General features: G+C 40.2%; 1 protein-coding gene and 1 long non-coding RNA gene across 2 annotated transcripts; one reads left to right on the top strand and one right to left on the bottom strand.

Moving 5' to 3' along the window:
- Positions 1 to 10,028: 10,028 nt before the first annotated feature.
- Positions 10,029 to 34,521, bottom strand: GHITM (growth hormone inducible transmembrane protein). Its single transcript, XM_038409202.2, has 9 exons — positions 34,303 to 34,521; positions 31,371 to 31,534; positions 28,268 to 28,367; positions 25,639 to 25,750; positions 23,887 to 24,028; positions 19,323 to 19,431; positions 15,261 to 15,449; positions 12,179 to 12,356; positions 10,029 to 10,956 (listed from the first exon to the last, which is right to left on the bottom strand). Exons 2-9 carry the CDS (start codon positions 31,500 to 31,502, stop codon positions 10,869 to 10,871), a joined length of 1,050 nt encoding a protein of 349 aa, XP_038265130.1. The 5' UTR covers positions 31,503 to 31,534; positions 34,303 to 34,521; the 3' UTR covers positions 10,029 to 10,868.
- LOC122460921 lies at positions 15,448 to 19,410 on the top strand. The gene is made up of 2 exons (XR_006282540.1): positions 15,448 to 16,715; positions 17,433 to 19,410. It is a non-coding gene; the product is annotated as an uncharacterized LOC122460921 (long non-coding RNA).
- Positions 34,522 to 59,968: the final 25,447 nt, after the last annotated feature.

Raw genomic sequence — 59,968 nt, 5'->3', positions numbered from 1 at the left:
TGCGGTCTTGGGATCCATTAGGCGAAGTATTTCCAGTAGTGATAAGGAGGTGTTAGTACCATTATACAAGGCACTGGTGAGACCTCACCTAGAATACTGTGTGCAGTTCTTGTCTCCCATGTTTAAGAAAGATGAATTCAAACTGGAACAGGTACAGAGAAGGGCTACTAGGATGATCTGAGGAATGGAAAACCTGTTTGCTGAAAGGAGACTCAAAGAGCTTGGCTTGTTTAGCTTAACCAAAAGAAGGCTGAAGGGAGATACGATTCCTCTCTATAAATATATCAGAGGGATAAATACACGGTTGGAGAAGAATTATTTAAGCTCTGTACCAACGTGGACACAAGAACAAATGGATATAAACTGGCCATCAAGAAGTTTAGACTTGAAGTTAGATGAATGTTTCTAACCATTAGAGGAGTGAAGTTCTGGAAGAGCCTTCCAAGGGAAGCAGTGGGGGCAAAAAAGACATATCTGGTTTCAAGACTAAGCTTCATAAGTTTATGGAAGGGAAGATATGATGGGATAGCCTAATTTTGGCAATTAATTGATCTTCAACAATTAGCAGTAGATATGCCCAATGGCCCGTGATGGGATGTTAGATGGGGTGGGATCTGAGTTACTACAGAGAATTCTTTCCTGGGTGTCTGGCTGGTGAATCTTGCCCACATGCTCAGGCTGATTGCTATATTTAGGGTCAAGAAGGAATTTTCCTCCAGGGAAGATTGGCAGAGGCCCTGTTTTTTTTTTGTTTTTTTTTGTTTTGTCTTCTCTGCAGCGTGGGGCACGGGTCACTTGCTGGAGGATTCTCTGCACCTTGAAGTCTTTAAACCATGATTTGAGGACTGCAATAGCTCAGACATAGGTTAGAGGTTTGTTACAGGAGTGGGTGGGTGAGATTCTGTGGCCTGCGTTGTGCAGGAGGTCGGACTGGACGATCTTAATTGTCCCTTCTGACCTTAAAGTCTATGATTCTTTCCATCCCTCTCCGCTCCTTCTCCATACTAACAGAGCATTCTCCCTCTTACCTGCCAACGATTCTCTCCCTAGTCCAGTTCACTCCCTTCTTAAAACTCCCTTGTTCCAAGAATGCTCCTACTCACCACCTCTGATTTCCAAACTCCACCCTTTCTCATATGGATTGGGCTGCGCCTTGCATTTGTTTGCCTTATTTTATATCTTCCAGATAGGAAATATACCCAACCGTTTGTAAAACTTGTAAGTTTATAGTGCTATAGATGTGTTTAATTACACAACATCCTGAATTTCTTATGAATTCCCCACCTTTCCAGTTAAGGGAATTTCACATTATAGTGTACGTGCCAAGGGCCATTAGAGTCTTGGCATACATTTATGCTGTAATTAAATCATTTTTGCATTATAGACCTTTTCATTAGGATGGTGCAATAGCCTCAAGATATTTCTAATGTTAGTCAATGTAATGCTCACACAGAGTCAAATATAGGAATCAGAGTAGCAGCCATGTTATTCTGTATTCACAAAAAGAGAAGGAGTACGTGTAGCACCTTTAGAGAATAACAAATTTGAGCATAAGCTTTCGTGAGCTACAGCTCACTTCTGTAGCTCATGAAAGCTTATGCTCAAATAAATTTGTTATTCTCTAAGGTGCCAAGTACTCCTTTTCTTTTTGCAAATATGGGAATGATATCTTTATCTATGGAACCAGCACAGCTCCTCCACACTGCAGTTTACTCCTCAAGGAAGGATGGCCTCTTACACTGCAGTGCTCAGGGTGGGTGTTTTTTCACACCCCTGAGCGAGAAAGTTGGAGCGTTGTAAAGTGCCAGTGTAGAGAAGCCTAAGTTCTTGTGATGGGAAAGTAGTTAACTACTTATCTCAAAGAACAGAGAATATGTTGCCTAATTACATCTACATATCTATCTTTTGGATCTGCAAAAAGTGATGCAAACAGGTGTGAACACGTTCTTTGAGAAAAAGATATTGCCTAACCATCTCACCTCTCAGTTTAGGTACTCTGAGCAAGAGCATTAATATGGAAGGGGCGATAGTTAGGGTTGCTGGGACTGGAGCTGCTGCCTTGTCTGTTGTTTTTATTTCTAGTAATAGCACTAATCACCATACTTTTGTTAAACACAACTGGGTTGCCACAAACAACTGTATTAATGTACCGAACAATTTTGCCCCAGTGAGGTATATTCCCTTTTTTAGCCATGCACAGAAGAGCTAAACTCAAACTGAAAAGTCATTTTTCTTTAAATGAGCAATTTAGCAACGTGCCACGTGAGGCCGTTCCTTTGCAATGATCAAGAAACCAGTTAAAATGAATGAATATTAATTTTAAATGCTTGAGCATGTTTCAAAGGAGTGCCATGACAGTGTTTGCTTCTTGAAAGTTATGAGTTTTGCTATCCATAATCATATTAGCCATCGACGGTTTGATATCTAAAAGGACTCTACTACTAGAAAAAACTTGAGCTTGTGGACATCATATGTAACCAACACATAGCTAAATGCTACGTAATGGATCTGGAAATTGAAATCTTCCTTGAGCGTGAATGTAGCAGTCATGAAAGGTGACAGACCAGCCTGAAACCTAAAGTCCTCCAGTCACCTACAAAAGTACAGCATGTACAGCAGAAGAACATACCTCTCACGTTGTCTTGTCAACGTGTTTCAATACTGGTTTTGAGATCCGGAGAAATCCCTGTTCACAATCCACAGGCCATTCATTCATTGTCCCCTCGGGTGAGACTGCTAACAAGAGTGCCAATTCATTCTGATTAAGGTGATAGATTTTGTGCTGTGGATGCCTGTTCACTGAGAACTAGACTGAGACCACCACTCTTGTTCCACAAGGGCAACTGAAACAGACATCAAATGAGATCAACTTTTGACCACCAGTACTAACTGACCTGATCAAGAGGTGAAGTAGTGACCCAGAAGTAAAGGGTATGTATATCAATCCCACTGAGTGGTCCAGCCCTGCTTTTCTAAAATAAAAAAGCTTTATCCTTACAAAATAAATGTTTCAAAATAATAAAATACACTAAAGGTGCTTGTGGCACCTTAGAGACTAACAAATTTATTAGAGCATAAGCTTTCGTGAGCTACAGCTCACTTCATCCGATGAAGTGAGCTGTAGCTCACGAAAGCTTATGCTCTAATAAATTTGTTAGTCTCTAAGGTGCCACAAGTACTGCTTTTCTTTTTGCGAATACAGACTAACACGGCTGCTACTCTGAAACTAAAGGTGCTTGTTAAAGCAGTATTGCTCAACTATGTGTTTTTGAAGAACTTGTAAGAGGATGTGAGAATTTCATGAAACAGATGTACAAGTAAAATTTCAGCTACAAAGGAATAATAAAAGGGAATGGCTCTGAAATAAAGAAAAAAAACCCTTATTATTCTGATCAGAAGGATAGATTTAGGCAAGGCTATGTTCCACACCTGCGCCCCCAATACATGCCTCAGTGGAATTTCCCTAAATAAATATAATTTCCCCCCAAATTAAAAATCTTGCTCATGAACAAAGCCAACTGACCTGCAAAAGTTGGGTGAGCAATCGGACATTGGGCGGAGCCAGCCAATGCTCTGAGGGGGTAATCAGAATTCTCTCTCAGGTGCTTGACTGGTGGGTTTAAGTGAGCGCCACATGTGGGGTCTGGAAGGAAGGTCAGATTGGCAGGGCCAGCTTGTTTTTTTAGCATACCTCTGCAGTCTGGGGGACTAGTCATTTGCAAGGATTACCTGGGTCTCTTTAAATAAAATCAATTCCCTGAACTGTGCTGAGGCCTCAGATATTGGTGCAGCTCAGTCCCTCCTATCCTTTGTTTGTGGCACATACTAGTTTAGTCATCTGTGAGCTGTATTGCTTTGGTTGAATTCTGGTTGCTAGGTTTAGTGTGTGGGTGCTGTTTGTGACCTGTGATATACAAGAGAACAGGTTAGATGATCTGATGGGTCCTTTCTGGCTTTAAACTCTACGACTACTTATGCCTATCGATAACACTTTTCTCTTTCCCCACTCAGGTGTGCCATGTCTAGCACAATGGGGTCCTGGTCCATGACTGGGGCTCCTAGGTGCTACCTCAATACAAAAAATATAACAGTAATAAATGGAGGATTAGAATACTCCTCAGATTACCTCTCTTTATGGGGAAAGAAAACGAGCTGAAATTCATACAAAAATAGGAGCTGTGACAGCATTAGCCTCTCATTTCTGAAGGTCTAGCTTCAAATTCTGGATATCTGATCATATGCAAAAAAGAGTGCATTACGGCACATTACCAAAACTGCCACGCAATAAGGGATCACTGGCCCTTTCATGGGGCTACACAGGATCAGCAGGTGTGTTGACCTAGCAGGATGAGGTATACTGCCGGGCATGGGTGGTGAGAAGTTTCCCTGCCTCAAACCATTGCTATCAGTCCCTCCCTTTTCAAATTGATCTGAGTTTTTAAGAAATGATTTACATGAAGATTAGTCAGTCTTCCTCAAAGCCCTGAAGGGTGACAGCTGCACTGTGCTTTCTCTTCAGTGGGCTAGCTCTGGGAGTGCAGCAGCTTATGCATTTAGATAAATGGAAAACCCAATCCCTGCTAAATTGGCAGAACCCCAGACATATGTCATTCTTTAATTACAAGATGTAATACTTCCTGGAACAGGTAATTTCACTTCAGATAAACGGCAAGCAGTGGCCAGTTGAATTATTCTACAAGAAAGAGGTGTTATAGTGCCACTGACATTTAATTTATGCCAGGTGTAAGGCCCTGCAGCTGTGCCTGCTCAGTACTCCTGACACCTTAACGAACCAGCTAGGCTGCCTGATGGAGCACCCTGCCCGACTGGCTGAGGAAGCCAGAAGGCTGATTCTTAAACTCAGCAGCTCCTTGCTGGTTATTCAAATGCCCATGGACACTGCCTCCTTGAGCTTGTATTTCTCACCAAACTCTGTTCCTGTTCTGCCTCACCACAACTCCCGCCCAAAGCCTGCACTGCTCCTGCCCTCCTGATAATCTCTCCGACACAGGCCTGGTTCCCGACTCTGACTCTGTCTTGACCCTTGACTGTGGCATTTGGTTTCTGACTCTGGTTCTGATCTTTGGCTCTGCCTCAAACCCTACCTCTGGCATTTGGACTCTGACCACTAGGATTGACAGCGTAATTCTTAGACACATATCTTCTTAAGTTCAGCCCAAGGAGCTTTTGCATTCTCTTACCAACTTATTGAGGAAAAAGGCAAGGAATAATACTGGATTTCTCAGATAGTGACGGAATAAAGGATGACTGGTGTCTTTGTAACCATGGTTAATGAGAGGACAGGAAAAATTTTCCCATTTAGGCTGCATGCATTTTCTTCACTTTACATATGAACTAACCATAGTAGGAACATGGCTATAAGTGCCTGCATAACTAGATGGTTACCAAGATACTTCTGATCATCCTGGCTTCTACAGAAGGGTCAGTTCTTGTATTTATTTTTTTATGAGAGGCCCAAGCAGATTGAATCTCAAGAACTATTTATTAAAATTTTACTAACCGGAATAGGTTTGTTTTAAGCATTGGCGTGCCAATGAATGAAACCAGCAAGCTTTGATTATGCTTCTTTTAAACCCTTGTTTGCATTATTATAAGGCATAACATATGAAATGAGCTCTTATTTAGCTCATGTTTTAAATACTATATCTTTCATTAACATTTTTGGACTGGGATTGAATGATATAGGCACAAGACTTTTGTTCACTGCTGTTCTTTAGAAGCCAGGTATGATGATAACCCTGATCTTAATTGGAATCTCTAGTACTATTGTAATACAAAATCTGGAAATAAAGGGAAAATTGAAATTGCTTGTTTAAGAAAATGAGTGAAACAATACTATCATTTCTCCCTTTCAGAGACTGAAGGAGTAGTTAAAAAAAGTGAATTTTTTTTTGACAAAACCCCACTAGAGAGTGCAAAGCAGCTGGCAAATGTGACTTAGTGGGATGGATAGTTTTGATATATAAACAAAACTAAGAGGGATCTGACTGTAGAGAGCAAAAACAGAACACAAAGAAGAGAGGAACTAAAAGGTAACACATAGGCAAATCAACTCTAAGATGTTTGAGCAAGTCTATAAAGACAAAAACAATGCTTTGAAGAAACTCAGAGAAAGGCAGAGGGAAACTTTGAGCAATCAAGTACTCCAGGGGAGTAGTCCAAGTAATTCTTAACTTGCCATAAATAGTTACGAGAAAGTGCTGTTCTTGCATTTTCTTACACGGTTACCCTGACTCCAAAACTCTACCTGTTACAATGATCAACGCTTTCATTACGACTTTTCCTCATAATGAAACCATATCTGAAATTTCCTCAAAATACAGCCTTTTTCACTGAAAATGAGCCAAATTAATCCTTCATGTAACTTTTCCAATTCCACAGAATTACACTAGGACTGCATCAATAATGCATTTGTTATGCAATTTCTTCAGCCACTCTCGAACACCCTAATTAAGGTTTTCTCTATTTCCAATTTTAACATTATCACTTAGTACAGCTGTTTCATCTCCCTGGCACAAATAGCAGCCTCAGCCCTCCCAGCCTGTTTGGGAGAGTGCTCCCAGCTGAAGTACAGGTACATCTCAGTGTCACTAACTTTCACAATTTTAACACAAGCCTTGCAGCATTTGGTGTATTTCTTAAAGCCCCAACTCCTGAGGTCATGTGGATACATAGCAATCTCAGTTGTCTTTCAAAAACAAAGCAAGTTTCTAGTCATCATGGTTAGAGAGAAGAACTTGAAAATGTGACTTGAGCATCACCTAAAGGTTAAAAGAACAGAAGATAAAGAATAATACATTTGGGGTTCTTGTTTAACAATCACATGATTTGGGAGGATGAGTCTCACTCATTTCTGAACACGTGGGGATGGCAATACTAGTTTCACTCTCTAGTCTGGGGAGAACTCTGGGATGCTTCCATCTTTTCACTTAATCCTTGGTAGGTCTGGAACAGGCCTTGAAAAATGATAAAGACCCCAGGCTCAACCCAGAAGCAAATCTCTACTGCTCTTTTGCCCAAACTGTTCCGCAGCTAGCCATAATCCATAAAACTTTCAAAGCACCTAAGTGACATAGGAGCCCATGTTTCAGTACATGAAGATTTATTTACTGATCAAAAACAGGGAGATATTGGTGTAATGTACATACTAAAGAGGTCATGAAAACACGACCTGTGATTTCAGCATCACAACTTCCACTGCTATTGGAATGCAGTATTGTGTAGCACAACAAAACAGAATAGGTACATCTGCTACTTTAAGGACAGCTAGGATAGCATAACATCTGCATTTTCTCACTTTAAATTATTAAATTGAATTAAATTCAAGATTAATCTTATAGTGAAATAGTTGTCAGAATACATCAAATACAGATGCAGTTAATTTTTAGTAAGTCATTAATGCTGTCTCTCAGTTTACCTGAGCGACGCAACTGGTATTTTGAGATGGGCAAAAGCATTTTTATTTACTTCCCATACCAATTTTCTCAAGAGTTGCCTTACTCTTCTCTGTCCCCGCAGACATACTTGTTAGTGATTGAATATACCAATTCCAATATTTTTGTTTTTGTTTAAGTACAGCATGTTTGTTTTCTTCATTTATGTTGACTAGTTTTAGGAGTGCTCATCCAGGAGTGCAGTGTGACCATCAACCAGAATAGAACAGCAGCAAGCTCTCGAATTTTCTTTTGGCAAAGGCAGCTACCTGTTCTCATTCTTGTCCAATAAGTAGCATGTGTTGATGGAAGACCATCCTTTATCTTACTTTGGGACCTGGTGTTAGGCAAGGAGGTAAACCAATTAGAATTAGTTACCTGCATTTATTATATGTAGAGATGCAGTTTCTATAATAGTCAATACATCCTGGAGATTACTAGACTACTGATTACGGAATCAATTGTGGAATAATCCCTCATATATGCACCACTGCAGTTCAACTGTAACCAAATATGTTCACAAGAGCTGCTATTAAAACATCTCTTCCAGTGGTGGAGAGGATAAGGGGGTGGGGTGGGGGGGATAGAACAGTAAATATCTCCCTCTCCTACCAAATTAAGGCTGAAGAAGTGGATGCTGCCATATTTTCCTTCTCTGTGTACAGGCTAAGAACATGTACAAAGCCTCTCTAACTTCAAAAACTTTGCTAAAGAGGTTGCCTCCCCTTGTGTTTAACTTTGTACAATAAGGAAGTGTTATTGCCTGAATATACAATTGGCTGCCATTAGATCCAACAGTTCTTTCCACAAAAATCTTTACACCAGTGAGATTTTTAAAAGCCTTGCCTATAACTGTCTTGGGATTGGACAGCTATTGATCTTTTCTCTTGGTTTTCACTATCTTAGTTCTTTTGATGTCAGTGCTCCAGAGTACACTAGAACAATTAAAATTACTCCCAGTCTGTTTTAATTCCCTCCTTGGGTTGTAACAAACATATCTTTAGTTTAAATAAAAGATTTCCTAATAGAAAAAAAAGGATAGTTATAGAGCAATATAAAAGCCAACTGAATACACCTGCACATAGCTGTATTGATTCAATGGAATGTAATAAAAGTTAAGATTTATATGATCACTGTATTTGAGATTAACAAAGATCCACCCACTAAATGGGCTACTAAATCTTCACCTGTAACAGTATGATCTGGAATCCATTAGTTTCCTCAATGAGGATCTAATTCAAAGCCCACTGAAGTCAACAGAAAAGTTATTAGATCTGTCCCATAACAATACAACTACATATGGCTAAAATGTGGATTAAGCACACACAGCAGTCATGTAGCAAAACTTACTAAGAGTGGTATCTACTGTAAAAGACTGTGCAATGTAATCTACTGATGTCAAATTCCTTTTTGCAATTCTTCCTGACAAGCCACTGCTCTCTCCCCAAACAGTCAGTCATCTGGAGTACCAGAGACAGTTGGGCATTGTTCCTTATTACAGGTGAAGCTGATAGTGCTGTCTAGTTAAAGGTTGCCTAGCACTTCTCAAATTTAGTGACACCAAAAGTTATACCATGTAGTTCCACAGGGTGAAAAACAACTTCTTTACACCACAAGTAAAAAATACAGCATTTATTCCACAGAGTTTTGTCTTTGTCTATAGTGTTAATTGAGAAGAAAATGCATCTGGAAAAAATAGCACTGTGGACTCCACTGCAAACAATTAGGCAGACACTCCACACAAGGAGTAGGCACTGTTCATTTGATTCTCTTATAAGAAGAGGAACTGGGGAGGGGGGGGGTAGGAGGAAGATGAAGTTACAGTGCCCTTACTAAACTAAGTAATGTACTACAATATAAACATTATTTGAAAGGAGAAACAGACCAATGAACTGCTGGTCTTGGACTTTATTGTTTCAGAAATCAGTACACAAGCACAGCACATTGTCAGCATAGTACAGTGAAAGGATAAAATATGTTTCTCAATTGCTGATTTGATCTTTGCCAGGACTGGTAACTAGATTGAGTACAGCATCAGTTACATAGGCCTCATTTACTTTTAAAGATTTCCAGCAATAGCTTATGCCCAATATTTTCACAGGCTTACCTGTTCTCCCAGCATAGAATACTTGTATTTGCCAAACCAAGTATGGTACTAGAGCAAACAATGAAACATAGTTGTAGAAATTCACCATCAATGTTAGTGGGACATTTTTGTTAAATATGGTAAAGAAAATACCAGTTGTATGACAGCAATTTGGGAAGAGGAGTCAAAGGATTACAGGCAAAAGCACTTTCAAGTATACAGCATTTGGTTTTGGGGCCTGGAGGACAGGTAAAAAAAAAAGCAGAATAGAGTTCACCTTCCCTTTGTTCCTGCACCATCATTAGGCACATTTTAGAGTGGGACTGGTCACTGAGCTCAGACCTCAGGAGGCCATCTCCAAAAAAAAAAAAAAAAAAAAAAACCACAAAAAAAAAACCACAACTGTTGATTTCAATATTTAAAAAGTTAATCAATAGTTTTATTGGCCTACACACATTATAGCCTAAATATTTTTTGATTCTGGAACCAAGACTTCAATAGTTTGATGTTCCCAATGTTTAACTTTTCAGCGCAAAGACAGACATAGCTAATCAACATTACAACTACACTGAATACTAATTTTTCAAGTATATTCAGGAAAGGTGCTGAAGTTCTATTTACCCACAGGACAAATAGATGTAGTAAGAGCAAGAGCTTCTTTACCACCGTCCACCATTCCGGAAGCGTTGCATTGCCTTTCCAAGGCCTTTGTATTTCTCTGTACTCACCCTAATCCTTTCTAAAATTTCACTTGAGATGTTACAAGGGCACAAATCGTGATAGAGCTCTAATTTCTTTCAGATAGGTCACCCAAAGGCCATCCAATAGCAGCAACAGCTCTCAGACAACAACACCACTTTAAGCACAACAAGGTTCCATATTCCAATATCAGTCTCTTGAGTTATCTTGTGCCCCTTTCTGTATACTTGAGTCCTCATTTTGGAGATCAGTGTCTTTTTACTATGCAATTATGGTAGATGCAAAAAGTGATAGTCACAATAATATGTTGTCAAATCTTTCAGAGAAACAGACTGATTTAGTTTTATTTAAGTTTAGAATATAATTTACTGAAAATATTTCTTTCCCATTAAGACAAATTATGTACAAGTGTTTGCACTGTAATCCAAATTTGACCTTTTCAGAATAAGAACTGGAAAACGTATCCTTGAGATTCATGTTCTTTTGGAACACCTTAATAATGCTGAAGTGCTTCAAACTTCTGACTTCTACATGAAAGCTGCTTGTACACCAGATTAACTTTTACTAGGCATACACACTAAGTAGACAGTTTGGTGAACTATCAGATGGTTGCGAAGAAGAATCTTAATTCATTTCTTCCTGCTACTCCCACCAGTGGCAAGCATGGTGGCCACTCGAATAAAGATGTTCAGCGTATCCATGTATATACCCAGACACCTGAAAAAACCCCCCAGAAAACCAGTTAGTTTAACTTACTATAAGCAGTGTTATAAGCAACATTACTCACTCAATGTCAATACATCACATTAGGAAACTTAAGTCAGGTTGAGGACCTGAGTGTCTCAATCAATTTGTTTTTTAAGATACTACATTGTGTATGTGATTCTTGTTTTTCTGAAGTGAACTGTGTGATCATTACAAGCAGAAACTGACTCATTTGTCACAAAGACTTCAGTTATGACATATAGCTCTTATTTATGTGTTTAAATCATATTCTGGAAACTGGAATGACAACCAAATTTGTTAAGCAATAAGCTATAAATGGGTAAAAACGCACAGTAACTTGTCATGGGACATTATATTTGTAGCTAAAAACATACTGGAACTAGGGTTTGACCCAAAACTACTAAGTTTCCATTAAGTTCAGTGGGACTAGGATTTAGAACAAAGTTTTGGACAATGTTGGGTAGCTTCCTTCTTTCTTTCTCCCAACAGCTTTCCCCCTTCTCCCCCCCCATCCCTTTTCTTTTAGGGTCAGTTATTTACATAAAAGTAAATACTGAACTTTGTTCAAAAGGATAACGGAAATATGCCTTTCCAAAAATATAACTGAGTGAAGAAACACCTTTACAAAATGAGAAGGTTAGAGCCAAATCTGATAATAGGCCTATTGAGGACAATTAGTCCCTATATTACTATTAGCTACAGCGCTCATAAAAGTTTTACTGATTTACAATGACAAAGGTTAGATTATATAAACTAAGATATTTTACAGCTTACAACACAACTAAAATTGCTTTGTTTGAACAGGTTAAGAGTGTGAGCTGAAAGTGTTTCAGAAAGCAAGTACAAAGAATTTCCCCCACCCATACAGAAAAACTGTTAGAACTAACTAACATTGGCTGAGATGTATTTTAAAAAAAACAAACAAACAAAAAAACACTCCTTTTTTGGCATATGTAGTACTTGGGTATTTTTCAGTAATAGTTTTCCCCCCCATTAACTATTTTCATATTGTATTTGGAAAATAATGTGGCTATAATCCAATGCATTTTAGTGTAAACTGAGGTTTAATATCCCAAAGTGAATTTCTCTCTTTAATATCTGCAGGACAGCAGGTACATTTTCTTTATAGACTACTGCATAGCTTGAAGGAACATCATCGCCAGTTAAAATAGTCTTAAAATTAGATCAGTGTTGACACCAGGATAATACTTACGAGTTGATGGGGTCATACTTTGCTACTCCATATATGGACACTGGGTGTGTCTCTGCACGTTTGATAACTTTTTGTGTATCGTATAGCAGGAACATGCCAAAAAGGATCAATCCACCATAAACTGCTACAGAATACAGGCCTGCTCCAAATGCAGAGGTAGGAGGCAGGAACATAGATCCTGGAATAAGTGTGCAAAAAAGGTGCTAAAAGCAAGCCCCTGCTTTATATATATGCATTGTTACAGTCTTAATTATTTGAGGAACAGCATGATTTACAGTGTATGATCATGGAAGGACTATCCTGTAAGAATCATTCATGGTGCTTCTGAAATGCCAGCTATTTTCATGGATTCTAGCATACAAGTACACCATAGTAAGAGGAGATGTGACATTTATTCAAAATTGCAGAAGAGTACTATATAGGGCTGTCGCACGATTAAAAAAATTAAGTGTGCGATTGTGCTGTTAAATACCATTTATTTAAATATTTTTGGATATTTTCTACATTTTCAAATATATTGATTTCAATTACAACAGAATACAAAGTATTCAGTACTCACTTTATTTTTTGATTACAAATATTTGCACTGTAAAAAAAACATAGTATTTTTCAATTCACCTAAAGTATTATAGCACAATCTCTATCATGAAAGTTGAACTTACAAATGTAGAATTACGTACAAAAAATAACTGCATTCAAAAATAAAACAAATGTAAAAAACTTTAGAGCCTACTAGTCTACCCAGTCCTCCTCCTTGTTCAGCCAAATCGCTCAGATAAACAAGTTTGGTTACAATTTGCAGGGGATAATGCTGCCTGCTTCTTGTTTACAATGTCACCTGAAAGTGACAACAGGAGTTCGCATAGCACTGTTGTAACTGGTATCAAGATATTTATGGGCCAGATGCGCTAAAGATTCGTGTCCCTTCATGCTTCAATCACCATTCCAGAGGATATCATCCATACTGGTGACAGGTTCTGCTCAATAACGATCCAAAGCAGAGCGGACCTATTCATGTTCATTTTCATCATCCGAGTCAGATGCCACATGCAGAAGGTTGATTTTCTTTTTTGGTGGTTCAGGTTCTCGTTTCCGCATCGGAGTGCTGTTCTTTTAAGACTTCTGAAAGCATGCGCCACACCTCATCCCTCTCACATTTTAGAGGGCACTTCAGATTCTTCAAGCTTGGGTTGAGTGCTGTAGAATTTTTTAGAAATCTCACATTGGTACCTTCTTTGTGTTTTGTCTTAAAACGAACATGTGTTGGGTCATCATCTGAGACTGCTATAACATGAAATACATGGCATAATACGAGTAAAACAGAACAGGAGACATACCATTCTCCCTCAAGGACTTCAGTCACAAATGTAGTTAATGAATTATTATTATTTTTTTTTAAAACGAGCATCAGCAGCATGGGAGCATATCCTCTGGAATGGTGGCCAAAGCACGAAGGGGCATATGAATGTTTAGCATAACTGGCACATAAATACCTCGCAATGCCAGGTACAAAAGTGCCGGTTCTCCCTTTCAGGTAACATTGTAAATAAGAAGCAGGCAGCAGTATCTCACATAAATGTAAACAAACTTGTTTGTCTTAGCGATTGGCCGAACAAGAAGTGGGACCAAGTGGACCTGTAGGCTCTAAAGTTTTATATTCTTTTGTTTTTGAGTACAGTTATGCAACAATAAAAATCTACATTTGTAAGTTACACTTTCAGGATAACAAGATTGCACTACAGTACTTGTATGAGATGAACTGAAAAATACTATTATTTTTACAGTGCAAATATTTGTAATATAAAGAGCACTGTACACTTTGTACTCTGTGTTGTAAAAGAAATCAATATATTTGAAAATGTAGAAAAAATCCAAAAATATTTAATAAATTTCAATTTGTATTCTATTCAGTGCAATTAACTGCAATTAATTTTTTTTTGAGTTAACTGCAATTAATCAATAGCCGGAATATTATATGATCTAGAATTTTTTTAAACACTCTTCGATCACATGATTAGACTGTACCGTAACGCGGAAGTGCAATGGGGCACACATGCAACTCTCACTTCAACATTTTGTGACTTTTGAATTCTCAACTGTCTAGCCTTAAGTTAAATTTAAATAGTTAGAACTTGTAAGCCTCTTACAAGTTTCCTTAAAGTATCTTTTCACCTAGAGGGCGAAACAAAACCCACCTAATTGGTGTTATTTTCATATGAAACTTCTGTTTCAGACCATTTCACAGAGCAATTCAAGCAGGTATGTTATAAAAAGAATATACAGAAAAAAATATTCAGTAGCTAATTTGAGACACATTTAACCTGTCAATTTTAATATCTGTTACCAGAAGATACCATTGCAGGTTTTTGCCATATTACAGTTTACTGAAACTTTAACCAGATGGATTTTTATCCTAGACTTTTTTAAAAAAATGCATGAACTCCATGTCTATCAGTACTCTTCACTGAGAGTATTTATAGTGTGGTTTTAAAACAGCAAACTAAATTATTTTAAAACATTAAAATATGACATGCTGACAATTTGCTGTGGTGCCAGACCCCCCCCCAAAGACTTGCTGCCTGTCCAAGAGACAGTTAAGGGGTGACTTGATTACATGTACCTACATAGGGAACAAATACTTAATAATGGGCTCTTCAGTCTAGCAGAAGAAAGAACAATCCAGTGGCTGGTAACTGAAGCTAGACAAATTCAGACTGGAAATGAGGTGTAAATTCAAAACCAGTTAACCATTAGAACAATTTACCAAGGGTCATGGTGGATTCTCCTCCACTGACAATTATTAAATCAAGTTTGGAAGTTTTTCCTAAAAGATATGCTCTAGGAATTATTTTGGAGAAGTTCTATGGCCTCTGCTATTATCCAGGTCAGGCTAGATGATCACTGTGGTCCCTCCTGGCTTTAGAATCTATGAAGATAACAGCTCCTGCAAATACTATCTAGCCAGGTACTTTTGGGTGTTCCTTTCTCAGTCAGGGCCAGTCTCACTGTATTAAAGATATAATTAGGTGAGCTCAGTTTTAGACACTTTAGTATTCAAACATCAAAACAGTATTTTCTTTACCAATTGACGAAGCAACAACAAGGCCCAGGCCTACTCCCAGTGGTCCTCCCATGTTCAGAAACTTTTCACTTGGTGCACACATGGCCACAGTTGAGAGACCTCCTACAATTCCTGCTGTGTACCAGGCAGCTCTGATCAGCAGAGGACCACCCAACAAGGTCAAAGGAGCCACCACTGCACCCATAACACCTAAGTGAAGAAAAAAAGACAAGCAAGGTTGGAAGTTTAGTTATGTTCAATGCCATATATATTGAATGGCTGAAGATAAATGCCCTATCCCAATAAGGTATTTTTCAGCCACATAACTGAGTCAATAGGCCAAACTCTGTACTGATTTACACTCTGTTCAATCTTATTGAGTTCAAAGGGTTTGCACAAAGAAAAGCCAATGCAGAATTTGGCAGAAAATATTCAATACAATGCCACAAAACTTAGATCTTGGATGAAATGCGTTACCATCCATTTAATTATGAAGGACAGTTCAGAAAAATGAGCAATCTTTATACTGGCTGATGACAATTACAAGGCCTGTTCAAACTCAGCAACAAGTATATCTTGAACTGATAAATGCTTCAGACAGTACAGTCAGCCTATGAAATGCATTTTCACAGGAAGCTGGACTTGTAGCTGTATTTTGAAAAAAGGAAAGAATTCCTGACATTAGGAACAGCTATGCAATCAAGTCACATGCTTCAGAGTACAAAGCGAGCAACAAAAGCATCAGAAAGGAATCCCTCTTCCCAAATACAGCATTGCGTATTACAAGAATTTGGCCTACCTCTACAGCAACAGTATTAGACTTGACTGTGTATGTCAAGTCCTTTGATCTTAAACACCATACTAGGTCTTATACAAGCTAGTAAACACAGTAGTTATGCATATGCAATACCACCACATTAGCATTTCTGAAATCCACAGACAACTGCAAATGCAGCATTAAGGTTTCTAATGGAAACTGCTTTGAAATTAAGCAGCAGTGTCAACTGAACCCATTAATACTTTTTCAGTGAGACATGCATAATTCTTTATTAGATTTGTAACTAAAGTTAAAAATCTGCTTGATATGAGTGAAGTTCATCAACCATATCTTCTTACACTGAAAGTGTTTCAGAACAGTGGGTTTTCAATGCCCACCCTGACAGAGAATTGAGCGTGTGGACATTTAATAGGTCAAATACTACTAACCTTTCAGAAGTTACAAAAAGCAGGAGAAAGGGGATAAATGCTCTTCCTGATAACATACCGTGAACAGTACAATTACAATTCCTCTACAGAGACACTTCTGTTCCCTAAGTCTTGGTCTTTAGAGGACAGACCTTATTAACAAATAAATTGCAGGAGATCAGCTGCATTATATTTAAAAAAGTGAATGAATATTGCACACAAGGTACACAGCAACTAGCTGGTAGCTCACATCGCAGTGGACGTAACTGGTGTTGCTCTATCCCTTCCCAGGTTTCAGAGTAGCAGCCGTGTTAGTCTGTATTCGCAAAAAGAAAAGGAGTACTTGTGGCACCTTAGAGACTAACAAATTTATTAGAGCATAAGCTTTCGTGAGCTACAGCTCACTTCATCGGATGCATTTGGTGGAAAAAACAGAGGAGAGATTTATATACACACACACAGAGAACATGAAACAATGGGTTTATCATACACACTGTAAGGAGAGTTATCACTTAAGATAAGCAATCACCAACAGCGGGGGGGGGGGGGGGGGAGGAGGAAAACCTTTCATGGTGACAAGCAGGTAGGCTAATTCCAGCAGTTAACAAGAATATCAGAGGAACAGTGGGGGGAGGTTGTGGGAGGGTGTGTAATGACAAAGTAAAACTATTTCCCCATGGTATTTCTCCCTCCCACCCCACCCCCCACTGTTCCTCTGATATTCTTGTTAACTGCTGGAATTAGCCTACCTGCTTGTCACCATGAAAGGTTTTCCTCCTTCCCCCCCCTGCTGTTGGTGATGGCTTATCTTAAGTGATCACTCTCCTTACAGTGTGTATGATAAACCCATTGTTTCATGTTCTCTGTGTGTGTATATAAATCTCTCCTCTGTTTTTTCCACCAAATGCATCCGATGAAGTGAGCTGTAGCTCACGAAAGCTTATGCTCTAATAAATTTGTTAGTCTCTAAGGTGCCACAAGTACTCCTTTTCTTTTATCCCTTCCCAGTGATCCATGAAAAGCCAATGGTTCACTGATATTGTGACAACATGGTGAGTGGCTTACTTCAGTCATTTGCATGTTACTATAATGTTAAACTATCATCATAGATCAAAAGTAATGGTACATTCATTTGCACAAAAAAATTCAATTCAAGTGACACCTTACTTGCCCACAACAGAACCGCAGAAATAATCTGCTGCGCATTGACTTATACAACTTGATTACATAGGACTGCTGATGAGGCAGTTAGTATCATTATGATAAAGCCATGCTAACCAAAAAGCAATCATTCAGCAGGTAAACTGAAAAGACAGCTAGAAGATGCAAGTAATTTAATTTACTAATGTGACATATATTGCAGGTTTGATTTGAACATGCATTCTCACAGAAGAAAAAAAAAATTACAGTTCTTTAAAGGGACACATTTGACTAACCACATTTCCACCTAAGTGTTCTTACCATTATAACTCATAATCACTATAAAAGATTCAAGCAGAAAGTATTTCGGTTCTTTAGTTTGTTCATTTGAGTGTACTTTTTGTACTGCCAGTTTCATTGTTTTGTGGAAGGAATAAAATAAAGCCTTCCCCAGGCTCTTCAAGAATATGCTTTACCTGTATTAGCAACTCTGACAATGAAATCAAAGGAAGAAATAGAGAAAACATGCACGAGAGGAAGAAGGGGTAAGCCTGAGCACATTTGCTCTTTTGAAGGTTGTTTTCAAAGGGCCCCAAAAGAAATAATTAACAAGGAGCAGAACATTCCTTTTAAAATAGTTTTTAAAATTTTCAAAAATATGTTTAAGGGAGCCCATAAAATTCCTTAAAAAATAAAGTTGAAAGATAATTCTTAAAAAGGAAGTCCCTTCAACAATCAAAGGAATGGCTTTGCATTTTCAATTACCAATGATGTGTCTAAAGTAATTGTTAATTTTTAATATAATGGAAACATGTACCATTTTTTCTATTAATAATGAATGCAAATAATCAATCTTTCAGCAGATGCTCTGCTGAAAACAGCCTTGTGATTAGTCATGAGGACTTCCAACATAACCGGCAACATACGACTAACCGACCAGTAGTTTCTATGTTCCTACTGAGCTACTGAACTGAAGCTCAGTAAATTCACTGGTCAAGCACAGGGTGGGCAGAGGAAATCACCCCAAATTTTGACCTTTGTACGATCTCTGGTAAGGTCAATCTGGATTATTAGCTTTCAACTGCTCAGGTACCCTCTGAATCCTATCATGAAGTTTGGGCTTCCAGGCTGCCGCCAGGCCCTCAATTTTTACTTAACCAGCATGGGAGGGGGGCCAGGTCCTGGCTTCTGTTAAAGTGAACAGATTTGGGAAATGGTTAGATTGAATCAGAGGGCCTTGGCTGTTTTGTGGCAGCTGAGTACAGTGAATAGAGGGCAAGGGTTCCTCAAGTGGAAAGGCATGCTTGCAGAATCCAGATATCCTCAGTACCATTTAATGAATATTAGCAAGAGAGAAAATGCACAGCAAATACCAATACCTGCAGCAACCTTACAGAGGATCTGTTATCATTCCATTTATATTTAAGAGAACAAGGATGTCTAAGCAGCTCAATGCTACACAATGTACTTGGGGCAAAAAGACATCTCCACAACTCACCTATAAGCCACAGCCAATGTAAGGAAGATACTTTAAAGAATATTTAATTAACAGCCACACAGAAGGTGCTGTGAACAGGAATGAAAGGAGCCAAAAGGAAGTTACAGACTCCCCAAAAGCAGTAGTTATTTCATTAAAGTTTTGGGAGACTAAGAACTTGTTTTCCTTTAAAAGTAGGCTTATCTTCAGCAAAACCACAGACATAATATTTCATATTAAGTAGCGGAGATACTGTCACAAAGAAAATTAAATGCACCTACCTGCATGAAGCATCCAGGCAAGGTGTTTAGTACCAGGATTACCTTCATAGGATATTGACCTAACCAGCATCCCAGCACCAATCATAGCTGCAAAAGTTGCACCTATTGCCTGTAATATAAAGAATTACCATACAAGAATTCAAGAGCACAATGAGATGTACAAAATTCTCTACTCTGCCTCTGAAATCTTATTGTTTATATTAATTTTTTACTAACCTAAAACTCAGTAGTACTCCTATGCACAATTATCTCTCAAAGATTCAAGAGCAGAAAGCTGCACACATAGTTGAGTAAAAGCACAATTAACTCAGAAGTTCACAACTAAACTTCACACAGTAGCCCAAATCCAGCAGTCCAAACTCTAGCAAGACCCCAGTGAAGTCAGTGCATTTTTTAACCCAGAAAATGTTAGGACTGTACAAGCCAAGTGGCATACCAATTGGTGCTGCGTGTCTAAAGCTGTCCAGTACAAGATATGCCAGGTAACAAAAAAACAAAAACAAAACACACACATAGAAGCAGCTAACTGGATGATTCTAAAGGTGTCCTCTGAAGGTTCACTGTATCCCCACTTACAACCTTTCACTTACTTAAAATATTTAAGTATTACTGCTTGTTCCTTGTACATGCTTTCACCCCAAGCCCCATCCAAATACCATCTGTTCCTGCTCCCATTTGTTTCCAAACCGTACGTCTCTCCCCTCTTGCTCAGTCTAGCTGCTTCCTGTTTGAACAGGAGCGTGTGGCCTAGCAGCTAATAGACGGTTGACTGAGACCATTAGCTCCTACTTCTTGTTTGCTCTTGCCAAAACCACATCTCTATGACATGCCTAAATGGACCTTGGGGCAATTCTGTAAATAGATGAAACCATGGCTGTCTGTAGCTATGCCTTTTACTTTGTCCAATTATCTACATTTACCCCTTTCAGCACACATGCTCCGCAGATATCCAGCCGCCGCTTTTAATGTATGTCTCCTGCTCTCCCCCTCTCGTGTATGCGCACATTCATTGGAATTTTACTCTGGGGGGAATTCTGCACCAAAAAATTAAAAATTCTGCAGACAATTTAAAATTCCACAATTTTATTTGTCAAACCACCACAATATAATCACTCCAGTTTCAATTATTTTGGTAATTTGTTTCAAAATACCTGTCAACATGTCAACAGTACAGACAAGAGCAAAAAAGATCCCCCCAGGAGTAGAGAGTTAAAGACATCCCTACAAAAACCCAGTTCCAGTGGGGGTGGGCGCTGGAGAGAGCTCTGGGGACACCAGCATCCCCCTTCCCACAGAGCCCAACTGCGGGGCAGCCTCCAGCTCAGACACCAGCACCTTCAGAGCCTTTACTACCCCAACTTCTTCACTGTCCTGCTGAGGGACATGGTATGGTGCGGTCCAGCCCTTCCTCACCATTTGTCAGAGTTGGCTGGATCTTCCAGGTCCTCCCCCATCCCGGGAGAATGAGAAGCAGAATCAAAGAGCATGCAGCCTCCAGCCCCACCAGCCTGGGCACTCTGCTCACTGTGAGCTGGGCTCTGCAGAGTCCAGCGGCCCAGAGAGGCAGCAGAAATTCTGCAGGGTAAACAGGGAATTCTGCGAAATTTTGCATTGCACAGAATTTCCCAGGAATAGAATTTACACCAGCATGAACATTTGAAAATTTGGACCTGAATGTCATCACTACATTATGCACAACTGATAAATGGATTTGCAGAATCTGGTACAGATGTCATTTTAATACTAAATTTTCAGTTAGTCATACACCTACAAATGCCAGTGTGCATGTCCACAGGGAAGAACAAGCGGGAGACATGCATACACAAGATTTCCTAAGAAGGTGGCTGGATATCCACAGAGCATGTGTAGATGCAAATGGATAAATTAACAAGACTGGCCTCAGAGCGCCGAATACCATATTCATAATTGTGCATGTCGCTGATCAACTTATGCGCAGGCAAGCTAGGCATTGTTTTGGCAGCAGCAAGTCATTTGAACAGTTAGCTATTGGCCACTAGTAGGTTTATGCAGCCTTTGATGACAGTCTGATCAGATGTGTCAAGTCTGATGTGATAAGTCAGTTTCATACTAGAAGCCACAGCTTTAGTATTTCACCAACTTTAAACTATGCTTAATTGTTCAATATGACCAGCTGAAGAAACTTTTACATGACCACAATAGACTATTTTAACAAGTAATATTAGCTAGCACACATTAGGCTCTTGACATGCAAATATACCTAAATTTAAACAGAAAACGAACTTAAGTTTATATATGTATGTTTAGTTAGGATTCTTTGACATACTTCATAAAGCCATCTTTCACAAGGATTAGATAATTAGCAATAGTTCCCTCTACCGTACATAATGTGCCCTTAGCGATATTTCTGAAACAAAATGTTTAAAATAAAACCACATTCAGCACTTTGTGGAGTAAAATTAGTTTAACCGTATCACCATTCTTACTGACAAGTTATGTATTGTAAATTAGCCACAGTTTAACAATAACTAAGCTATGCATGTTAACACTTTACTTTAGTTACACTTTAGTTAACACTTTACCACTACTCAATTTGTTAGCATTAAACGTTTCTAAATTACTTTAAAATAGCTATTGAAGAGTGTTTAAAGCAGACTATTTTCAACTTTTACTACTTTATGCTGTTAAACCATCTAACCATGAGAAACTGATCTTGTACAGACCAGTTTAAGTCTGAGGTTATCCATCAATCCAGTTACCTAAAAGGGGAGCCACTTGTAAAATCATGAATATCTAAGTATCATACCGGTTAGTTTAAACATAGGATTTACCTCTACAAGCTTATTTTAAATATTCTTGTTATGTTTGTGAGAGATTGCAGCACACTGAAGTCAGATTTCAGTTTTATTGGGGTCTTTAGTAGAGCTGACTAGAAAACTGAATTTCAGTTCTGTGAAAATTTCTGAGTGTTCACAAAATTTTTATCCTCAATCAGGACCAAAAGGCAAAAGCTCAAAAGTTTTTGTGAAACTGAAATCCCACTATATTGTTTTGGAAACATTTAGACATGGCATTGCCAAAGCAAAATACGCTCCCCAGATACTTGTCAGTTTACCAAGAGTCTGGTCAGTTTCACCAGTGCAATTAAGTGGTGGGCAACAACCAAACTGATCATCATGTCAATTTCACAGCTACCAGGATTTCCAGGGTCTCTGGTGGGTTGAAGGAAAACCTGGAGCCTGGAAGTGCCAGCTCCCAAATTTCAAGGCTCCTTCCCAAGCTCCCCTTCAGCCTGCCAGCATTCTGTTGGAAGTTAACCGATGCCAAACCATTTCCTTGAAACATTTCAATTTTGACTAATCATTATAAACCAACAAAAATGTTTCCTCAGAATTTTTCCAGACACCACTAGTATTTAGCTTAACTACTGAGACACATTTAAGAAAGGAGTTTGAACAGTGAGAACACTGAGCTCTAACCGCTTTCAGGTAGCAAGCTCCTGTCACCAGTCTGGTGTTTTTTTTTTTTTTTTTTTTTTTTAAACCACACACTAGAGCAGGGGTAGTCAATTTTTTTTTTTTTTGTCGTCAAGGTCCAAATTTCTTGGACAAGGTATAATCAAGATCCAGGACTCCAGAGAAAATAATAAAAAAAACAGTAACGGTAAGTACATAAAAAAAAATGTCAGTGTCTGTTCAAAAGCGTATGGCGGGTCCAGATTTGGCTTGCGGTCCACCTATTGACAACCCCTGCATTAATTCATGTAGGAGAGGGGTGGGCAAACTTTTTGGCTCGAAGGCCACATTGGGGTTGCAAAACTGTATGGAGGGCTGGGTAGGGAAGGCTGTGCCTCTCCAAACAGCCTGGTCCCAACTCCCATTCACCCTCTCCCACTTCCTGCCCTCCTCAGAGTCCCTGACCCATCCAACCCCCTCTGCTCCCTGACTGCCCTGCCCCGACACACCCCCAGGACTCCCATGCTTATCCAACCCTCCTGTCCCCTGACTCCCCCCACCCCAGAACTTCCACCCCATCCAACCGGCCCTTGCTTCCTGTCCCCTGACTGCCCCCCGGAACCCCCTACCCCTTATCCAAACCCCCGACCACCTTATCATGCCGCTCAGAGCGGCATGTCTGGCAGCCGCACCGCCCAGCCAGAGCCAGACACGCTGCCCTGCAGGAGCTTGCAGCCCTGCTGCCCAGAGCACAGTAACTGCGGGGAAGGGGGGGACAGCAGGGGAGGGGCCAGGAGCTAGCCTCCCTGGCCAAGAGCTCAAGGGCCAGGCAGGACGGTCCTGCGGGCTGGAAGTGGGCTGTAGTTTGCCCACCTCTGATGTAGGAAGAAGTTTCTTGTCTTCCCCGCCCTGCCCACCCGCCCCCATCAATGACCAGAAGTTTGTAGATGCGCTTTATTCAAAGAATTATGTAACCCTGTATTGCTTGTACCAGGCGATTGGGGCTGCTTTAATTCAACTAGGCACACCCCATTAAAGTTTCACCTCCCAAGATTCCAAGTTCTGCTTCAAAACAGTTTTCTTAACACTAATCCTTCTGGTGATTAAAGAGAAAGCCCATATAACCTTACCAGCCAAGAACCCCTCATCATGAGGCTCATGAGTGCAGGAGATTTGCTGACTGCTACAGCAGACAATGCTGTCAAACCAACACTTCCTGCAAAGTACATGTAAGTAGAACGGATTCGGTCTTTCACGTACTGAGGCCAAATACTGAAAGAGATGAAATTATGAACAGTTATGTTGATATTTTTTCATGTTTTAATTGATCTCACCAGTTATTTTTAGTTCTGATACAATCAAATTTATGAATATTTAAGATTAATGAGATCCGTCTTACACAGTGACATGCAATATTCAGTTTAGAGACATTTGTCATGAAATATATCATGTTTTAGGTCTTAATTTGTTAATTTTGTGCATGGTGGAAAAGTTGTTGTTTCCATGGAACTATGCTAGTTAAGTATGGGATGACATTCTACTATAAATAATACTAGTTTACAACAGACCAGTTACACATTTCTTGTGTGCATTCCTTTCACCTCTGTCTCCATAAAGTAAGTATCTTACTCTATAACTATTTAAAAAGGCAAGAGAGTGGTGTGAATAAGTATATTCAGTTTTAAAACTGAATAAAAAGAAAAACCCATAGTCTATGTACTAACAATTGTAAGTAATTTAATGAAATGGTCACAAGTTGCTAAGTCACCAGAGCAACGTATCATCACGACATACATGCTATGTATTGAGATAAGGAATACCCTAGAAATTATAACTTTAGATAGGAAAAACTTCCTTATTACTATGTTTAAAGAACTGATTCTATAAAGACAATTTCCATCAGTTAATGACATTTAATAAATAACGCACATTCCATTTTACAAAGTTACTATTTTCCCCAGAAGTCTGCAGACAACCCAAAAACATCTCAGAAGTGCAAACTGTTCCCCATTTATCTTAATGGGTGGGGAACGAATGACAGGTATTTGAATGTTAACAGAGAAGGTTGTCAATTGTATTAGAAGATTAACATTCTATTGTGCCAAAGTGAGATGTCACTTGAAGCAAGAATGTGTGGAGCTTGGAATACCACTTCTTCCCTGTCTTTCCGTTATGAGCCTAGCAAATTTATCACAAAACTGAGCATGATTTTCTTATTTTAAGCCCACACATTCATAAACTTTAACATAGGATTTATAGCTTGAAGGCTTCATCATTAGCTAGGATGCTCCACCCCCGCTGTAGTCATGGAACAAAATTTGTTATACCAAGGGCAAACACTTTTTGTAAGTTAGTGTTTACAAGAGACAGATAGGGAACAATTATGACCTGCTTATGTTTACATTTTCTTTACAGCTCTTGGTGAATTCAAGAAGCTATTTTTGCTTTCTGAACAGGGTCTCAGAGGAACCCTAGATAATGTGGATTTAACTAGCACTTTCACAGAAGTTAGAACATCCACCTACATTTTAACTCATGACATTCCCCAGACAAGAATACAGATGCATACCATTTGAGATGGGGCAGGAGGCAAAAATACTTCAAAGTTAACAGTATTTGCAAGATAGGAAGTGGGATATTTATAGCAGCAATCAGCCAAATTGCATTTAAACCCAAAGCTTTGAAAAAATTTGTTTTCAGGTTTATATATTAAAAATCAATGCTTTCTGCAAGAAACTAGGGTTTTTCTTTTTAGTTTAAAGTAATAAAAAGTATGCACATACAGAAGGAGACTGGTTGGGAGAGAAATTTGCTTGTAAATAAGGGTGAATTTCAACTGTTCTAGCCTTGATTTGAAATAATAAGCTTGGTATTTTGCTCACACAGCTTTTTCAATGGCTCCAATTTCATTTGACATCCCCATTCCATAATAACATAGAGCTCCAAGACCAACAGCAGCCCCTCCGGCAACAATCCATCTTCCCATCTGGTCCACTGCACAACAGAAAAAAATATTGATATTCCTGTAAGTTTTGTCCTGGGATCGAGTAGAACAATTTTCTAATTTCAGTTTAATTTTTTTATATTTGTTTTTTTTTTAATATATATATATATATATACACACACACACACACACACACACACAAAGGGAAAAACCTCAAGATTTATAAAAACTCTTCATTCTTAATGTCCAGATAAAAACGTTACCCGTTAGTCTATCATTATTTTATAGGAGCTTCTCATCCACACTGCTTGTTTCTCTTCCATGAAACCAAGTTGAGAGAGAAACAAAGATGCCCTCTGAATATCAAATTCTCTTGTACTGCTACATGATGCAGTTTCAAACTATAGCTAAGGAGTACTTGTGGCACCTTAGAGACTAAAATTTATTAGAGCATAAGCTTTCGTGAGCTACAGCTCACTTCATCGGATGCATTCGATGAAGTGAGCTGTAGCTCACGAAAGCTTATGCTCTAATAAATTTGTTAGTCTCTAAGGTGCCACAAGTACTCCTTTTCTTTTTGCGAATACAGACTAACACGGCTGCTACTCTGAAACTATAGCTAGCAAGCTATGTGGATCAATAAATAAATGTTACATTTTAAGTTTCTCAAGAGGAGGCAGCCATTTCTAAGACTATACAGTAATTGGAATAAAAACCAAGAATGAAAAACAAGAACAATGTCACCCACCAATTGGTTAGTGATATGTGCCTATCATATAGGTAAGTTTCTTCATTAAAAAACAGGAGAGGGGGAAAGAAAAAAGGTCAGGCCTTTCAGGTCTTACCCTTTTGCCCTTCCCTCTTAATGTTGCCTTCTAAACCTGCTCTCATTGAGAACAGTTATAACAATCTTTTATCCATCAGAATGACCCAAAATTGGATGTTACTGACACTGCTGTAAAGAATAACTGTCTAATGAAGTGAGAAGTAGCAATTGTTGATATTTCCAGTTGCATGGTTTGTTTTTATTGGAAAAACTGTAGTCTCTCTCAAGGAAGTTTTATGAAAAAGATTTAATATAAAACAAACCCGGGTATGTGTGTACTGGAATAGATGTGCTACTCAACAGTAACCCCTTTGTGATCTATCTAGCAAAAGAAAAGCAGAGTTTTGAACTTCTCGAATATCTGAAGTCAGTGCATTTGGCATCTGTGTTGTGTACATTATGACAGCAGATTCAATTCAAAATCGTTGTACACTTCTTACTAACTACAAACACAGAAAGACTGATCTTTCAGTAGCTATGCTGCGAAATGCTAAAGGTATCAAGACAAACATTCACTCTTAGAATAGAAGATAACCATTCTCTACATCCAAAGTAGTGTTAATTTCCATTAGAAAAAAAAAAAAAAAGAACTTCAATCCTCAAGCTGATCTAATAGAGCAGTGGTTCTCAAACTAGGGTCGCCGCTTATTCAGGAAAGCCACTGGCGGGCCAGGCCGGTTTCTTTACCTGCCGTGTCCGCAGGTTCGGCCGATCGCAGCTTCCACCGGCTGCGGTTCACCACTCCAGGCCAATGGGGGCTGTGGGAAGAGCAGCCAGCACATCCCTCGGCCCACACCACTTCCAGCAGCCCCCACTGGCCTCGAGTGGTGAACCGCGGCCAGTGGAAGCAGCGATCGGCCGAACCTGCGGATGCGGCAGGTAAAGAAACCGGCCCGGCCCGCCAGGGACTTTCCCTGAACAAGCGGCGACCCTAGTTTGAGAACCACTGTAATAGAGTCAATCACTAACAGCCATAAATTATCACTAAATTTATCGTACTGTAAACTGGCACCAGTTCCAGTTATTTCAATTGAACTGTACTGGTTTACACCAGGGCTCAATTTGGCACAGTTCTCTTTAGTCACTTGAGGTGATTGTTTAAAACCTTGCCAATTCAGAAGCAAAGACTTATATTTTGAAATTATACAAGCTCAAAGTAGCTGATCAGCTAACGAGCAGACCCTGGAACTAGAGCTCAATTTATCTTCCTGCTTTCCGTCCCCCTCACCAACACCAATCCCCCACTAATATTAGAGTATCAGGAGATGTGAATTCTGTCACTGACTCACTATATGAACTTGGGAAAGTCACTTAACCTTTTTGTCTTCGATTATCCATCTATAAAATAATACCTCAAGGATGATGCAAAGCCATAGAAATATGAATCCTACACAAAAATAGATGTCTGCTTCTTAAAAATATATTTAACTTTTTAAGAAACTTACTGACATACGAATGACAGAGAGGGTCTTCAAGTTCAGGAATTTCCACATACTTCACAATGGTTGTAACTACGAACAACTCAAATTGCTCCATGGCTACTGGAGGTATTAGCAATATCAAATGTTGCACAGAAGTGAAGAAACCGATTTTTCAGACATTTGTTTTCAAAAGCATAATTTATACTTAGTCAAACTCTATAGCAAGTTATAATGATCCAGGATTTTAAGCTTATTTCTTAGAAATAGCTTTACAGTGGGTGTTCAAACATTCTGAATACTTTAGTAGAATGGTTATTCACCTTTAAATGCAGTTTCCATTGCTGGCTCAAAGGCTGCTTCTTTAATTTCTTGGCCAGTTCTTCCACGCCGCACCCCCATTTTTGCTTTGGAGGCATACCCCTGTTATGAGCAGATAGAAAGGAAAAACAGTTAAATAGATCCTAGAACAATGAAGATGTACATATTTACAAGCAGTAGCTACAGAGTAATGAAAAAATCTGTTTCAATGAATAGCAAGATAACATAGTATAATTAAAAAGGAGTTAACTAAATACAACTGATCCCTTCTAACTCAGGTGTCATTCCTCTTCAAACAACCGTGTAATACTCTAAGAACACTGACTACACTAAACAACAAAAATATCAATTGTATCTTAATATATGAATGCTGGCAGAGCAGACGGTATGATTTTATTCCGAGAAAAAGCTCAAACCTCCCACGCTACCCACTGGCCCTGTACGTGGCCAGAACAAACTTTTTTTGGCTTTGAATAAATAAAGCTAAATATTTGCTGCTTATGTGCTTGTGAACAGGCCAGACTGAAAGGCATGGAGACTGAACTCAAATTGATCCCCGTTTTGGGTGAAGCAGTTATAGCAACACTCCGACCGTCCTCACATTGTACCACTTGAATCCTTAAACTCTACTCTGAAGGGCAAGAGTAGAATTAGGGCCCATAAATTAAGATTTTATGGCAGGGAAGGTCTAAAAGAAAAGATTTAAGATAAACACCAACAAATTTTTGAAATACAAGCAAATCAAAATTATTTTATGCTTTCTATGATTCTTGGCTATCACTGGTTAAAACGCCCCCTGGAAATTTGAAGCCATTGCACTCTCTTGGCTTTATTAATCCGTACATTCCTAAATATGGGCTGTAAGCACCTAGGAAATTAAAATATTCTGCAGGAGTGTTTCAACACAGATTTAGAAAACATAAGGAAAGGAGTGGTAGTCAATGTTGACTCGAAATTTTTTAACTATACTTGTGAGAGCAACATATATAGCACTTCTGTTCTAATAGGTATCAGCATTTAAAAATTTAACATTGCTTTATTTTTTAAAAAAAATAAAGCAATTTACAGTGATATAGTACAGAAGATGCACTGTCGCATATAATCTACAAAACAAACCCAAAGTGCACAAAAAGGAGGATATTTAGAATTTAGTTGAAATAACCTGGACTTTAGTGGTCATGAAAGTGCCACAATAAAAATCTGGGAGACAAAAACACTGTTTGCTTTGTGCTTAATCAGACAAACTTTCCTCAACCCAGTTTTTTTTAAACTCTGCAATTTTTGGGGGTGGTGGAGGGGGAGAATATACCCCTGGTGATACAGACATGTGAAAGAATTTTAAAATGGAGTTGTTTCTAAATCTACTCAGGCCACAATGGTAAATATGCCTGATTTCTGTCTACACTAGTGTTTCCAGTGTAGTAGAGACAGAAGTTGGGTGAGGGAGGTAATAACTTCTTTTGGTCCAAAAAAAGATACTACTTCACGCATCTTGTCTCTAATAGCTTGAGCCCAACATTGCTACAACACTGCAAGTTTCCAGTGTAGTGCCAGAATAAGACTGAGAAACTGGTGCAGGCTTCTCCAAGAGATCAGTGCCAGAGGACAAGGTGTTCCCAGACACCACTTGTGACGTGAAGGAGTCCAATCTGTGAAAGAAGCTTATTGGAACATCTCTGGGGGTGAGATTTCATCTGTAAATCAGTTTCTTAATGTATTAGGCTTAGACTTGTGTGTTGTGTTTTATTTTGCTTGGTAACTTGCTTTGTTCCGTCTGTTACTATTTGGAACCACTTAAATCCTACTTTTTATATTTAATAAAATCACTGTTGCTTATTAATTAGCCCAGAATAAGTACTTAATACCTGGGGGAGCAAACAGATGTGCATCTCTCTCTATCAGTGTTATAGAGGGCAGGCAATTTATGAGTTTACCCTGTATAAGCTTTATAGAGGAAAACGGATTTATTTGGGGTTTCGATCCCATTGGGAACTGGGTATCTGGGTGCTGGAGACAGGAGCACTTCGTAAGCTGTTTTCAGTTAAGTCTGCAGCTTTGCGAATGTGATTCAGACCTTGGTCTGTGTTTGTAACAGGCTAGTGTGTCTGGCTCAACAAGGCAGGGTTCTGAAGTCCCAAGCTGGCAGGGAAAATGGGCTCAGAAGTAGTCTCAGCACATCAGGTGACACTCCCAAGGGGGTTTCTGTGATCGAACCCATCACACCACTAACATGAGAGATCTGAGGGGGTTTACCCAAGCTTGATGTGTGTGGTTGGTGAATGATTTGCACACAGAGCAACAATGAGGAACACTTGCATCCCCAAGACAAAAGAGAGAATACATTTACTACTGGAGGAGGACACAAGGCCTGATCAGAGAAGCATGACGTCAGACATGGTTTAAATGAGCAAGTATCAGCTCATGAAAGGCTCAGTGTAGCCTTAAAGGCTAAATGCCCAATGGGTGCAAAACTCAAACACTGTTACAATACAGTATTTTGTATAAAAAGGTCTGCACTTTCCTGAAGAAGAGAGGGGAACAACTGAGGAGTTGCGTATACTGTAGAGTTCCTCCTTGTCATCTGCAGTGGCCAGAAGGAATTGAGTGGCTGGGGGAATATGCACTCTTATAAGTCCTTGAATCGCATAGGGTGAGAGGAGGGAGAGAAACATAAGGACAGGCAAGGTCTGAGCACATCTTCAATGATTGCTGCTGTTCAAGAGTTTTGAGCATGGATGCTCAAGATGCATATGACATTTAAATGGGAATCTGTGCAGACAATGCAAGAAATACCACTCCATTCTAGTCTTCTGAGCCAAGATTTCTAACAAGCGAGTCCTAATTAGAGTAAAATATTCATTTTACATCTCTGGGCCACTGTTAAATAACCTTTTGTCACTAACAACTTTACAGCAGGTTGCTGCTTCAGTAAGACATTGAAGCGCTGTCGTCCCATTAAGCTGGGCCTTCCATTTCAGTTACCTCATTTACATTTTCATCTGCACCAAAATGTGTCTTTTGGTAAACATGGAAATGGCCTCAATGGTCTAATTTGACACCCTTTGTACAAGCAATTCTTATCAAATTAAAAAAAAAAAAGCTTACCCGGTTAGGTTGCAAGATCCACCGGTTTGCTTTTACACTGGAATTCCTCAAAGCTGGGAAGGTCTGCGTAAGCACAGGACGGAGACTCTGGCGTGGCAGTGTCCATAAACACGCTAATCTTGCTGTCAGCATGGTTGCTGCAATTGATTCAATAATGAGTATTCCTGTAATGGCATGAGAAGAGATGCTTTAGTATTTGGTTATTGTATCACAAAAAGCACAAATAAAGCAATAAGATTATTTGCCAGTTATGTAACAAAAAATAAGTTTTATTTATCATCATCAACTACTATAGAAAAAGAACCAAGCCACTACATGAAATGTTCTGGAGTTAAATACAGCCAGTACAGATACAGGCGAGTTGAACAGCACACTCTTTAGTTCAGAAAGTCAAGGATTTGATTTCCTATGCCAGAATTTTGATTCATACCACATGCTCACCAGAGAAGAGGGAAGGTTTCTCTTTCTAACTTATTTGAACAATCTTGAGTGTGCTCATAACTAATGGCAATCCAAATGCAGGTTTGAGACCTTGTGGCGACTAACTTCTGATGTTAAGAAATAAACTAATCTGCTAAACATTCACCCCACCCTAAATTCTGGAAATAGAATGCACTACACCCAAGACTATCATGTATGTGGACTACTAAATCAAAATATCACCTTAAGGGCTTTGAAGTGATGTATAGTACAACCCCACCACCAGCAAGCTCTTTTAAATAATTTTAAGAACACAATTAACTAGCTTCATCTTAATACTCCACCAAGGTCACAGATTAAAGCACCTATACAAGACAAACTCAGTTTTAGTTTATTTACAACAGGCAACCTACTGTATGCTCTTCTAGTACTACCAGAACTACCAACTTATTTTCACGAACGCTGCTTTTTCTAGTCTTAAAAATATTTTCTTCTAATACAAAACATTATATGTATGACTCTTCTCTATAAAGATAAAACTAAACTACCAATACAGTATCACAGTTACTTGACACTTTCATAGACATCAATTTGCTTTTATTTGTATGTAGCGCCAAAAGGGATACATAATACAGTTTTAATCCTCATTTCAGGCTCCTACAAAAAATACAAACAATTTTATTTGCATTTACGCACATTAGAACAAGCACAGCTATTTTTTAGAATTCAACTGAAAGTTTCTACTAGCCCTTAGAGTAAGATCTTTGGGACAGACAGTGGGTCTTTATTTACATCATGCCCAGCACAGTGGAGCCCTAACCTGATTGAGCCCTCAAGCACTACCATAATATAAATATTAAAATGAGTCAATTTCAAAAGGCAAAAAATAAAGCAGATATTCAAAAAAATTCACTTTGTTTTGTAACTGAGTTATGTAACTGCCACTGTTACAGAGAGTTCTTTTCAGAAACCAGTACAGAAACTTTTGTTTTTTGTGTTACTACATTCTCTGAAAGGCTGATAAGTGATGCAATTTATGACAAATTTTCAGAATTTTAAAGATTTGGGACAGGACACACAGCTTTTAATTAATTTTCAAAACAGACTTGCTCTCAAAAGTCTTATGTATTAAAATCTTGAGCAGAAGTTGGGCAGGTTATCAACAGAACGAAACAAATCCTAGTAACGTTTCACAAAAAGAAAAGGAGTACTTGTGGCACCTTAGAGACTAACAAATTTATTTGAGCATAAGTTTTCGTGAGCTACTTCATCTGATGAAGTGAGCTGTAGCTCATGAAAGCTTATGCTCAAATAAATTTGTTAGTCTCTAAGGTGCCACAAGTACTCCTTTTCTTTTTGTGAATACAGATTAACATGGCTGCTACTCTGAAACCTGTCAGTAATGTTTCAGATCATCTTTTATGAAAGAGCATGAGGCAAGAAAACAGTTTGGTCATCACTGTGACACATCATATAGGACACAAATTCTAATCCAGAAGGCATTTTTTACACAGAAGCCTTGCTAGTACACTTCTTAAATAGAGATGGGATCAACCAAACCTACAGACTGAGTCAAGACTCCTGGATTCTGTTTCCAAACTGCCACCAACTTGTTACAAGCAAGTCATAGCCTCTTTATATTTCAATGTATCCATCTCTCACATGGGCATCAATACCTAACTCTCACAGACATCCCAGTACCTTATTAGTAGCTTAAATGGTATTACATACATGGCCAGTGAAAACTTATCCAAGATATGTAAGGGTTAGGCTTTTACTGTCATGTGCCATACATGGATTGCCACTGACAAGTCATTTGAGAAAATAAATGTACCACACAATATCTTGGTTTCAGGAGCCTCTAAGTAAAAGAAAAATACAAGTTATAACTAGAAACGTGAGCCTTTAATCTGAATTAAATGCCTTAGACCATCAGTTACCCAAAATAATACAAACAAGAAACTGGCCAGCCTGTTTTAGGTGGAGGGAGTTCTGAAATGATGAGGTGCACAATTTGAAGAGAAATTCTTGTTCAGCACACGCCCCACAACCTGCTTTTTTGGTTCACAAAATACATCCCCCCGAAGGGGGAGTGCACATTCGGGGTGGGGCAGTAGCGCTAAGGTCACAGGGAAAAGGGAGTGAATTATTGTTCCATACCTGGGAAGGGGGCGGCCTCTCCCCAGAGTCATTCCTGCCCCAGGATTACTCTTATTTTAGAGAAGAAAAATCTCCCTCCCACTCTGGCCAGATAGTTCACTGCATCCCATGGGAACTCCCGTGGCATTTCCCTCTCCCCAGCTACAGCAAGAGTGACAGTTCCCCCGGCCTCCCCCAGGGCCCTTCGCGTCGCGTCGCGTCCCCTCCCCCACGGCGCTCCGGCTGGCGGGGCAGGAGGCACAGTTCCCCCGCAGCGCGCTGCCCGGCTCTGAGCGGGGCGGCAGCAGACGGGGGAAGCTCCCAGGGCCGGGCCGGGAGAGCGGAACCGACAGCCGGCTCCAAGACCGCTCACCTGCCCAGCGCCCACACTATGCCCCGCAACCGCCTTCTGTGCCGTACGCCTGAGGTGCGAGCACAAATTGTGCGTCACGAGCTAAGTCACATGTGATGACGTCTGCAGCAAAGCTGAGTGGCTCGCTCTTCGCACGTGATCTGAAAACGGGACACTGCCGTTGGCTACGCCGCTCTCAGCAGCCATATTAGATTTGGGCAGCGAAGGTACTTGCCCCATATTGAATAAGGGCAAAGAAGCCATCTTTAATTCGGCCGTGGAAGCTTCTGGAAGACATCTTGCCTGGGCGCGAGGGAACCATTGAGAGGATCTGGAGCGTTAGCAGCCATCTTGCTATTAGCAGCCGTTTTGGATGTGGTAAAGGCAGCCAGCGGCGACAGCCATTTTGAATGAGGGCAAGGAGGCCTTGCTCAGGCTGAGAAGGGTGGTGCTGGGTCAAGCGCCCTGCCATTATCCCTCCTCCTGTTGGGTGCTGAGTACTTGCAGGGCACCCTCCCTTTGCTGCCGGGGAAAGCCGGAGCTCTCGGCCGCCCTCTAGGGAGCAAGAGGGCCCGGCTGCTTGGCCTGGATCCGCCACCACATAAGCAGGCCAGGCACCAGCCTGGGGCAGCGGCGTGAAGGGTTTGGCGGCCAGGCCCTGGACGGTGCTGACACCCTTCGTTGGCACGGCCTCAGAACCTGCTGTCCTGCCTGGCCCAGCGCTGACTCCCCAGGACGGGAACACGGCCCTCTCCCACAACCCCGCCCCAAAGGGATGATGTTTGTGGTTTACAGTTTAATGCTCTCAGGGGCACGCAGTAATTGTAAAGCAGTCTTTACGATTACCCCACCCAGTCTAATATCTGTATGCTCTTTACTTAATAGCTGAAGCCCAGGGGAGTCCAGATCATACAGAACATCCTAAATGCAATGTCTCTCACTAGCTCAACCCTCCCTATGGGAGGTCTTGGGGTATCATCTGTTGTCACCCTCACCGACTCTGCCCCTGCAGCAGCCTCCCTCTTCTTAATCTAGTGAAAAATGGTTCTTTTCCCCCCATCCTCCACTGTGAGTTCCTTTACAGACTCCTGCTGGATCATCTGCTTCTTTTCTGCCTTTGGGTAATTTTCCATTACTTCCAACCCCCTCCCCAACTTCTGACAAAAAGAGGAAATGTTTTCTCCCAGGTAGGTACATTTGTCCCAGTGTATTTTACTTTGAGTAGACCATCGTTGAGGGCTGATTACTCACCCTATCTCTAGCCTGGCCAAGACGTGACACACCCCTGCTAACTCAGAATAGATCCCCATGCATATCTGCTTTTCATAACACAGTTTCATAAAATGATCTACAGTTCAGAAGTGGTACAAACAGAACCCCTAATTTGTTACAACATTCCACAAAATATGCTATCAGCTCTGTCAAAATACTTCTCTGTGTGTATGAGTGTTATCGGGAGGTGAATGGCTGAAGAAAAATAAAATCATAACACAAACCTCGGGGGGTCACCCAATGAAATTAATAGGCTGCAGGTTTAAAACAAACCAAATGAAGTACTTCTTCACACAGTCAATATGAGGAGCTTTGTGTCATGGGATTTGTGAAGGCCAAAAGTATCACTGGGTTCGAAAAAGATAAGTACATGGAGGATAATGGCTATTAGCCAAGATGATCAGGGATGCAAACCTATGCTCTGGGTGTCCCTGAACCTCTAACTGCCAGAAGCTGGGACTGGACAACAGAGGATGGACCACTCAAAATTACCCTGTTCTGTTCATTTGCTCTGAAGCATCAGGCACTGGCCACTGTGAGAGACAATATACTGAGCTAAATGGACCATTGGTCTGATCCTGTATGGCTGTTCTTATGTTAATGAATTCAGTTGTTCAATGTGCAGTAAAAGCTGGGATTAGCTGGCTTTGTGGTGAGAAACAAAATAATGAGAGTTACACCTTTGGGTCTATTGATGTTTAGAGAATAAAGACTAGTGCTCCTATGAGATGTTTATTAATTGCTATGTTAGTTCTGGGTAGCTGTGTTGTTAATACAGTATTAGCTAAAGTATGGCACTGAGCCATAGCCTTTTGTTAGGGGCCACATGGAGCCAAGCTATCTCAGCAGGAGCAATGAAGACTTTGGATCTATGTATTCCTTGCCCCTTTTGCGTAGCTAGTGTCAAGCCTAGCCTTGAGTACATGTGCTTGCCAGGTTTGGTGGGTGAATAGGAGGAAGGAGAGAATTTGGCACAGTACCAAATAAAGCCTTCTGAAGAAAACCTTCCCTTCATCAGAAAAAAAGATTCACTTAGGGCTGGTCTACACTATACAATTAGGTTGACATAAGGCATCTTATGCTGACCTAATTAAAGTGTTTACACTACAGCCTTACTCCCGCCGATGTAAGTGCCCTGCTACACCGACATAACAACTCCATCTCCATGAGAGGCATAGGGCTTATATCAATGTAGTTAGGGCGACACAGTGTCTGTGTAGACACTATGTTGCTTACATTGGCTGTTGGCTGTCTTGTCAATTTCACAGCTCCTGCCATGAAATTGACAAGAAAGCTGGGAGCTAGAGCCTAGCTGCCCTCCACCCCCCACTCTCCTGGAGAGCTGGACTCCACTCCTGGCTGGGAAACAGGGCAGAATGGGAAGCCTGTGGGGCAGCCAGGCTCCCAGGAGAGAGCTACCTGTGGAGCTGGGGAGCTGAGAGCCTTACACTGCCCCCTTAGGTTGGTGGAAGCGCTCCTGGTGAGACTACAGATCCAAGGAGGGTAGTATGGACATGCATATTGCAGTGTTTGTAAATTGACCTAATATAGGTTGACTTACATTTCTAATGTAGACATACCCTTATATACAGTTTTGAAGCTCAGTTATGACATTCCTCCCCCAAAATCCCTTTCCTTCCCTCCTCATCTGTCCTTCCCTTCCCCCTATTTCTTTTGCTCCCTCAAACCTTCCTGGCATTCTTCTTGTCTCCACTCTTCTGACCCTTTAGGTTGGGATTTTCAAAGAAGCCTAAACAATTTAGATGCCCAGTTCTAACTGAAAGTCAATGGGAGTTAATTCCTTTTGGTTCCTTTCAAAATTTCAGCCTGTGTCCTTCCCCATAAACAAAACACTAAAAAGATGTGTTTCTATCACAATTCTGCTCACTTTGTGTGTTGCATCCTTTTTCCAACCATGTTTTCTTTTTAAATGCTAAGGTTTTCAGAGCAGAAATTATTTCTTTATGTATTATAGAGTGCCTAGCACATTGTATATGCTACTGTAATAAAAATAATGTATCTATTTAGACCTTGTATGGAAGTTAGGCGAAAGGGTGTGCGGGGGGGGGGCGGGGGGGGGGTCTCACTGAACCTTTGCCTTCCTTTGAGTATGCACAAACCCTGCTGTAGTGGCAATGTGGTCCAGAGTGTTGTGCATCCTATGAACTGTAAAATAGTTTCTCTTTGTTTCCAGCAGATGGCATTAGCTGTGTGGAAATAAATACGAAAGAAGGCTTTAAAAAGTTAACTTTCCCTTCAAGGAGCAGAATAGTCCATCTTGCTCTCTGTGAGTTTCCCTCCATTTTGTCAGAACTGTGTTTGCTGAGACAGGCTTTAGAATGGCAGCGAGGAGAGGTTTATTAGCTAATAAATGCAGCCACTGAGCCGTAATAATAATAGGCATTTGATCACTCTGTGTCAGTGGTATTTTGTTTTAAATGTGTGTTAACAATGACAAAGGTACAGGCAGCAGGCAATGACCACCATATATGTCACTGTATAAGTAAATAAGTTATTTATCATTTCCATAGCAGCATACTGTATGTATGCATGGAACTTTACTGACAAATAAAAGATACTGTAAGAGCCTTGAGAGATTTAAGTCAAACATAGGAGAACAAGGAATTGAGGGTAAACTGAATAAAATGTGAAGGTTGACAGAATTATTAATGATTGGGAGATTAGCGATTGTATGTCCACATTTTATTTCCTTTTTTATTAAGAAAGTTAATACAATAAATAGATAATCTGAAGAAGCAAATTCTGGCAAAAATCACGTGGGGCAGATCAATGGAAAGCTGATCAGAACATCGAATCTTGAAGAGGGATTTGAATGTGAAGACTGAGGCTGCAATGGTGCACACAATCTGGGAGGATATTCCAAGCAGAGGAGGGCAAGACTAATGAGTTTCAGGGCCTGTTATTTACTCTAAAGCTTTTTTACACTGCTCTGGTATAACTGAAAAAATCAGCCCCTTAGAGCTTTGAAGTCTGTTGAATTAACTTCAATCCCAGAGTGCTACAGCAATGAAGAAAGTGCCAGCTTCGAGCCCACTGTAAATTTTATTTATTTAGAGTTTTACAGTGCTTATTGCAGGCTCTAAACACTTTATAATTCTTACATAAAAAGGATTCAATAGAGAAGTTGAAATTTACACTGCAGCTAATAATCATGATCCATGAAAACAACACATCTTTCCTACTAAGGCACCCGTCTGACAGAAAAATACCTTTGGGACTTTCAGTGCAGTTAATCAACCAGTTCTGTCTTAAATCTTGTAATTCAAAAATGGCTTTGCAGTTTGCCAGAAAGTTTATGAATCCACACTATAGTGGACTAAGGTGCAGAACAAATTCCACAACGGAAGTGAGTTTATGGAAACTGTTCTGCTAGCAGCCTCTCCCTTTGTAATGGAGGGGGTTCAAGCAGTTCACTCAGTCAAACACAACTGTGATGATATATATGTAACCAGGTCCGCAGCCATTTAGGGCTTTTAGATTAAAACCAGCATTTTGGATTCCACCTGGAAACCTACTTGCACCAGTGTAATGTGCTCCTTTCACTTAAAGGCACACATTTCTGCACTAACAGTTAATGCATGGCCTCAAAGTGTAGCCCCATGGAAAGTGCTTTGCAGTAGTTCAATCTTGTGGTGGTAAAAGCACAGATGATACTGCAATAGCAAGGTCCATCTTTGAAAGATGGAGTAGCCAACTGCAGATGCTGCATTAAAAAGCAGATTTTTCCAAGTCATGATTTCTTCTCAACACTTCTTTTGGGATAACACAGCTGTACATAACCCTTTACTTAGGACTGCATCTAAATTCTAAAGGCTCAATTTAACTATGTATTCTTGACCCTGAAGTTTGAATCACCAAAATAGAAATGATCTCTGAGGAGCCAATTTACACAGGACCAATTTACGCCAATTACAGCTGATTGGAAAATGGTATTTCCTGTAAATATTTTTGAAAGAAATGAAAAATTTCTAAGGAAAAACATTCTGTTTTCAATAGATTTCACAGAAATTTTGGCTTTGACAAAAACCTGAAAATTTGATTTTTCATAAACTAAAACCCTAACATTTTTCAGTTTTCCCATAAAAAAATTCTACAAATTTGAACAAAATGAGATTTTTCTGTGTGAAAATTTTAATTAAAGAAGGCCATTTTCACCAGTATAAGTCTTGACAGAAAATTTTCAAGTCAGTTTTAATGCCAATGCAGGATATGTTGGAAGAATCCAGTACACAACAGACACTGTCCATCTTGTGAATAAAGATTAAACATGCAATTCCATCAAGTAGGCAGTGTCTACATATATCTCCTTTCTATTGCAGGAACAGAAAGCATGGCTGTAGTATGACTTCTTTAATTAATTGAGCCATATAATTTGACCTCAGTACAGCCATAAGGAGTCCTCAGACAACTCTTCCGTTGTATGGGGCCACTTTGGCAGGTGCTGAGCCAGCATAGTTGGCCCTACACACCTTCCCTCAGAAGATCCTGGTACAGAAACGACTCGTGCTGAGGGTGGGAGAGTTTTAGTCTGTATGATCTTATGTCCCAGTTATTTCCCAGTAGCATGACAGACCATTGGGCCATTTCTGCCAAGGCACAAATTAGGTTGGCATCCGAATGCCCTAACCAGTATTGGAGGCTGAGCTAGCTGCCATAAGGCTAAGGTAGGGGAGTGTGGAAGGCTCTCTACCTCTTGAGTACCCTCTCATGGCCTGAGGTGGCTCTGCAAGTGGCCCCTGTCTTGGAATTCCCTTATCCAGAGATGCTAGTAACAAAACTTCTTCTACCTTAATTCAGAATTCCCCAACACCGTCCAAACAGTACACTCAATCTTTCAAGTCCCAACAGTCCAACAACTCACCAATAGCTCCAGCATCTCTCTTTAGGCACTCAGGTATAGCTCCAACATCTCTCACCCCACCCAGTCTAGCTGGAGTGCTTCTCTGCCCTGTTTCTTTCTCAGGTATGGTTCTAGCTCTCACCCGACATCAGCAGGATCACCCTCCATCATTCCCCAGTCTTCAGTCCTTTCCAGCCCCACTGGCTTCAGCTCTCCAGCCATGGCCATGCCTACACTACAAAATTTGGTCAACACAGGTTATGTCAGCATAAAGCCACTGGAGTTAGTGTATTGCTTGTGCACAGGCATATTTGGCTCCTTGAATCAACACTGCACTTACTCACCAGGAATGTGTTGCGATTGTTGTGTTGTTTTGCTGCACAGTGTGTGCACCATGGGTAGGTATCCCAGTATGCAGCCCATCACCATCCAGCACACTGTCTTTTGGGAAGTTGTCAATGCATGGTGGGGCAAAAACAAGTCATGCAGCAGTGACTAGGAGCAAGGGGTCAATTTCCCAGTGTGCAACTGTCTTCATCTTATTATGTCTTCTATATCCCATAATTCTCATGCATTTTTTAAAAATCCCATGAACCTGCATGGCCCTCCTCACGGTCTGCCATCTCTGACAGAAACACAGTGCCTGCACAGCTCTGCACTATTCTCATAAGTGTTACAAGCACAGGATGCATAATCCTCTAGTATTTGCAGATCCAGAAGGAGAATCAAATCAGGATGATTTCTTGGAGGACAGATTGCCGTGGGACATAGTGAGAACCAATTCAAGGTTTTTGGTGGCATTCACGGAGGAGCTGAAGATGGTGGAGTGCTGCTTCTGGGCCCAAGAAATGAGCAGTGACTGGTGGGATCACATAGTAATGCAGGTTTGAGATGACTAGCTGTGGCTGCAGAACTTTTGGATGTGTAGAGCCACATTCCTGGATCTGTGTGCCAATCTCGCCCCAGCCCTCCAGTGCAGGGACATCAGAATGAGAAATGCATGACAGTAGAGAAATGAGTTGCAATAGGACTGAGGAAATTTGCAATGCCACATTGCTACTGGTTAGTGGAAAATCATTTTAGAGTTGGACAATGCACTGTGGGGGCTGTAGTCATGCACATGTGCAGAGCCATTCATCGTCTCCTGGTACACAGGATTCTGACTCTTGGCAATATGCAGGACATAGTGGATGGATTTGCAGCAATGGGGATCCTGAACAACAGTGGAGCAATAGGTGGCACGCATGTCCCATTTTGGCACCAGACCCCCTTGCCACAGAGTAAATCAACAGAAATGGTTACTTTTCTATGGTTATGCGAGCGTTGGTGGATGCTTCACCAACATCAATGTTGGCTGGTCAGGGAAGGTGCATGATGCGCACATCTTTAAGACTATCCAGAAAACTACAAGCAAGGACCTTCTTTTGCCTCCAGAGGATTACCTTGTTGAAATGCCAGTAGTGATCCTGGGAGAACCAGCCTGCCCCTTGCTCACCTGGCTCATGAAGTCATACACCAGCCACCTTGACAGCACCAGTGAAAGATTCAGCTATCAGTTCAGCAGGTGCGGAATGACAGTTGAATGTACTTTTGGTAGACTAAAGAGACGCTGGCATTGTTTACTTACAAGAGTGGATCTCAGTGAAAAAAACATTCTAATGGTTATAGCTGCCTTCCGTGTCCGACATAATATCTGTGAAGCAAAGGGGAATAGTTTCTGCCGTGGTGGAGGTGGAGTGGCCAAGTACTGAGTTTGAACCACCAGGCACAAGCGTTATTAGAAGAGCTCAAGGGAGAGTTATATGACTCAGGGAGACTTTGAAAAAGCATGTTAACAGTGAGCCACAGTAATGCCATTTTGCAAAGATGGTGCTGATTTTAGCTGATCTCTCATTCCTGAGAGTATTAACAGCACAGAGTGTACAGCTGCTGCTGGCATCCTGAAGCTGCGCATATGCTGCGCATTTGTGTAGTACAATGGTGCCTACCAAAGTTATTGCTGACTGGTGTGGGAAAGTGTCCTACTGCAGAAAAAGAAATAAGGCTGTGAATGCTAGAAACTTTCAGGAGAGGATTGCAGAGTACTCCATGAAAGTTTCATCGAGATCTCTCAGTACAATTCAAGGGACATCCCCGTGTAAATAAACAAACTGCTCCACATGGCCTCCCTTGCCTAACTCTGCGGGGGAATGAAAAGTAGATAAACACACTATCTCTTCTAGTACAAGTAAATTAATGAAAAGTCAATATCTGTGTCCTGTTAAGTTGCGGGCACCATCAGTACATCACGGTAATGGGAAATATAATTACACCCTTTCTTGAGGTTCCTTTCCCTGCATAGGGGTCACCGATGCTCAACGGCCAGGACTGACTGGACTGTGATGGAATCTCAAACAGGTCCTGGCTCGTGGCATAGCTGGACCCCCCTTACTGCATGTCCTCCATCCTTCTCCTCTTCCTCTATCTTCTCTTGGTCCGCGCTGTTCACACCAGAGGCGGATGACCAGTGTTCCCTCTAATTTTTTCCATCCGTGTTCAGAATAAATTTTGTTATGTGCACCGAGGTAATGTGCAGATGTGCACCACCAATAGAAACAAAAAACCTAGATATAATATATATTTTTAAAAAGTTACCATGGGGATAATTACTCCAGCCAGGACAGGTTAGGCGTTTTAGAACTCACTACTCAAAGAATTTAATTTAAGTGTAAGAGAGAAATAAAAATTATGAAATGCATAGACCAGTCAAAAAACTAAAATAAAACACTTTGAAAGAATAACAGAGAGAATATATATGCATTACAGGAGGTACCAAGAAGTAACAACAACAATAATACAAGTATGTATTGGGTGGTGAGTGTGAAAGACTGTGTGTGTGTGTGAGAGAGAGAAAGAGTGTGAGAGAGAGGGAGAGGGAGAGATATTCTGAGTGCTGGCTGCTGGGGAAGTCTCTGAGAGACTGTGCGATGTCTCTTTACGACACTCTCCTGCTCCTGAGCTCTGTTCCCCCCACCCCACTCTGCAGAGATGGAGTACAGGGGAGGGGGGGCAGGGAGAAGGGGACACCCTGACATCAATACCCACTTTTCCCCCTGACTCTGCACAGCCAGCAGGCGGGTCCCGGGAGCAGGGGCTCCAAGGCAGAGGGTAGGAGCAATGTGGCTGCAAAGCAGTGGAGGGAGGGACGCTTGAACGCACCCTGCCAGACCTAAAGGGCTCTGCTAATCAAGTGCATGGCACTTGAATCTCTTCTGGGCAGCCGCCCAACTGCGCAGCTTAGAGGGAACACAGCCTGTGACTCAGGCTCCTCAAAGGGATCCACAGTGGTATGTGGGGTGGTGGTGGGGTCTCCACCAAGTATGGCATGCAATTCTTTGTAAAAGCAACAGGTCTGTGCCTCGGCATCAGATTGACTGTTTGCTTCCTTGGCCTTCGGATATGCCTGATGCAGCTCCTTCCGCTTTCATGCGACACTGCAGCCGGGCCCCATTATACCCCTTCTCCTGCATCCCCCATGAAATTTGCTCATAGGTGTCCACATTTCTATGGCTGGTCCACAGCTGTGCCTGCACAGCTGCATCTCCCTGCAGGCACAGGAGATCCAATATCTCCTGTTTACTCCAAGTGGTAATGTGTCTGGAATATGTAGCCAGCATAGGTATCTGTGCAGTTGCACAAAAACATGGAGAGCTGCTAGGTGTGCTGGCCAAGCTGGCCAAACAGGAAAAGGCATTTCAAAAATTCACAGAGCTTTAAAGGGAAGGCTTTCTGGTGTGTGTGACCCCTGGACAGTGGAGTTCACAATTGTAACCAGAGCAGTCAGTATTGGGGATTGTGGGACAGCTGCTGGAGGACTGCTAGGGTCAACATAAGTAATTCAGCATCTACACTTGCACTATGTCGACCTCAGTACATCGACCATGGCTCAGCATCACCCAGGGAAGCTGTGTTACTGTGTTGCTGTAACAGGGTGCTTATAGCAGTGGGAGACAACTTTAAGCATAGACACATGAACAACTACATCAATGCAAGGCGCCTTACATTGACCTAACTTGGTAGTGTAGACCAGGGTCAAGAGAGCCAGCAGGCATCTACCTCTGCTGCTGTCAGCCTTCAACCCTCTCTGGCCTGGGGAAGTTTGTAAGTGAACCCCCACCTGCCTTCCGCTTTCACCAGTCTCATCACTGTATGGCTAAACTAGGGAACTCTCACTGCTTCCTCCTTCGGGGCATCCCCTCTCTGATGCTCTCAGCCAACCTCTGATCATCTTCTGAGCTCTCTGTTCTTCTCTAAATAAGCAGCTCAGCTCTCTCCTTCTGTGTTCTGGACTTTCCCTTGCCTTTGGGCTGTCTCTCATTTATAGCTTCCAAGGGTAGCCCCACCCTTGTTATTATACCAAACCAAGGCACATCAATCTTGGAACAGGAGCACTGAGTCCAATTTCATTTAAGGGGTCAGGTATCCTTTTACAGGGCAGTACAAGCCACCTCTCTGTCCCTGTGCTGGAGCCAGCACCCACATAGGGATGAATTTCCCCCTAAGTCCTCTGTCACCAACTACACCAATTTCCAACCTGCATAGTCAGTGTGTTCATATTGATGAATGGTTTGTTAAGGGTTTTTGACACTTATGCCAGATGTGTACAGATCACCAGTAATGCAATTATTTTCTAGCAAATACTGCACAAAGTATGTTTCTGTTCAGTGGTGCATGCTGCCTTGCCAGGCTCCCTTAACAAGACAATAAAAAAATCTCAAAAATTTAGCTCAGTGCAATAGTGGAAACAGCAAGAGCTACAACAAACCCATAATTGCATTAACAAGTAGGGTGATTATGAAGTTTGAAGTTTAAGCTCATAACTCTAGCTCTGGCACCCTCTTGCAGAAAGAAACAAGTTTATCAGTTGCTCACATGGCTGTGTTCATCGCCAGAAAATAAACGAGTCTCTGCTTTGTGCAATTTCTCCTTGGAGTGAGCTGGCTGTTGAAGTTTTTCAAATTAGATCTGAAGAAAAAAATCTGAACACATTGTGGCTCTGCTGACTGTTTAGCATTCCAGACGCGTCTGCTGACGTATTGCACAGGACTTGGGGACTTATCTATTGCTGCTATTTACATTATCAGCGCCCATTTAATAAGAAATCCTGTTTCTATTTTAGGCTAGATTATAAATAATATACTGTGGAGATTTTGGGAAACAATACTGCGGTCTATGTCATTATGATTGCTCATAACCTGGCAAGAAAATTTCCATTTAACAGGCAGAACATCACTTCTCTTTGGCATGACATATAAAGAGTTTCAAATATAGCCTTTCATACTGCTTGGGAATTTATTACTAATAATACCATAGTGGGCTGCTCCTAAGGTGCAGGTGGCTCAAAATTTCTGACACAGGGATGAGGTGGTCTTTACAGGAGCACTTGGTTTATTAGATGTCAACTAGATCTTAGATGACATTTACAAACAGAAGGTTGATTCATTATAGTGACACTTAGCTGAGATATTAGAGTTTAGGATCTTTGGGCATTTCTGTTACAAGCAGAAGGTTTTAGGTTGACAGCCTAAAAATTTTAAATAGCATTGTGCTGAAATTGGGAGCTCAACATATCGAGCCTGCATGCACTTTTTTTTTTTTTTTTTTTTATGTACAGAATGCAGCTTCCACTGGGTAACATTGGTGGCTAGGAGTGGGGGAGAAGGTGCATGTTGTAATGGTGGGGATACTGTGGCTAATGCCATGAAATCACCACTTTTGGGGAGTTTTGTATGCTTTTATTTGTCATGCTATAAATAAAAGTAACACAGCAGGCAGTTCTTAGTATGGAACAGGGGCTTTTAGTTTAGTTTAGTTTTGTTTTTAAAGCTGGTTGGGAAATGATTTTTATTGTGTGAGAAATTTTCTTTATATGAAGAACGTGAACAAAAAATTGAAACATTTCTGTTTATATTAAAAAACCTGGGTTTTAGCAACTGAAAACTGATTTTTTTGTTATAAAATTAAAAATAAAAAGAATTTTGGCAAAAATTTCCATTTTATTAAAAAGCTACTTTCCATTGAAAATTTTAGACTAGATGCATTTTGAATTATTATTAGACTGTCTTTGTATTTTCCCCTCATTAGCTGCATGAAATTTTTTAGACTGAACATCAATGTTCCATAATAACAATACTTTGTATTCATAAAGCACTTTTCATCCTCAATCTCCAAGTATTTATAAACAACTTATTTTTAAGTGTATTAAGGAAAAAGTGGGAAAAATCCCTTGCTCTGTCCATTGTACATGTTCCCTCCATTTAAAATTAATATAGTGACAAAAATAAAAATGTAAATTCCATCAAACAAACCCTCCATTTAGTTCTCTTAGGCATCGTAAATAGAGGAGCCATGTACCATGCTTTGAAACACATGTTTAATGTAAAGCATGTGCTTAAGTGATTTGCTGAATAGGGATGGGAGTATTCAAATGCTTAAAAGATGAGCATATGCTCAAATGCTTTGCTGAACAGAGGGTCTCACTTTGCATGGGTATAAATGAATATACAGAGTGCTGAACATTTCTTTCACTGAAGCTTCTGTTAGAACAAACTGTGTATAAAGAGAGATTCTCTTTCTTAATCCATATTTTCGAATCTATAGCATGAATTAAATATTTATGTCCAAAGAAAAGAAATGCTAGAAATAGTTTAAATCTTTTCCATTGAAAAGGCAAAATCTATAGGAACAGCGTGAGACCTCTCAACATTCCAGAAATTGCTATTCATTTCCCTTAAATACGATAAATACTCATTTCCCTAAATGCTGGTAAAGTCAGTACTGCAGGAAAAAGTGACCTGGGACTTTTTTTAATGAAATTGCTATTTGTACTTTCTAATTACTTTTGGCATATAGGGCACCATTCTTCCATAATCTCTTGAAAAAATAAAATACTCTTTGATATTCGTTAAGCTTTGATTTAAAAAGTGACTGGCTTCCACATGGATGAAGTGAAGTTTTCTTCTTAGGAGGTTTATTAGTACATTAATAGATGCAAATACATTCCTAATTCTTTTCTGATAATTCTCTTGGGAACAATTACACAAAGAAATGATTAATATACAAGAAAACAACAGTTTAAAATCCAAAGGGTAACTGGGGTATGGAATATATAAAAGTCTAAACATCTCTAACAATGGAGCTTGGCAAAAATAATAAACACTGTATAAAACCACTGTAATTATTATTATTTATTTGTATTCTGGTAGCGCCCACAGTATGCTAGGCAATATGTACTCACACAGGAAGTCTCATTTCCTGCCCCAATGAGTTTACAGTCAAAGGTCCCAATACTACAAATGTTTATTTAATGTTATTCATACTCATGTGCATAAAGTTAAGCACATGTGTAAGTGGCCAAATACAATGTTTCAGTCAGTTGTTAATATCTGCTGCATATGTACTATTCCCAGAATGGTCACAAACTCAATCCTTTATGCTCCAACAAATGTGTCGTTCATCTTCATCATAACCAGTGGATACCCCTCACAGACTAGCTTATATTTTATGAAAAATGCAGCAAACAGGTTTGTTTTTAGGGGGGTTTTTGGATGTTTTTTTCCTTTTGGTTAAAGTGTTAAACAGCCTGGCAGTAGTTGCCAGTTTTACTTTCACAGTTCATCTTACATGCTTTTAATATTACATGTCTGATGAAAAATTTAAATACTGTCATCTGCAGAGTCAAAATACAGTATATCACCAGGACATCTGTATTTATGCTTGGATATCCACTTTCATCAGTAACTGACATTATTGGGATAGCATCTGGCTATTGATAAGGAAGATTAGAATGGAATACCCAATACCTACTCATTGAAAAACTGTTCATAAATTCCAAAACATTGTACAACAGAAAACAAGCAGTGATTGCTGAGTGAATTCTATTTATAATATAGGACCATAGAGTTTAAGGCTAGGAGGGACCACCAGATCATCTGACCTGCAGTATATCATAGGCCACTAATTGCCACCCCCACATCTCTCTCAACCAACAACCAAAATTAGACCCAAGTGTTATAGCCCTCAGGAGTCTAAACTTTTGTGTGCCACAGGCAGAGAACAGGAAGGACCAAGGTGCCAAAGGCCCCTGCAATGGCAGAGAATATATACTGCCATTATGCTTTAAAAGAGACCTCCACCTTTTTTATAGTTTTCCAAATATGCACTCATAATCTCAGCTACCATTGTGACTTTGCTCATCAACATAACTTTCTTTCAGGTCACTGAACTGAAAATCTGGATGTGGCTTCATAAGTCTGGATAAGACTGGGTAGGTGGGTCACATGGAATCACAACTGGTATAGAATATAACATACCAGTATTTTCCATCACTTGCATAATGGCTGTATCCAGAGAAACTAGGGACTGTCATTGGTTCTTGATAATTTGCTAATGGAAAAATAGATTTAAAGTTGAAAAAAAAAAGTTTTTTGTAAATATTTCTCCTAGCACTAATAATAAATAAAATGCAACAACAATAATACACAAAAGCCCAAATAAAATCCAAACAAAACAAGTTAGCAGCAATAATCTCCAAACAGGAGGTTTCTTCATAGGACTGCTCTGCTTATAGTAAATCAAACAGATAACAAGCCTTTATTAAAGTCTTACAGTGTATTATTTTGCAGTTTTAATAGGAGACTTCCAAATTTAGCTACTTCCCAGAAATAATCACTCTAATAATTTGTATTCAGGAGAGAGATGTTTCTATACAAATAATCAAAATAAAGTGTAGCACTGTAGAAACTACAAGCCAGAAACTACAAGCTTCCTCAGCATATAGGGACAGCAATCTGCCCAAAGTGGGCAAATGGGTATTCCTTTTGAAAACAGGCAAGAAATCTTCTATGTAGACAGGCATACTTGCTCTTTATTGTAAGTCCAATTTAGGTTACTGGGAGGGGATCAATGGGTATTGTCTATCTAATGCTATGATTCCATACATTTTAAAGAACATGTAGACTTCTTTAGAGAGGTGGCAGTGTGGATCTTTGTGTGCAAATAAATTGCCCTAATGGAATTCAAATAAACTTCATTAGCATATTCCATCTAGTTTCTATTGGTTATTACTGGTCTTCTGGAGGACCAACAGGCCCAAGTACTAATAGGTCCATTGGCTCAATTCCAAAACCAATTACACCAACAGGAACCAGAACAACAATTTGAACTGGAATTTCCACAAAAGATTATTATTCAGTTTAAACCATATTATGTTAAACTATTCATCTATGAGGCAGTGTGGGCACAGGTTTGTGCTGAAAACAATGGGATGAGGCTTATCCATGCAAGACAGCCTTTATTTCTCTCCCATGCATAAAAAAAAAAAAAAAAAAAAAAAGCTCAAAACTATAGAAACCTTGAAAAGGTCAAAACCCAACAGGGGAATAGATAGCTCCAGGGGGTTGTTATATCCCTGGCTATTTGACTCTAGATCACCCATTGACTCCAGCCCAGGTTGGTTGTGACCAAAACCACTTACTCTGTGTAATTTTATGTCTCATGGGGTCACATGAGAAATGGTATCAATCCCATTCTTAAGAGACATGTGTCTATGATAAAACTACCTTTACATCCAGCTCTAACTGGCACCTCTACCTCATTAGTAATCTCAGCAGAGAAATTAAGGAACAAAATGAACACAGAAATTCATTGTCACCTTTGAAGCAGTCTCTCCAAGTCAAGATTGAGGCTTAATGGTGGAAATATCTACACTATTATGGCCCATGATGTACTTCTTCTGCAGCTAAACAGAACATATGAGTCCTTGCAATATCAGTCTGGCACATTTCAAAAGCACTACATTGATTTTTTTTAAAGTGGATAATCCTAAAGGATTAGGGCAGACCCCAGAGAAATAAAATTTAAAACAATGATGAGATATAATTTGGAGAAAAGGCTTTAGCAGCTGTTGTAGGTTTTTTTTTTTTTTACAGTCTAGGAACCCTAGGTGATTTTCTACCCATTAGTTTGGTAAGCAGAGAAAAGAACTATAAACTAGATAATCACATACAGACAGTTCTTCAAAAGAGCTCAGCTCCCATTGAACCACCAGAAGGAGTGGCTAGATTTTTCAAAAGAGCAAAACACATTGAATGCTGAGGAATTCTGAAAACCTCATCTCCCTATAAAAGAGTTGACTCTTTTGAAAATCTGCCTCCATTTTGGTTACTATGCTTTTCAAAATGTGGTCCTGAGCTCTTTAGAAAAATCTGGCATATGATTGCTACCAAAGCAAAATGCATGATACTGATGTGCAAAACTACGAACACTGAGGAGACAGATTACTTTGAAAATGTTGTGATGCTTCATTGACTCAGCAAATTCACTTATACTACTGAAATATTCCAGTCCCTGTTAACAAAGCATTACTTGCCTGACTGAAGTAGCCTCATGAAGAATGCCTCAGGTGGTGCAGAATTGGAATGCTGAATCTCAGTGTGAAAAACCTCCTCTGTTCCATAAATGCTATAATTTCACCTGTGATCGTAAATGAGGACTACCAGTATCTGACAGAGCATATGATTTAGTTATAATTGCAGATGACTCTAAAACCACATGGTTTAGTTTTAAAAGATATTTATGGAAGGGGATCATTTCTGGAAGATTACTGCTAAATGATGGAGAACAGGTCTAATTCATTATAGTTAATTTACTACTACATAAGTACAAATTTGCTAAGAACAGCACACCTGTTAAATTAAAGATCACTTAATGATTAAACAGCAATTGGAAATAACCTCCAGTTACAAAGCAAGCAGCAAATGAAAGTTTTCTTTAAGCTCATACATATTGGGAAAAGGAGATGACAGAAGCCCTTGAAAAAATTGACTATAAAAAGAAAGAAAATAGCAATAGATAGACTAGGAAGATTTTGTTTTAATAGTTAATTTGGGTAAGATATCACAAAGCCTATTATTGCGATACAGTTATCATTGCAAAGACATTGGCCCTGATTCTCCACTTCATTTACACCAGTTTGAACTGAAGTCGGTGGAGTTATACTGCTGTAAAATTGTTATAACAGATTGTATTCATCTGATCTCCTCTGTGTTATGTCCACTACATACACACAAAGAAGTTAGATAAAAACATAAAATACTCTTGCTGGAGGGTTGCAACATAACACTACTTCATTTCTTGGAATTCAGAACACCACCACACAACCCGCCCCAAAACAGAGAGAGACAAAGCAGGCTTCTCCCTAAAACAGAGTGGCAAGGCTCAGTCCACCTTATTCTAGGTTGCCGTCCTCAAACTGACTGCTGCTAGGCCCAGCTCACACACTTCCCTACAAGCTCCTCCTCCCCGCCCCAGCCTGCAAGCAGGACTTGTAAAACCTCCTGTAATGTGAAGTGAGAACCTACAATTTTAAACACCTTTTAAATACACCATACTCTGAAAGGTTGTTCAATAGCCAGATTTTCCTTGACAGAGAATGCTTTATCTCCAGCTATCACATGTTTTGTCCTGAACTTTTTACCCACTGGTTAAAAATATTGTTGGGCACAATCTTTCTGAAACTGGAATTAAGGTTGAGGATTGATTAAATTAGACTAGATTAGATAGAGAGCAGTAATTTAATGGTTCAAAATTTTATAAGAGCATTGTATAGCAGTTTTCAACAAACCACCATTAGAAACCCAGGAAATCAATAGTTAAGGTTAAACTTAAAAGAAACCCAAATATATGTAAGTATGGAAATGCATGATGAAGGCATCCAAACACTAGTATTCATCTTCCTGTTTTTGTTCCTTTCTACACTTACATTGTATGATGCGTTCTTTGTGGATCAAAGACTTTTTCTGAGGAGTTTGAGCTGTTTTCCATCTTAAATTTGAAAAACCACAGCACTAGTGCAATGATCATAATTCCACCATCCCCCTAACTTTTCTTCACCATATTTTCACAGAAGAGCTTTATGAAGTCTATAATGCATAGCAGTAGTAAGTTTAAGGGCCACGTCGTGGCTAGCTCTTTGAGAATGTGAAAGGTTAGCGATGGTCCAAAGAGCTTTCCCCCCTTTGAATCGCCATGCTAGAGCCTGCCGTACTGGAGTTTTGCCATGTGAGTCCAAGGACTGTTTGGGACCATCACCACTAGCTGTGTTATTACTCTCTAAAGGGGCAGGCAGGGGCAAGGATGAAATAGGCTCATAGCCTTGAAGGATGCATACATTGAACCCTATTTAAGCATGGCAGAGTGCTTGTATTCCACAGGTGATCTGAGAGGCATGGCTGAGACAGTGCTTCCTGGGCTCCCACTGGAGATAGAGGAGCAATACCAAACTGCCCCCAGTGCGGAGCTGGGGGTTAATGCCTCCATTTTGCCTTTAGTTTGAAATAAAGACACTGTAAAGGTTCTGGGTGGAGCACTGAAAATCTGTACCACAGAACATTAGCATGTATGAAATTAGTTATAAAAACAGTCTCCAGTGCTAAGTGTGATGCTTTGTCATGGCACTAATTGCTTCTGTGTAAGCACTATAATTTCATGATTTGGGCCTAGGAGGTTTGTAAATGTAGATACACTCACTCTGTGCTTAATGACACTTGCCTAATTGGTGGCATATAGGATCTTAATGATTGCCTTCAGTGTGCTATTTGTCTAATAAGGAATTTAAAATAAATTTTTTTGTGATCTGTATATAAACATGAAGAAGGCTGGAGTTAGTGCAATTACCGTATCATTTAGAATAAGGCATTCTACCTTTTGCATTCACTGATGAGATGAAATTGTGTGTTACACGTGTACGGCTGAATCAGAGTTTCTGTTTTTTCACAGGGAGAGAGTATGGGTAGTTTTTACTAAAGCACTCAGCGTTGTCCAGTCTGCTCCCACTGAAGTCAATGGTAGCCATTGTGGCTTGTAAAGTGGAAAGATATCATCAATGCTAAACAAATAACTAACAATACTAAATATTTAAATGCACTGGCCACCCAGAGAGTTAGGGATTTAGAGTTCCTTCTTCATGGCCCCTAGCCTCCCAGCTTTACAGGCAATCTCTGAGTCAGCATCTCCACTCCCAGGTTCCCATTTTCACACTCAGACTTCATACCTTGATTACTGTTTCCCTTCCCAGTTGTGTGTCCCTGGCTACATTCTGAAGTTCACAGGACTTGTTGTGAACCATAATAGACCAGATCGGAAAAATCATGGAATCTATGGCTTCCATGAACACTGAGTCCCTTGGCTTTTGCTCTCCTTCTTCAGCTCTGTTGGGATCAAAGAGACATTATATGCCACAGCAGAAGATACAAGGTACATGTGGCTGTATCTCTGTATGAAATTTCCACCATTTGCCCAGCTGTTTGGTAGGGTCTGAAAATCCTGTTGTCACTAGCCATTCCAAAGTTGTGAGGTTGGTGAAGATTCTTCTGTCTCACTCGTGTGGGGTACTGAAGATTATACCACTACGTGGCCTACTGTAGGAGAGGGGTTGCATTAGCAGCCTGCTGTTGGTGAAGAAGGATCTTCATTTAGACAAGACTGTTGCTGAGAGGAGGATGAAGTCTGATGCTGCAGACTGAGAGGCCTGGCAATGATAGAGAGCTGTTTCTCAGAATGAGGCATAAGCTGGGGCTCATGTTCTGGAGTCTTTTCAATATTCAAAAATACCCTCCAGAGACATTCCTTTTCTACGGAAGGGAGGTAGATAGGAGCCAGGAGAGGGTATTAATATTTGACACTGTTGGTACTGCCACTGAAGTTAAGAGCAGCTATTTGAGGGTAGTGCACAGGGAATAATGGTTGCATTAATAGTTGTCCTCTTTGGTGGGGAGTAAGGGGAAAGAGAAGATGCTAGCAACTTATACTATAATTGAGTTAGACACACTGTCTGACAGTGGCTGGGTGTACCATGGAAAAACGCAGCTGGTGAAGGAACCTGGATGATGGAGGTGGGCTGTGATATTTTCTGCATCTTTTCAGCAATAGTCATGGTTGTGTCCTTCTTCAGCATCCAGTTTTCATTTTGAAGGCTATCTCCCCAAGGAAAAAGGTAAAAGCCAGACTTACTTTCTTTTTAAATAAAAGCTTAGGTTACCATCACTCATTTGATGGACTCATTCTCTTTCAAAATTGGCCCTTTGCACTAGATCTCTCTAAGATTTTTTGAATAAGCCTCATCAGAAGTTTCTAGGAGAAACACTTTTTTGAAATAATACTTGGGGGGGGAAAGTGTTAGAAGAATTTTAGAAAACCATGATTAATACTCCTCCCCTCCAACCTGAGTCCAGAATCAATCATTTTTTGGCAGAAAGTTATGAACTGGCAACAAACTGCAAAACTTGAAGTGGAAAAGGAACCTTTTTTGAGGATTTGAGAGGGAATAGCCATGGGAGACATTGTGGCTTATAAACGGGAAGCATAGTTATATTGGGAAGAAAGTCTCAACCTTAATTATGGAGAGATACAGTCTCTGCATAATAATGTTTTACTTAATTTATTCATAAAAATTTACCAACTTACTTCAGAGCTCCATAAAATCATCTTGGTTAAAGCACAAATACTTTTGAGTCTATAGAACATGTTACATGGAAAAGAGGCTGTTCACGAACACTTAACATACCCAGATAATTTTACAGGTACTTAATATTCTTTATTCATAAACAGCAAGTCATTAAAACTCCACTCTGGACTTTGGATCCTATGAATCATTTAATATTCACACAGGAGAGCTGAGACATCTCTCACAAAAAAATAAGCATACAAAACGAAAAAGAGTTAAAGGAAGTCTGTAAGATACACAGTGTCTGCAATTTTGTACAGAAAGTATCTGAACTTTCTATAACTATTCTATGAAAAAAAAATTTCTGTCCTAAAATATAAACCCTTGATTTCCCACCCGCCAGGCAGAACACCACAATCGGATAACAGAAATAGTACTTTTCATAGAGTTGAAGGCCAGATTGGACCCCGTGACCATCTAATCTGCCCTGCATAACACAGGCCATAGAGTCTTACCAACTGATTCCTGCATCAAGATGATAACATTTTGTTGAGCTAGCACATATTTTTTAGAAAGAGATCCAGTCTTGATTTAATTACTTCAAATGATGGAGAATCCACCACATCCCAAGGTAAATTGTTTCAATGGTTAATTACCTTCATTGTTAAAAATTGTGCTTTATTTCTAGAGTGCATTTGTATAGCTTCAGCTTCCGATCATCGGCTGCTAAATTACAGAGTCCTCTACTTTATTGACCAGAATACTTTCATTGGAAAAAGGGGAAAATGTTTTTTAACTGTGCATTTTCTTTGCTTTATTTGTTTTTGTTTTTGATTTATATAACTATGGGGATGGCAGCTCCCTAATAAGGGTTGCTGCTTTAAAATATTGCAAGAACTAGATAGTCCAGTGAAAAGTTACATGGACAAAGATGTGAAATGAAGTAGCCTTATGTCTTAAAAATCACCTGGCAGATTATGAGAGGCGAATGACTTCCACTGAATTCACTAAAAGAAAAGGAGTACTTGTGGCACCTTAGAGACTAACAAATTTATCAGAGCATAAGCTTTCGTGAGCTACAGCTCACTTCATCGAATGCATCCGATGAAGTGAGCTGTAGCTCACGAAAGCTTATGCTCTAATAAATTTGTTAGTCTCTAAGGTGCCACAAGTACTCCTTTTCTTTTTGCGAATACAGACTAACACGGCTGCTACTCTGAAAACTGAATTCGCTGGAAGTCACAGCTGTTCAACATGTTTCAGCACTTAAGCCAATAGCTCTAACAGAAATAAACATGAAAATCGAATGCAATGAATCGTCAAGGAAGAGGTGGCTCTGAGGCATAGCAAATATTTGCCCTTTACTTTCTTACTTTATAGGTCAGTCATAAAAACAGGTCTCATGGCTGAAAGTGTGTCATTGTTAAATTTTCTATTTTCAGCCTGTTTCAAATAAATGCTCCATTACACTAGTAGCTCACAAGCTGATACTGCAGTGCTTCTCTAGCTTACTTGTTTGCTCCTCTATATTAAATAAAATGGTGATTCTTTAATCTTCTTGTATTAAAAAATACAAAGAGCAATGAATGCAACAATGTATATACTAACTCTTTTGTCTCAACATGTTAGAGACATACCCACACAATAATCTCCTGATGCTGGAGTGAAAGGGCCAAATTCAACCTTGGTGTAACTTCATGGATGCTGGAGATAAATTTGGCCCAGAACTCTTTTACTGGTTAATTGCATGATGCAAATGTATTGTGACAAGCAAATAAACAGAATGCATCTGACAATGTGAATCATTAAAATACCCTCACATGCCTTTTGGCTCTCTCTGAGTAAAGAACTTTCCAGACTGGAATAATACATACTTTAAATACTTTAAAAGCTGGAAACAAAGAAACCTGCAAGGTAACTGTAGGAATGGAGAATAAAATGGGGCACAGCTTTGAAATTGTCTCTGAATCACTGCAGTTCACCTGTTTCCATGCAAGCCTGAGCAACAGAACATTAGTTTAGATTTTTATCAGATACTCTAAAGTGAGTTTATCCTTCTCTTTTTGATAACATCAGCGTCACCTCGCTCTTTTCAGAGGAGAATTTGCAAACTTTGAAACCATTACAGTTCAGTATGTCTGAAATTCATGTGCAATAGCACATTTAATTAACTAAGTTCACAGGCTTGGTTTCTGATTTTCTGTTCTGTCCCATAGTGCATTCAAATATGACACAATGGGCTGTTATTATAGGGCTCCTCTAACTTAGCCACACTGATTTCCTAGCTGTAACAGTATGGCTTGTGCTTAAGGCACCAGTACGGAAGTCAGGAGAGCTGGGGTCAAGCCCTTGGATCCCCTTCTAGCTGCTTTGCACTGCTCATGCAGCACAAAGCAGCCAAAAGTGTCCCCTAACAGAATGGCTTTTGTACACTGGCATAAAACGGGTGTAGCCAATTCTGGTACCCAATTCTGGGCTTTCCAGCATAGGTGGCATGCTGGGAGTCAGAGGTGGCATACCTGGAGTGTCTTATACCCTACTGATCCTCTGATGGAATGGTCCCTTCAGAGACCATAATAGAGTAGAACTCAGGCTGGTCTAAGTTACTCCAGGGGCCAGACTGGTCCACAGCTTGTCTCAGACTTAGGTGGCGGTATGTGGAAATATGATGGAGAGCCACCTGTGCTTCTCTTCACCCCCCGGTGTCCCATATGCACCAAACATACCTCAGGCACACCTGAGGATCTATTGGATGGACTCTATTCTGCATGACTTACGAGGGGATAATGCAATCACTTTATTGATGATAATGGTGTTTCAATTATGTCATCAGTGAGTTAAGAATTGGGACCCTAGTTTCTATTTCTGGCTCTTTCACAGACTTCCAGCATGATGCTGAGCAACTCACCCAAGGTGGGATTTTCAAAAGCACCTCAGGGAGTTAGAAGACTAACTCCTATTAAAAAATCAGTAGGGTTTGGACACCTAACTCCTTAAAATGCTTTTGAAAACCCCAGCCTTAATATGTGCCTCAGTTTCCCTAGCTGTAAAATGGGAATAATAATAATAATAGTTGTCCGGATCAGTAAGAGAGCTAGGTGAATGTTTAAAACAAATCCAATAAAGTATTCAATTAAAACGGTGAAATTCACTAAATAATGTATTCAGCCTGCACTACTGATTGATGTTTGTACAGTGCTCTGAGATTCTCCAGTGGTAGGGCTATCTACATGCAAACTATTGGTATGTTATAGTATATTCCTTGGAAGGAAAATTGCTTAAGAGCATATCACATTTCACAACAGAGACAGTATCTTTTTGCTTTAATTACATCTACACTTCAGTAGGTGGCACTCTTCTCTCACAGTAAACAAGACTCCAGCATATCAGGCCCTCTGGCTGCCAGAGATGCCATCGTTCAGAGGACACATAAGACCTGGGTCCTGCCCACTAGTGATCTTTAACAATCCCATGATGCTTAGTGTGTTGGCCAAATTCCAGGGTGGGTCTCTACATTCTGTCCCCCTGCAATTTTAATTTGATACAGTGTTCTTTTTCTCTTCCTTTCCTATATTGTTTTGGATCATTTCTGTGCACTGGGTAACAGCTGCCATACTCCACCCAACATGGCCGCATTTCATCAGTGGGTGAAACGAGCCCTGTCTGTGAAATCTGTAGAATGCTTTTAGATGAAGGTTGTTAGAAAATGGAAGATAGGGTTAGTATGATTATTACATGCCAATATTTATCTGGAGAGACTCCACTTTTTTGGCTCCCTTCTAGTATGATATTCTCATTAGATCTTGTGTTTAATTAACAAAAGAAAAAGTCCAATTCATGGGCAAACGACCATCCTCTTCCACAAGGTCATAGACTTCGGGTCTGAAGGTTGGACAGCCTGGTCAGGCAGAATGAAAGGCATGCCTTCATCTTCAGCCCATGAGTACATGAGTTCCTGCAGTAAGTCTTCAACCTCCTGTTCCCTTGTTACTACTGGGTTCGATTGTAGCATTTAACCATAGACTTGAATAGATGAAGGGCAGAGCTTCTCTACCCCAGCCAGATCTCAGAGATATTGTGTTATGCTACCTTTGCACCCCTTTTGGGTCAATTTGTACTCCCAGGGCAAACAGAGGGATCAGGCTCTTGAGTCTGAGTGTAGAGACTGATTGAGCAGGCTCTTGGGTTCAAGTGTAGAGACTGATTGTCTCGCCTCCTTGTCCAGTCTGTACTGTTGGGGGGGGGGGAGGGCGCAGGGAGGAGTCCTTGTGTACTACTTCCCTGACACACCCATGCACTGACCATGATCAACCTGGCTCATCGTGAGCTAGAAATGAGGTTAATGTTAGTTGGCTGCTGGAGTAGGTTGGGTTATTAAATAACTGGTGAGCTTCTGGTTTGTTTTAGTTTATCTTGGTTCTGTATATTCCCAGCGAGGCATTGCAGAAGGTTTAATCATATCAGCATAGATGCCAATATTTCTGTAAACATCTGTCTGTGCTGGCTCTTGGTCACTCCTTGTTTAGGGATAGTGGGACTAACATTGTGCAGCCTTCTGTACCCCTGGGGTCCCATCGCTGATGAGAGCTTGAGTCTCATCCTCAGCACTGGAGAGTTGGCTGAAGTGGGATTGGAAGTGGTCATATATGCTGAGTGTGACTTGAAACAGCTCGCTGTTTCCTTGGGGGCGCTGATAAAAAGGAAAATTGATGCAAAAGGCAGGCGCTTTGGAACCATGCCCACCTGAGCTGCTGAGGAGAAGGAGCATCAGAGATATTGGCTAACATTGAAGAAGGAAAAGCAACAATACAACTTGAGAGCTCCTGGTATGCTAGGAGTGCTAGCAGCTCTGGGAGAAGCCAGTCAGCAGTAGCACTGAAAGTGAGAGATGTTGGTTTTGCTGGGGATCCTGGGAAAAGTAGCCAGAATTCATGTGCCATGGAGTTGCAAGATTCACAACTTCATGACTGAAGAAGAGCTCAGAGGGCCACCAGGGAGACTGTCACCTAATGTGGCCATTGGCATGAAAGAACCACCATGGTAGCCCAATCTCCATCTCCTATAGACACAGA

This window comes from Dermochelys coriacea, chromosome 7 (genome assembly GCF_009764565.3).
Source record: "Dermochelys coriacea isolate rDerCor1 chromosome 7, rDerCor1.pri.v4, whole genome shotgun sequence".
NCBI classification, from domain to species: Eukaryota; Metazoa; Chordata; order Testudines; family Dermochelyidae; genus Dermochelys; species Dermochelys coriacea.
The sequence above is the reverse complement of the archived record's forward strand: the minus strand, read 5'-3'. Positions and strand labels throughout refer to the sequence as shown.

Coding starts and splice junctions, on each gene's coding strand:
- GHITM (XM_038409202.2), bottom strand. CDS start 31,502: ATGCTGACAGCAAGATTAGCGTGTTTATGGACACTGCCACGCCAGAGT. Junction 28,368..31,370: donor GGATCTTGCAACCTAACCGG/GTAAGCTTTTTT, acceptor TGCTCATAACAG/GGGTATGCCTCCAAAGCAAA. Junction 12,357..15,260: donor TGTTGTTGCTTCGTCAATTG/GTAAAGAAAATA, acceptor CACTTATTCCAG/GATCTATGTTCCTGCCTCCT.